We start from the raw sequence: 72089 nt of genomic DNA on the forward strand, positions 1-72089 counted from the left end.
GAGAGAATATGTACAATATGAGATCACAGAATCTACTATAACGTATCCACCTATTCACTTGTAGAACACGTCTTAGCAGCCCATCGGGAAGAGAGTCCAGAAAGCGCCGCCCAACACTCCCACGAAATATCACGGGGTTTGCGATCTAGGTCTTCCCAAGTCTACCACGAAGCAAAAGCATTCCAGTCGTTCCCACTTAGGACTGACCTGAATCAAGGTTTTCCTAGTGGTCAAATTTCTAGAACGGTAGCTAGCATATCCCAGGCAAACTACTTTACGCAGAAACATCAGGGTTGAAGCGAATTCATACTGCACTTGGTTCAAGGAGAATGGGAAATGAGAGGGATGCAAAGCTCGACCTCTATACCTGTAAGGCATAGTCCCATTCCATTCCCTTAAAACAGCATAAATTGGGACTCTAGTACTCTAGATTCTAGGTCATCGTTCCTTGCTGTCAATTTCCTTTGAGAAAAGTTCCCGGCCAACTAGGACCACCCTTCTGTAGGACGGACCCATGGTCACATCCACTGCACTTTCCTCAAGGTTTCTCTAGTTATCTAATTACCTACCACATTTAGTTTGATATGCAAAAACAACTTCCTTAATTAGACAATCATGGTTCCTTCACGTAACTTAAGCACTGACATAGAAAAACAATGTCAAGCAAGTTCCTTTTCAACAATTGATCTTATTTATCAGTCTTTGAATACATCATATAATCTAGTGCGAAGGCTAATCCATAAATCCTCCCAAAGGCAATTCCATAATCTAGCCCGAAGGCTAATCCAGCAATCCTTAGGGATCCCTATTCCAAGTTTCCACCCGTAGACTAGTATGCGGGCCTCAAGATCCAATCTCGAGTCACGTCGGTCTCTTGTGCAGGAACCAGAGGCAAGGGATTTACGGCCAATGCCCCCTAGGACCCAAGCATCCTCCTGCTCCAAGTAGTACCCACGGAGAGACCTCTCGCGGGGGATTCGGTCCACGTACCTGGCACGGCTAACAACTTGGAGCCCCAAGAGGAACACCAAGGAAAAGGGAATTCTCTTGCAAGAAAATCTATCTTGTAACATCAACAAGCTTGTTTATCATGTTTTATATGATCACAATGAATAAAAGAACACCAGGCACAACAAATCTTCATGTAGCATCATGTAGATCTCCCACGGTTTTGATAGAATCAACCATATTCTTCAATATCTTCACAAAATCCATCAATAGAACAAAGAAAGCAAAGGAATACACCATCTTTGAATGGAAATACATCACATAGTATTCATCTTCAATATCTTCATAGTCTTCTCTCTCAATCTCTCATATACAATCACTCTGTTTGAGTAGAATTGGCTATCTCTGACTCTCTCTCTCTCTCTCCATCAATAATACATCATATCCTCACTACAATCTCTCAAAATCACTCTCCATAATCACTCTTAGGTCGTGGATACCCCTCCCAAGAGGTATGTCTGATATGAAGAGTCACCAGAGCCACTACAGTGTCCTTTCATAGCTCACTACAGTCACTTCACTCTAGTCTTTACTTGAGTCTTCAGCAGCTACTTCTTCCACTTCTTTCAGTTCTTTTACACTTGTATTCACCTCTTTCCAAGGTTAGAAAACTTTCCCAAACTACACTCTCATCCATCAGAACACATACAGAAGCATACAGAACAGTCTACAGAACAGTACCAGAACAGCTACAGTACAGAACAGAACAGAGACAGAACAGAAGCAGAAGCTCTACAGAAGACCTACAGAAGGTTACAAAAGGTCATCAAAACCACATAACTCACTCTCAAACCATTCCAAACTCTCACAAACCATTCAATAAACTTTCACAATATCTCATTCTTCATCAATCAATACTCCATCCCTCTTTACAGAAGACAATCAGAACAAAACAGACCAAAACAGAGCAAAACAGAAGGTATACAGAACCTATCAGAACATCACAGAACCACCAACAAACATCATGATCTTCCAAAACTCAATCATTATCATCCAAAACATTCTCAAACCACTTCTAAATCAATCAATCATCTCATAAAATCAACCATTCAGCTCTCCAAAACAACAAAAATCAGCCAAAAAACAAGTCATTTCAACACTCATCATATCCCCACACTTAATAAGGAAGCGTCCTCGCAACCCAGGAAAAAGGGAATACAAGTTCAGGGAAAAGCTCAACTTTGATCTTCAATAGCTTTTCACAAAAAATCCATCCACCACGACCCCAACTTATAACCTGTTTCTGATATAAAAATACAAAGAAAGGAAAACCCTTTATACATTAACACCTCTTATCAAACTAAAAATCACAACAAATTTGTAAAGGATATAAGAGTTTGCTTCTTCTTCATCAGCATCAGCTTCAACTGTCCAACCACGAACCCAGCACCACAATTCTCCAAAACATAGCTCGTACACGGAATCCAATAGGAAACCACCACGTTCATTTGACATAAATGAACTCACAACACAAACACTAATACACAACACAACCATCTGAATGACTCCTGAAAAAGAGAGTTTTTCATTAGAAAGCTGCCACCATACATTGGAAAGGTATCAATGAAGATGATCCCTCTTAAAAGATTGATGTTGTCGGAAACGATCCATAGATAAGGATTCATCTACAAAGTTTTTAGGAGGATTTTGAAAAAATTGGAGACAGCACATCCTTTCCAACAGGACCAAGTATCTGCTAGGCAAACAGAGGGCATGAAAATACAGTATCTCCAACTGTTGGGAATCAATGCTAACATTGACATTCATGCACAACTTTGGAATAGGCTTAGAATCAGTATGAGAGTGCCTATGCATATATGCCAGGTACCAAGCAAAGTGAGCAGTTAATCTCACTGAAGGATCTGCAGACTGTGAATATTGCTGGGCAAAATGAACATAATTCTGATAAGCTTGACTGGAAGCTGTCAATTCTCCTGGAATTACTAGCCAATTGATCTGTGGTCCTGTAAGGCAATCATCCGAACTCCATCTCCTTCTTCTGGAAATCTGAGTATCAAACCCGTCACAGTCACTAACCAACTGAGGTGGTTGAGATATGGAAGTGTTAGGAGAGGGTAGTGGAATAAGGGAAAGTGGATGTAGGGAGGGATAGGAAAAATCATAAAAGGAAGAAAAGGTTAAAGAAGGAGTGGCAGAAATTTGTAAGGAATCACTAAGGAATGGTGTTAACTGATAAATAGGAAATGTAGAGGGTACATTAATGGAGGGAGAAGGACAGGGTGGAGAAGGGGAAAATACCCTATCCTCAATAAAGTAACAATAAGTGAAAATAGGAATTTGAGGGAAAGATGAAGGTTGGAAAAGAAGAGGTAAAATAATGGTGGAATTAGACTGACAAAGGGAAAGATATATAGCATAGCGGTGAGCCATTTGTTGGTAATAGAGGAGGGTAGGAACAGAAGGTCCTAAGAGAGATCATCTATGATAGGCATCAAAGAAGGGAGCATCAAATGGATTATGTTTGGAAAGATAGGTTAAAAGATCCATCCTCAGTTGATTAGTACTCTGGGCAAAGGTAGGAGCTGTGTTTTGTCTTTGATTGAGGACCACCGAATCAACCATGGGATGCCACGAATTATCATGACAATCACCCACTTTGGAGGAATAACTTTGAAACATGTCAGCTATGCGCAACTCCAAATGATTGACATATAAAACACCCTGTAAGACCACATCCCCCACATACCATGCCATATCTACCTCATCTGGAATTAACAAATCTCCTCGGAGATACATGTATGACATCAACATGGTATCTGGCATGACAGAATCTTCAAAGACCATTATGACTACCTCTGTTAACAACTCAGCAGACCAAGCCCCACTCCAACCATCCTCTGGAAAAGGTAAATCCATCGTGGAAAGCTTCATGTAGAAGACCAACTTCTGTAAGTGGTAGTGGACAAAGAAAGAATGGTCTGGTAAGACATATTCCTGAAACTGCTCAAAGGTAGACCATAACAAGTCCATTCTGGACTGGAATATTTCCACTTTATCTTGGAATAGAGGGCACAAAGTAGCATGTCTCTGAAGAGCAGCCAAGTCCTGCTGTGAAAGAGAAGGAATTAATGGAACAAGAGGGCTTGGAGGAACAGAGCGGGACTTTGCAAGCTGATCTTGCAACTGCTGGATTTGGGAGGCTTGGTTGGCCACTGTGTCATTAGCAGTCTGTAAAGCTAACAGTTTGTCATCTAAGATAGCGTGGAATTCCTGTGCTTCTCTGGACATCCTCTCCTTCTCCTTTGAAAGGCTAGTAACCTGGGATTGAGCCTCGAATAACTGGGTCTTCAAAGAAGAAATCTCATCACTTTGGGTGGCAACCAGTTGGGTTTGTTGTTCCATTTGCTAAAATAAATCTGCTAGGGTATCCTTAGCAGAAGCTAACTCAGATGTTGCCTTATGCAACTGGTCTTTGGACTGCATGAGCTCTTCATAGAAAGATGCGTACAGCTGTTGAACACAGGCTATCACTGACAACTCAATGGAACTTTGAATATCCTTGCAGAGGAAAGGAATGGCATCTCCTGAGACGAGACTGTTCAGAGAAGGAACTAAGATCTCCAAGGATCCTTCTCGATGTGCTCTGAACAGGTTATTACAAGTGAGATACCCAGGGAGTTCACTGCCAGAGGTAGCAGGGATAGGCACTGAGGGAAGTACAGAAGGGGCTTTATCCGCTACCCTCTTCAAGCGTTTACGCTGGATGACCAGGGGAGGCGGAGAATCATCATCCTCTATGTCAATGGGTTCTGACTCTTCTGAAGGTGGAGGAGGAGGTACTGGATCTGATGGAAGAGGTGGAGGCACAGTCTTCTGTAAACCTGAATAGGTCAAGAAGGCAGACAAATATGATCCATATGTAACATTGGTAACATTACCTCTGGTGACTTTAACAAAATGCTGATCCATTTTAGTAAGGAGGTAAGTGCTCCAATCAATAGCAACTCCTTTCAACACCATCTGGAAGCTGTGAAAAGCTCTTTGGACAAATAATGGGATGGCGTTTTGGCAGGCATAAACCTGTCCTGAAGGAACTGACAGAGCGTCTTCCATACGGGATCAGTGATCATAGAAAAGGAAACTCCTGAAGAGTTTATCACCTTCTTAACATCAAGGATTTCCCTTGTCTGCTTCTGCAACAGCTTCAGAATCTCTTCATTAGAGAAGAGCTGACGAGTGGTCACAAAAGATTCGCCTTTGAAGGGTAAAGACAGAGCCTTCCCTAAGCCTCGAGATGTCAAAGTCATAGACATTCCTTGGACTAATCTTGTCTTCTTGCTGTAAGAGGCCAGGAACTCATCACATAACGACGGATCCTTTGGAAGCAATGGAAAAGGAGTAGCCACAAAAGCAGCAAGTCCTGCCTTCGTGAGAGGCTCAAAAGTAAGTAGGGAAGAGTAATCCCTACTAACTAATGGGACGTACTGGATAGGGGGAGGAGCATGAGAAGGCGCCATTCAGATGGTTACACACACACCACAAACACAGACAATCAAGGAGAATGCCTGCAAAGCAACAGACAAAAAAAACCAAGGATAAGAGAATAACCAATAAAACGTGACTCGACCAACTAACCCCAAGCAAACCACATCCTAGAAAAAAAATTCGACATGACCTTGAGACAAATGCGACCGAAAGCTTCATGTGATGCATCAGACAAACACCCAGAACCCCGTATCAGGCAATAAAAGAAAAAAAAAACTGCATACCGTACCCTTAACCGTAACTAAGACAATAAACCAAAATAAGATCACATCCGACACATATCAAGACTATATCTGTGATAAACCAAGACTGGACCATGGAAAATAACTCTAATGACTGCGCATACCCATCCCACGAAACGGTTCATTAAAAAGGGAAAGTAAGTGCAGTGAGGGGGGAATTAATTTAATGAAGGGTTCATTTTAATAAATTATTAAAAATATGTGAATTTTTATTAGGTGATAAACCTTAGCAAGAAAACGGCGGTTCCTTATTATAAATTAAATTACCAAGTATTAGGTGAAGCGGTGCAGTTATTCGATTCTCGGACTTCGATTCCCGACTGGGTCTCTAAATGCAATTCATTGATTACAAATTAAGGTGATGTGGAGCGCTTTTTTACCAGCGCGTGCTCATGTGACGGCTGGTTCTTTTTAATAAAAAATTAAAGTGCCTCTTTAGCGCACGTAGCGCGTGCTAAGTGAACGGCGGGTTTATTTTAATTTAAAAAAGTATGGGTGGATAGCGCGAATGCGCGTGGAAACTGTGGGTGAATTAAAGGGTTCATTTTAACAATTAATTTGTGATTAAGGGGGAAATGAAAATAAATAAAGCACATAAAATAAATACTTGGAAGGGGTGTGTATGTAATGCAGAAATGCGCACGGAAGAGTCTCCCAAAAGAAGTGAATCCAGTAAAGGAAAAGTAAAGATCACTGATAAAACAACAACGACAACACCTTAGCGGATGTGTGGATTTGGTTTGTGTTGATTTGTTAATTGTATTGTATTTTATTTTATTTTGTTTTATTTTGTTTTTTTTTTGTGTTAAGTTGTGATTATTTATGGTGGAATAGATGGAAAATGATCAAGGGAGGTGAGGGGAATTTTTTTAGAAATTTTTAGAATTTTTTTAGAATTTTTTACTATTTTTAAATGAATTTTCTACATTTAGTGGCAATTTGGGGGATTAAGTAGGAAATATTTAATTTTCAGAAATTGTAGGGTAGGTAATGGCCAGCGGACAAACTCCCAAAAATTGGCAAAAAGCAAAAGGAATTTTGAGAAATTTTTCTGAATTTTTTTAATGGAAAAATTAAGGTAGAAATTAATTAAATCACATAAATCATGTTAATCAAATAAGTCAAGTAGAAATAAGTCAGTTAAGTGTGGTTAGTGTTGGTAAATCATGGTAGTCTAACTAAATCAAGTCAGGTTAGGTTAGTCAGGTTAGGTTAGTCAGCTAGGTTAAGTTAACTAGGTTAGTCAACTAGGTTAAGTTAACTAGGTTAAGTTAACTAGGTTAGTCAGCTAGGTTAAGTTAACTAGGTTAGTCAGCTAACCTGACTATGGTTAGTTAGAACTAACCTAGCTAGGGTTAGGGTAGGGGTAGCTAACTAGGGTTAGGTGGTTAGTGGGTGGGGTTAGGTTAGGGTTAGTGGGGTCCTAGTTAATCCTAGTTAGGGTTAGTTTAACCTAGTTAGGTTAGTGAACTAACTAGGGTTAGTATTAACCACAGTTAGTGAAGGGCAAACCTGGTGACTGAGTGGTGGAGGAGGTGGAGGTGAAGGAGGAAGGGGAGGAGGAAGAGGGAGGAGGGCGGCGGCACGCTGGTGAGGAGCGGCGGCGCGGCGTCTGCTGGCGGGGCGGTGTCGACGGCGGCTGGCTCCGGGCGCGGGGCAATCGGTGTCCACAGGCAACGTGGCGGAGTCCCCATGCGAGTAGGGTAGGGGACGGGGGAGGTGGCGCGACGAGCGTCTGGCGGCGGTCAGGAGCACGACGGCGGCGGTCAGGAGCACGACGACGGCTCCTGGGGCGGGAGTTCAAGCGTGGCGCGGCGGCTCCTGGGGCAGCGCCTGCGGGTGGAGGGCGGGCGCCAAGCGGTGGCAACGGGGCAGGAGGGCGGCGACCTGCGGGTGGAGGGCGGCGACCTGCAGGACCAAGGCGGCCGGGGGAGGACAGCGGCTTGCTGGAGGGAGAGGAAGGAGAGGAAGGAGGGGGGAGGAAGGAGAAGCAGGTTGGAGAGGGAGGAGGAGGAAAGGAGGAAGAAAGGGAGGGAAGGAATGGAGGAGGGAGATGGAGGAGGAGGGTAGGAACAGAACGCAGGGAGAAGAGGGAGAGGGAGGGGGTTGGAGGGAAGGGGTCGGGCGGTTGGGGGGAAGGGGTGGGCAGTTGGGGGGAAGGGGCGGGCAGGGGCAATGGGCGGGCTGGGTGGTTGGGTAGGGACAAGGGTAGGGTAGGGGGTGGGCAGGGTAGGGTAGGGACAAGGGTACGTACCCCCGTCCCGCGCACATGCGCGGGGCGGGGTAAAAAAATTTGCCGTGACGGGATTGAAATGGCGCTAGGAGGACGGGGTGGGTCATATGGACATGACCGGGGCGCGTGGAGACTCGTAAAATCGAAAAAGGGCGCGTTCACGCGCAAAACGGGCGCGCGAATACACGTAAAAATAAAGAAAAATTAATAACTCCCAATCCGGACGTCAAAACGAAATAGCGTAAAAAACAAAAAGTGGGCAGGACGGCAGGCAAAAAACAAGGAAAATACGGGACGGGGGTTCTGGGGAGGAAAGGGCGGTCACGTGCAAAAAACACAAAAAACGAACCAAAAATGCAATTAAAAATTAATATCGAAAAATCCATGCAGCGGAATGAGGTGCAGAAAAAAGGAAAACTGTGCAGAAAGATGTGCCCGATAATCCTATCACCTCAAAACATAATTCCGACGGAGATAAGACGCGTTCACATGGGAAAAACCCAAAAAACAACCCTAAAAATGGGATCGGAAATTAATATTGGACAAACCGTTCACCGAAATGACATACAATAAGAGGAAACAATGTCCGCAGGAAGGAGCGGCACAGGGTTATCACATTAAACCGCAGTTTTGGTTGAAATAGGAGGGGTTCATATGCGAAAAACTCCAAAAATACGCCCGAAAACTCAGTTAAAAATTAATAAGTAAAAATCCGAAAGTCGAAAAAGGGTGGAGGAAAAAGGAAAAAGGTGGAGGAAGGCACAGGGGACACGGCTGTCAAATCAAATTGGAATTCCCATGCAAATAGGGCAGGTTCACATGGAAAAACGTCAAAAATACACACGAAAAAGGTCGTTAAAAACCCAAAAAATGAATAACAGACAAACCGTGGATCGGAATGATGTGCAGTAAGAAGGAAAAATATCAGGGGAAAAGTGGTTGGCAGGGCGATGACATCAAATCACGGTTCCGAAGCAAGAAAAGTGCGTTCACATGGAAAACCGGCTAAATTGTGCAAAATGCTTCAAAAATTAATAACTCAAAAACCGTGGACCGGAATAGGGATAGGTAAAAAGGAAAAATGGTCAATTCAAAGGGAAGAAGAGGGCTATAAGGTTGGATTTGGACTTCGGTGAACGTAGGGTGCATTCACATGGAGGGACCTCAAAATCAGGGAATGAAGGAAAACTGCAGGGGAACAGCCCCAAGGGTGGGTGGAACATAAACGGGTGGGTGGAAAGGGATCCCTGTCAGGGTAAAAGCAAGTCAAGGCATTCATGCATGAACAGGTTAAGGCAGATGCAGAAAGGTATGCACGGTAGACGCGCAGGGACGCGTCCCCACACTTAAGACCTTAACGGATAGGGTTAACCGAGCAACAGGGACCTAGGACCACTCCACAGACCATCCAATAACATCCCCACACTTAAAACATGACGGTCACGAAGAAACCAAAGTGTAGGGTTAGAAAAACTTGGTCCGTTTCGTCAAGAATCAAGGTTGAGTGTCGATGGCACGTCTAGTGTGGGTGTCGGCGCTGGAGGGACCAAAAAATCTTCTCGGCACACGTCCGTCATGGAAGGGACCACGCGGCAGCACCCAGGGAGGTAGCTGATGGAAGGAATCGTAGGAAATTCGTCGATGATGAGGGATATTGCACTCAACTCACAGTCACTCAATTGGAATGAAAGAACAGTCACTCGCCCCATGACTAATATCTCTTGAGGAATAAGGATTGAAACCCATATCTCATACCCGGTTGAGGAATCGACAAGGGGGGAATGGTGCAGAAGGAGTATGCCAGGGTGCACAGTTGATGTTGCAGTAGTGCATCCAACCCGTTTGGCATAGGTGCAAGAAGGAAGGCAAGGGAGCCTTACAGTGTAGTGTACAGAACAGGGTGACGTGTCTGGTGTTGACGGTAAAGACCCATCCCGTGGGTGCACAGGGAAAGTGGAACATACCTGACTCCAAGTATCGTAATGTTGCTCAATCTCACCTCTCGGTAATTGATTGAAGAAACTCCAGTCACACTCATCCCACCCTCTGTCTCACTCGCTGTTGATAGATACAGGAGGGCAGCCTTTTCCTGAAACCCATTGATGTAATCCTCACGGTCGCTTGTGCAAAGGTTGTATGCCTTGTGCGCATTTGATGGTGCAACTGTGCATCCCGCCTTGTGCCGGCATACGGTGCAAGAAGGAAGGCAAGGGAGCCTTATGGTGCAGTGCACAGAAACAAATTGTGCTTTGTGCATTGAGAGGCCCATCCCGTGCGTGCAACACTCCATTCACACTACTCACCTCTCATTTGATTTGAAGGGAAAAGACTGGTCTCTTGACCCACCCTCTATCTCACTCTCTGTTGATAGATACAGAGGGCATCCTTACTCACTTCCCCATCCGGTTAGGATGAAAGCTCACATAACTCAACTGTTTGTCGATGAAGATCGCGTCATCAGTTGTTGAAGAGGCGTACCTAGGGAGGTAGCCATCAAATCGATTATTGTATTGGATAGGAACATGTTGTCTGCTAGAGGACAGGTAGTCACTTTGCAGAGAGACCTAGGACACAGCGTACCAAGGGAGGCAGCTTCGGAATTGGATCCGAAGGATATCAATCAATGAATCCGCTTTCTGGACTGCTGGGTGTTGCCACCTTTTCCACAGCCAGCTTCTCGCCCAAGGGTGTTTACCACCTTTTCCTGGAACGAGGCCTGCTATGACAGGGAATTGCTTCCTTTTCTCTCATAACAGATTTGTTTTTTCTTTTTCTTTTTCTTTTTTTTTTTCAAATTGAGCAAGGGAATGGTAGAACTACCATTTGTTAGAACCAACCTCGCCACTGTCGCTGGTGGAAAATAGAGGAAAAGAGATCAAGGCTGGAAGGGGGGTTTGAGGGGAGAGAGGGTTGCGTCCACTTCATCAGGAGTGACTGAAGAACGGCTATCAGAAGTAGCATCATAAGAAGTACAATGCCGCGCCAATGAGGGAAAGGATCAAGTGTCCGTAATTGTCAAGATCCCCAAGGAGGGAAGTACTTCTTCAGGCGATACCCATTGATCAGAAAGGGATCATCGGAGGCATCAACGGTCTGTACTTGGACAGAGCCATTAGGGTTGACGGCAAGTACCTTATAGGGGCCCATCCACCGCTGCTAGAGCTTGCCAGGAAACTTGCCAAATCGTGAATCATAGGCTAGGACCAAATCACCTTCTTTGAAATCCTTGTGCTTGATGAAGCTGTCATGGTAAGCCTTACGTCGAGCTTGCGTGGCTTCCATGCACTGTAGAGCCATCCTACGGATTTCGTCCAAACATTCCAGGTGCAAGAGACGGCGTTGCAGTGAATCATCATCCCCCAAACGCTCTTTGATGGCCACTCTCAGAGAGGGTAATTCCAGTTCAACAGGAAAAACAGCTTCTGTGCCATACACCGGCTGGAAGGGTGTCTGTTCTGTTGCTGCTTTATAGGAGGTTCTGTATGCCCAGAGGGCCTCTGTAAGTCGATCGTCCCAATCACGACGATGTGCGGCAATTGTTTTTGTCAGAATCGAGCAGAGGATGCGATTGGTGACTTCGACTTGGCCGTTGGCTCTGGGGTAATAAGGAGTGGACTTGCGATGGCGGATCTTATACAACTCTGTCAACTCTTCCATGACTTTGTTAATGAAATGAGTGCCTCTGTCACTTACCAGCTCCAAGGGACTGCCAAAACGGGTGATGATATTCTCGTACATGAACAGGGCCACGCTGTTACCATCGTCCCGCTTTAGGGCTTTAGCTTCACACCACTTTGTAACATAATCTGTACATACGAGGATGTATCTGTTCTGTTTCCTTCTAGTGGGAGGGTCGATCGGACCGACGAAGTCGATGCCCCACTTCTCAAACGGCTTCAAAGGAAGGATAGGTTGCAGTGGCATGGCACTTGTCTTCGTGGGTTTCCCCATTCTTTGATAAGCATCACATCTTTTACAGTAATCATAGGCATCCTTATGAATGGTAGGCCACCAATAACCTGCTAGCAGAGCCTTCGTGGCTGTAGCTTCTCCTGCAAAGTGACCTCCGCATGGCTCGTCATGGCAAGCCTTCAGAACAATCCCAATCTCCTCTCCTGCAACACATCTTCGGAGCACTTCATATTTTCCTTTCTTGTACAGTGCACCACCTAGCAGGGTGTAGGGGGCTGATTCTAGCATAAGCTTCTTCCTTTCCCGACTAGAAATGCCAGGAGGATACTGTTGGGTTGCTAGCAGATTGGCAATGTCTGCATACCAGGGAGTTACAGTTTCTACCACGAATAAGGAAGCATCAGGGAGGTCTGGATCATCCTGCTCCTCGTCTGCAGTTTGTGGGATACGCGACAGATGATCAGCCAGAACATGGGAACGGCCAGGCTTAGTAATCACCTCAAAGTCGAACTCTTGGAATAAAAGGAGCCATCTCATCATTCGTCCTTTCACATCTGCTTTGTTCATCAAGAAGGACAGGGCCTCATGATCCACATAAAATTTAAAGTGGGTGGATAGGAGGTAATGGCGAAACTTCTCTAGGGCAAATACCATTGCCAAGCACTCCAACTCTGTCACTGTATAGTTCCGTTCCCTATCAGTGACTTTTCGGCTTGCGTAATAGATCGGTTGATCTAACTTCGAGGAGCCCTTTTGGCAGAGGACAGCACCTAAGCCTTCAATTGATGCATCAGTGTGTACATGGAACTCTTTCGTCCAATCAGGAGGTTGCAGAATGGGTGCCTCAATCAGACACTGCTTCAGAGTGTGGAAGGCTCTGTCACATTCTTCCGTCCAAGTAAACTCTGCATCTTTCCTCAGAAGCTTGTGCAAAGAAGTTGCCTTTGTCGCAAAATGGGCTATGAACCTTCTGTAGTAACCCACATGGCCTAGGAATCCCCTCAACTGTTTGAGGTTGGTGGGTGCTGTCAGAGCTGCGATCTTTTCGATCTTTGCAGGGTCTGTTGATATCCCTTGTGCAGAGACAATGTGGCCCAACAGAACTCCGAAAAAGACCCCAAAGATGCATTTGTCGGGGTTAAGGGAAATCCCATACTCCCGGCATCGATCAAAGCATTGCTCCAAATGTCCCCAGTGTTCACTGATCAAACTATAGACACAGAAGTCATCCAAATATACCTCAATAAAGTCGTGTAGATGATTTTGAAATGCAGCCATCATGACTCGCTGGAAAGTAGCAGGGGCATTGCAAAGCCCAAATGGCATCACTCGGTAAGCATAGGTTCCCCATTCTGTGGTGAAGGTTGTCTTGGATTGGTCTTCTTCCGTGATTTGGACTTGGTTATATCCGCTGAATCCATCCAGAAGAGAATAAAGTTCATGTCCTGCCACTGTGTCCAACAGTTGATCTGTGAAAGGGATAGGAAAGTGATCCTTCTTCGTCTTGGAATTGAGCTTTCGGAAATCCACACATATACGAAGCTTGCCATTCTTCTTGGGTACAACCACGATGGGTGAAACCCATTCACTATTTGCCACTGGATAAATGAACTCGGCTTCTAGAAGCTTGAGCAGCTCCGCTTTCACCAATGTGGAATAATTCGGATTCATTCGCCTCTGTCGTTGCCGTACTGGCTTGGCATCAGGCTCCAAGTCAATATGATGTTGACATATTGTGGGATCAATCCCCTTTAGGTCTTTGTAGGACCACGCAAACACGTCCAAATTTTCTTTCAACAAGTTGTACAAGGTTGACAACTCCTCTTCTGGGAGACTTCTACCCACCTTCAAGTGGCGTTCAGTGCCTTCTGCATCCACAAAGGTTAACTGCCTTTCACCTTCTACTTCACGGATGAAGGTCCCGCGGACCGCTTCTGGATACAGATCCGACTCCTTCAAGGGAGTGGTGTCCTCGTCTGATGTCCCACTAGAACTAACTTCTTCTTTTGGTGGAGACTTAGGTTGCTCCTTGAGATGTTGAAATGGGATAAGAGCCATTTCGGGTTTGGTTTCAAAATTAATTACCTCTTGGTTTGAAGAATCATCTTCTGATGATGACACATCAAGGAACGTCACATAACAGGGACCCTCTGATGCCTGTTGGGTTAGTTGGATTGGTGCTTGTTGGCACGGTGCATCATCATCATCTTTCTTTGGCAAGGATGGGTTAGGACGGCATGAGCCACTGCTAAAAGACGGCTTGCTCTTCTTAATCCATCTCTTATAAAGGTTTTGCATATGAGAAGATCCATTTACCAGACCAAATGGTACCATCACCATACTGTCCCATAGCATGAGCTCGTCGGCTTCTGATGCTTCTGGAACTTCTTCCTCAAATGTATCCTCTTCAGGTGGGATAGACTCTTCCGTTTCACTTTCATAATTCTCTTCGTCCATATCATATCCATCCTCTTCTGTCTCTGTCTCTGCTTCTGCTTCTGTCTCTGCTTCTGTCTCTGCTTCTGTTTCTGTCTCTGCTTCTGCTTCTGTCTCTGTAGGAGCTCTGTAACAGAAGAACAGATTCTCTGTTTCCTCTTCTGCCTCTGTCTCTGCTCTGGCCATGTAACAGGGAGAGCAGTACATCCATGCTTCTATCTCACTATCAAAAGTGATTTCAGAAGTCATTCCCGGTTCAGGCAGAAAGTATTCACCCATTGATAATGGCTTTGCATCTTTTGGAAGTCGGCTTACAGTATCCACTGTTAAGGAATGTGCCACTGTTTTCTTGGGAAGGATCTGTTTGACAGCATCTTCGTCTGCTGATGTTCCATCTGTAGCCTCATTAGGAGAATCAGAAGATAATTCCAAGGAGGTGGATCCATGTCCTTTTTGAGAACCATACAGTTTCAGCACCACTTTGTTGGGTCCTCTACCCAAGGTCAAGGTTCCTTTGAACCAATCCGTCCTTGCTCGGGCTTCAAAAAGCCATGGTCTGCCGAGTAACAGAGGATAGGATGTACCATAAGAATTTGGCTTCACCACCAAATAGGTTAGCCAATAATCTTTTCCAGCCACTTTAGTCTTCACATATGGAAGAATGCCCAAAGGCTTGATTCTACTCTGATCCGCCAGTCTGATGAGCCATTGGGTGGGTTGCACACCTTGTAGGCCTAGATCCTTCATTGTCACATCCGTCATAATGTTTACTGATGAACCACCATCAATCAGTGCATTTGCAATGAAGCAGCCTTCTATCCACACACCAGTCTCTGGAGTACCTGGATCTAGGAAAGCATTAGCTACATCCACTTCTTTTACAGGCTCTGGAGCCTTGTTGGACTTTGTTGCTGTTGAGGGAGCAATCCTTAAACCACGTCTTCTTGTTAGTATACTTTTGAACCTTTTCCGGCAACTGGGGGACAACATCAATAATTGTCGGAATGTGAGGTTTGGTTTAAAGGTATCTAGATCTCTGACCAGATCGTATTCCTTAATAGGATCCACTGGCTTCTCTAACCGGTTAGGGAATGGGGCAACACCCATTTTCATCTTTCCTCTTTCTTCCAACAGAGGAATTACAGGAACTTCTTCTGCCACTTGTGGCACTTCCTCCTCTTCTGTCTCCTGGACCTCTGGTCCTGTCTCTGTAACTGTCTCTGTAACTCTCTGTGGCACTGTAGTGCTCTGTACGGCACTGCTAGGCTCTGTTATGTTATGTTCTTCTGGTGGAAGATTGAACTTCACTGTTCTGGCTGGAGGGTTATTTTCTTTCTGGACAAGTGGTTCCTTCTGCTTTGCATGCGTGATGGCAGCAACTTCCAATTCCACTAAATTGGAGGTAGGCTCTTGGGCCTTGGCCGAACTATCAGTAGCACTGTTTTTCACTGGGGCTGGGCTTGGACAGTCTTTTGCAGTGTGGCCTTCTCCTTTGCATCGACTGCATAAGGGCTTGTAATCCACTGACCTTCGAGGATTTGGACAATTTGGTGAGATGTGTCACTTTTCTCCGCATCTGTAACATTCCACTTCTGATCTCTGACCACCACCAGACTGTCTTCCTCTGTAACTGTGGGAAGGAAATCTTCTGGGTCCGAAATTAGGACCAAACTCTCTAGGCTTGGGTCCAATATCTTGTGTTGTCATTTTGGATTCCAGCAAGTTAAATCTTGCCTCTTCTTCCTTCCTTCTCCTATCATGCATCTCCTTCAGAGAGCAAATGTCCTCTGTATGGTTCTTCCGCAAACAGTAGGAATAGAAGGCCCCAGGAATAGTTGGTTTTCGTGTACATTCAGTGGCTAAATGGCCTGCTTGATGACACTTACCACACCAAGTATTTGACCGCATCACATCTCTTCCTGCTCCTGCAACGTTGGATATGCTTGCGGTATTCACTTTCAACGTCTATAGTTGTTCTGTAATCACATCCATCAACTCTTTTTTTATGTTTGCAACTGAGTTGGATAAGTAATCCTTCAAGCTTTCTCCTCCTGAGGCACTGGCAGGAGGGTTTTGAGGAGTCTCTGTAATCACTGCATAAACGGGTTGGGCTGGTACAGAGGGTCTCTGTTCTGGTTCTGATTCAGGGCTCCTATTTGAACTGTTGGCTATTGACTCCAATTGGTAGGATTCCACTGTTGCTGCTGATTTGGCAGTGAGGAAATTGGTTGGGACCATTGTTGTTGTGGTTGAACCATCATTTGAGGCATGGATTGTGGCCACTGTGGATTTGGTGCACTGTACTGTGATACTGGGGGCATCTATTGGTAGGGATAGGGAACAGTCCCTGGAACTGCATTTGGTGGGTACATCATTCCTGGCATCAGAGGAGGTAGGACTTCTCTTCCTATATTCATCGCTAATCTAGCTTCCACTTCATCGTATAGTCTTGCACCTTCTGTTGCAGCTTGTAGTGTGGCTGGTCTTTGCAGCTCCACAAACTTACGGACTTCTGGTTGTAATCCTTTGAGAAACACCCCCTTCTGAATGCCATCATCTAGATTATGGTTAGTCCATCTCTTCAGGATGGATTCCATTCGTGAGACATAAGCTTCTACTCTTTCTCCAGAGGACTGACTTAGGTTCATAAATTCCTCTCTCATCCGCTCTTCAAAACCTTCACGCCTGAATTTAGTGAGGAAGGCCAACTTCAGGTCGTCCCATGTGCCAAAAGTTCCTGCTGCTTGTCTCTCATACCACTGAAACGCCGCGCCCTTGAAAGTGGCGGGGAATATTGCTAACCAATGCTCAGGGGTTCTGGCATTGTTAGCCACACACGCTACCATAAACTCTGCTACATGAAGATCGGGGTCTTCATTGTACTCTCCCTTAAAAACTGGCAATGGGACTACATTCGCTGGCCTGTCATCAATATTTCCAGGACGGATCTGGCTTGGAAGTGGACCTCCAGCAGGAGGAGGAAGGGCTTGATGTGCCATTGGGACTTCTGTAAAGAGTTCCGCAAGGGCGTCAAAGGCGGCTTCTACTGCTAGCTCGTTCTCAGCCTTGATTTTTGCTTTCTCTCTTCTCACGTACCTCTCGACTCGTTCTAACGCTTGCCTTTTTATTGCGTCATTCATCAGGGGGTTGGCTCCACTAGGTTGTTAGTGCTCCACAGAGGGTTAACAGAAGGCTTCAGTCTCTGGAGGACTCTCTTGCCAACATTTCTTCTACTTCTTTCCTTTCAACGTCCCTGAATTCTGCTTTCGTGCCACTACACAGAGAAAGGTATTCGGTTCTGAAGGTGTCAAAATGCATGCGTCTGAGCATTGTGGTGGTGCCATCATCATAATAATGCCAGCTTCTGATGGCTTCAATAGTATATGTTGTGAAAAACACTCTGTCTACCCAACTTCCAGTGGGTTGCTAATTGAACAAACAGAAGATTATCAGTACACCAAGCATCCCATGTATCTTGCTGTTGAGCGTCCACGAACAAATTCCAACTTTTTTCCTTCTTGTCTTTGTGAACCTCTACAGACCAAGACTCCTGAAGCTTCTTCACAATCTCCCACTTGATGTTGTCTGGAAACTTCTCAATGAATGCCAAATCTTCCATGGATGTTCATTCTCTCTATTTCTGCTCTTCAGTTTGTTCCCAAACAGTTTGCCACCAAGATGCAAGTTTCTGCTGCTTCAACAGGAAGAGAAAACTGTCCACCACATAGAGCATGCATCATGATGGTGATGTGTTTCCGCCATTGTGGGATGAACTTCTTATGAAAAGTGGCTTTGCTTATGAGAAATTCCAACTCCTCAGTGGAAGAAGGAACTTTACAAACATCCATTGAATTCTTCTCTTCTTGGCAATGCCAATTCCTTCATTTTCAGCCTCTTCTGGTGCTTGTTGATGGCAAGTTTCCCCGGCTGCGCACCAAAAACATGGAGCCCCAAGAGGAACACCAAGGAAAAGGGAATTCTCTTGCAAGAAAATCTATCTTGTAACATCAACAAGCTTGTTTATCATGTTTTATATGATCACAATGAATAAAAGAACACCAGGCACAACAAATCTTCATGCAACATCATGTAGATCTCCCACGGTTTTGATAGAATCAACCATATTCTTCAATATCTTCACAAAATCCATCAATAGAACAAAGAAAGCAAAGGAATACACCATCTTTGAATGGAAATACATCACATAGTATTCATCTTCAATATCTTCATAGTCTTCTCTCTCAATCTCTCATATACAATCACTCTGTTTGAGTAGAATTGGCTATCTCTGACTCTCTCTCTCTCTCTCCATCAATAATACATCATATCCTCACTACAATCTCTCAAAATCACTCTCCATAATCACTCTTAGGTCGTGGATACCCCTCCCAAGAGGTATGTCTAATATGAAGAGTCACCAGAGCCACTACAGTGTCCTTTCATAGCTCACTACAGTCACTTCACTCTAGTCTTTACTTGAGTCTTCAGCAGCTACTTCTTCCACTTCTTTCAGCTCTTTTACACTTGTATTCACCTCTTTCCAAGGTTAGAAAACTTTCCCAAACTACACTCTCATCCATCAGAACACATACAGAAGCATACAGAACAGTCTACAGAACAGTACCAGAACAGCTACAGTACAGAACAGAACAGAGACAGAACAGAAGCAGAAGCTCTATAGAAGACCTATAGAAGGTTACAGAAGGTCATCAAAACCACATAACTCACTCTCAAACCATTCCAAAATCTCATAAACCATTCAATAAACTTTCACAATATCTCATTCTTCATCAATCAATACTCCATCCCTCTTTACAGAAGACAATCAGAACAAAACAGACCAAAACAGAGCAAACCAGAAGGTATACAGAACCTATCAGAACATCACAGAACCACCAACAAACATCATGATCTTCCAAAACTCAATCATTATCATCCAAAACATTCTCAAACCACTTCTAAATCAATCAATCATCTCATAAAATCAACCATTCAGCTCTCCAAAACAACAAAAATCAGCCAAAAAACAAGTCATTTCAACACTCATCACAACTCCCTTGGATAGGATTAGGCAGACAGTCGGGGGTAGCTGATGCTGCCTCTCCCTCCAGGCCTTCAACCTGAAGCATTAATTATTTTCCAGCATTAGATTCCTTGAGGAAAGAAGTATAAATAGTGCTCCTAACTGTACAAACACAATCAATCCAGTGGTTGTTTGTTTGGCCAACTACTACGGTGTGAATCCATCTCCCCGAATGCATCCAGCATTCGATTCAGGATCGATTGCAACTTGGCAAGATCCCCAAGGGTTTTGTTGTTTGTTTACCCTTTATCCTTGGGCTAGGGTTTATACTCTATTAACCCAAATTAACCAACACCTTAGGTTCCTTAAATTAAGACAGTAAATCCTGGGCAACCTCGTCGCCCCAACTTGATTGGTCAATTTCTTGCTAGGCAATACATAATTTCCCTAACTTGGCAACTCATCCCAAGGAAGGGTGATGTAGCAGGATGACTACTCATCCCCTTGCAAGTTAGACTTGCACTAGAACTCGCCAACCTTGTTCTAAGGAGAAGCAATTCTACTTTGTGATTTAATCAAAAAGCCATGCGACATTGCAACTTTCACACGAGACAAGTGTCGCACCTTACTTGTGGGATCATTTCTCCCATTAAACGGCGTTCCTTGGTCAAGAAATACGTTTGGTCAAGATGTAGGGTTTGGGATGCCTTCTTGACCCACAACCCAACCCTAACCATACTAGGCCGTTTGGCCCTAAGGTTTCTAAATCCATACGAAGGTCTAATATTTGGCTAATTGATCCTTAGGGTAAAACCCTAGATTGTTCTTGTATAGGCGTTCAACCAACCCTAACAATTCTGTGAATGTGGGTAGGACCTTTGAGGTTGGAAATATTCAGTCGGTTTGCCGAGTGCAATACTAGGCAGAATTTTAACATAACTAAATCCTAACTAGCAATTTGAGGTTTTTATCGTACTAACTATTTATGCTTTTATGAATCCCATGTGGGTTATGCAATTGCAAGCGATTTACCTAATCGATCTAATGGTCTTGTGAGAAGAGGCGATCTCTTCTTAGAAATGCAATTACTTTTTCCTAAAAAGATGTAAATAATTTCAAAATACAACATTCCATGCAAATATGCAGTTCATAGACTTTTTCAACTATGCAACTTTAGGATGTACAATGACCATTTCTCTTCCTTGCCTAAACTATAATGACTGATAATCTAGGGCTAACTTGTGTAAACCCTATGTTGAATTTCAACAAGAACTATGCTCATAACCCTTCGCTTAATGCATTGAATTCAAGATTTAATATGAAATTACATTCTTTCCTAAAATACAATCTTTGATGGAAAGACTCCATGCATGAACGAATACCATGAGACCATTGTCAATTCAATTCGTTCTTCGACACTCAACCCAACCTAGGATGTAATTATCACCGCATGCCATTTGCAAGGTACTTAAATCCCTTTCATGCATGCAACTACTTGGACAACATCTAATGGACGTCAATGATTATCTCCTACGAATCACAACTAGGAGATTACTATCTGAATGCATTATGCGCTGTTTCTTTTTTGCGAGGAAATCAAGGATGCATTTAGACAAATCCACCTTATAACCTATGCAATATGCATTCGGGATTGCAACTTGGAAGTGCAAGCATTTTTCAAATGCATGACATGCATTAACTTTGTAAACAAATGGGTAACTGCGTTTAAAATTTCCAAATGTATTTAACTCGACTACGTGTATTAAAGACAAACTTAAAAGCATTCTTTCCATGCGAAATCAATTTCTAAAAACTTGGGCATTGAGGTTCGAGGTGTTATCCACATGCGAACTCGAAGTAGAAGCTCCCACGTGTGCGCCTCTTGCCATTTTCTTGGGAGCCATTGACGAATCAAATCCCAGTTCAGCAACTTCCTCTTGGGCCCTTTACGCGTTATGAATCCCTCTCCAACCGAATATTTCTCCTTTGTGCAGGACACGGCCCTTTGTAGACTTATATTGTGAAAAGACCGGGGGAAGCACGTGAGAACAAGTCTTAAGGAGGCCTTTTAATGGAAGCTTCCAAGCTTCTGTGGTAGATGATTACGTGGAGAGAGAAGATGAGGATGATTGGGAGAAGGGTGAAGATGACGATGACCAGGAGGATGATGATGATAATGATTGTCATGATGATGATGCAGGTGGAGGTGAGGCGGCCTGGCGCTACATCACCATGGCGGTTGATGGCGACAGCATGACGCAGGGCGGCAGCTCTCTCACTCTTCTCTCCCCTCCCTCAAGCTTGGGTAGGGGGTTGTTTTATAGGGCTAAGGGGAGGGGAGGGATAGCCACTCATGAATCGGCTGCATGCCACCTCCCCATGCCCTCCACAACGAATGCTTTTCTCACACTCCCTCTCCCTGCCATGCATCATCTGAGAGGAGGGGATTATCATTAAAAAAATTTGCACAAAATTTAACTCTTATCCTTTTTCTTTTTTTTGTGAAGGGTGTTCTCGCGTGGAACTATGGGTTTCAAGCGTCGGCTCTTGTGCTCCATGAGGCTAGAGTTTATTGGCGTGTGCACGGGGTAAGCACTTAACCACCACATTTACCGATGCGGAGGGGGGATTATTTTAGTTTGCTCCTTGCGTGGATTACGGGTCTTCAATATTTCGAGGCAAAAATATTACATTCTCTCCCCCTTATTAGAGGAATCGAGATGTCCTCATCTCAAAGAAGAATGGGGGTGTTGTTGGTTGAGAGTACTTTCATCCATCCAAGTGGCATCCTCTTCAGGATAATCTTTCCACTAGACGAGGTATTCTCTCAAGGTTTTGGATCTCAAATGCCTCTCTCTAACATCTAAGATCCTGTCAGGCCATAGCTCAATGACTCCTTGGCTAGGCATTACAACTTGTTGATCATCAAGCACTTGACTAGGGTTAGGTACATACTTTTTCAATAGACTGATATGAAATACATTATGAACTTTTAGGTTCTTAGGGAGTTGCAGTCTATAAGCATTAGGCCCTAGGCACTTGAGGATCTTGTAGGGTCCACAATACCTTGGACTTAGCTTTTTGCATTCACCCAAGGATAGGGAACTCTTCTTTGGATGTATGCGAATGAAGACCATGTCACCTTCAACGAAGGATCTATCTTGACGTTTCAAATCCGCGTAAGCCTTCTGTCTGTCCTTGGCAGCTTGGATGTCTTGACTTATTGACTTGATTTGGTCATCCATATCTTCCAGCATCTGCTTTGAAGCTTCAACCCTTAAGGTTGGATCTGAAAAGTTTAAAGGACCACGATAATTGTGCCCATACAGTGCTTGAAAAGGGGTCATCTGAATGCTTTGTTGGTGAGAAGCATTGTAGACAAACTCAACCAGTGGCAAATATTGAATCCACTTTTTGGGTTCGCGACAGCAGTGTACCCTTAGCATATCCTCAATGACTTGGTTGACTCGCTCCATTTGACCATCGGTTTGGGGATGGTAAGCTGTACTGAAACAAAGTTGAGTCCCAATGGCCTTGAAGATAGCCTTCCAGAAATGTGATGTGAAGAGAGAGTCACGATCACTAATTATTCTTCTGGGTAACCCATGCAGTTTGAATATCTCCTTGATAAATAACCTTGCGATGTCGGAGGCTTTATCGTTTGTCTTAACAAGGATAAGATGTGCAACCTTGGTAAGCATATCAACCACAACCATAATGGAGTTGTATCCTCCCTGAACTTAGGGCAGGCCAACAACAAAGTCCATACTAATGAATTCCCATTTCATTTGAGGAATGTCAAGTGGTTGCAATTTTCCTGTCATTTTGACATGTTCGGCCTTAATACGTTGACAAGGAAGACAAACATTCAGTGACATATTTGAGAACGTCACCTTTGAGCCTCTCCTAATAATAGCTCTTTCTGACTGCATTGAGGGTCTTGGCATAGCCAGGATGCCCTGAAAAAGGGGAGTCATGAGCTTCCCAAAGTATCTTCTGCTTGAGTGACTGGCTTGCCAATATACATAATCTCATTTTATAGCAGACAAGTCCACTATTGATAGAGAATTCTAGATACTTTTCCTGTAGCTTCGGGTCTTGATCCTTGATTGGGATCTCCCTTAGCATCTTCTGATAGGTTGGATCATGGCGTGTCTCTTCTCTACCTAGCTCAAGAATTGGGTTGTTTGGCATGGATACCTTTCTGGCTAAAGATCTAGCTATTGATTGATCTTGTAAAATCAGAGAATTCAAAAATGTCTTGCGATTGAGTGTGTCGGCAACTACATTCTCCTTTCCAGGCCGGTATTTGATTTCAAAATCATATTCCTCCAGCACTTCAATCCATTGATGTTGCCTCATGTTGAGCTCATTTTGGGTAAAGAACCATTTAAGACTTTTATGATCCGTTACTAGGGTAAACTTGTTACCCACCAAATAGTGTCTCCAAAGCTTGAGAGCATGGATGATAGCCAATAGCTTCAGATCATGGGTAGCATAGTTCCTTTCATGGTTCTTTAGTTTCCTTGAAGAGTATGCTACATGATGACCTTCTTGCATAAGCACACATCCTAAGGCAAGTGTGCTAGCATCAATTATCACTTCAAACTCCTTACCAAGGTCTGGAAGTTTCAAGATGGGTGCTGATACCAAGCTTTGATTTAGTTTGTCAAAGCTGGAATATTCAGCAGGCTGACCATAAAATTGATATTTACTTCTTTAGTAGATCAGTAAGGGGCACTGCAATCAAGGCATAGTTTTTTATAAAGACCCAGTACCATCCTGTCAATCCAAGAAAACTACATATTTCTTTGACAATTGTTGGTATTGGCCATTCCAGAACGTCTCTGACCTTAGCCGGATCTACTGAAATTCCTTCTGTTGATACAATGAATCCCAGATATTCAATGTATCGCTTGAAAAATGCACATTTCTTCTTCTTGGCATAAAGCTTGTGTGCCCTCATTGTTTCAAGGACAATGGGAAGCTGGGGTTCATGACCTTCTTCCCGTTTGAAGTAGACTAGGTTATCGTCGAAGAAGACGAGTACAAAGTCATCAAGATATGGCCTAAAGATATCCTGCATTAACCTATTGAAGGTAGAAGGTGCATTTCTCAGCCCGAATGACATGACTAGGAACTCAAAATGACCATATCTTGTGCTGAATGCTGTCTTTGGGATATCCTCCTCCTTGATCCTTATCTGATAATATCCAAACCTGAGATCAATCTTGAAGAATATCTTCGCACCTTGAAGACGGTCAAGAAGTTTGTCTATTCTTGAAACAGGATACTTGTTTGGTTGATTGATTCAACCCTCTGTAGTCAATGCATAGCCGAAGCATTCCATCTTTCTTTTTTTGGAACAGCACTGGAGCTCCCCATGGGGAACTGTTAGGATGGATGTAGCCCTGGTCTAACAGTTGCTTGAGTTGCTCCTTTAGCTCAATCATTTTGGGATGGACATCCTGTATGGTCGCTTTGCAATTGGTCTAGCTCCTAGTGCTAGCTTGATTTCGTGATCAACTTCCCTTTGAGGAGGAAGTTCTATTAGCTCTTTAGGAAATACATCAGTGTACTCCTTTAGCCATGACGGTTCTTCCCTAGACTCCTGATTCTGATCTAGCTTATTTAGCTTAATCAAATAGACAGGTAGCCCCTTTCTAACTCCTTTTATTATCCGAGATGCTTTCACTAGTTGAATTTTTGTCTTCCCAGCCTCTTCTTGAGTTGTGACCAATTCCCCTTCAGAATTTTGAAAGGAAACTTGGCCCTTTCCACAGTGAATGTGGGCATCATTAGGTTTAAGCCAATCCATTCCAAGAAAACACTCATGGATACCTAGGTTCATAACCTTGAATCTGATCGAAGTCGACTTTCCACCCAGCAAGAATTCCATCTTAGTAGTTTGCCTGGTACAAGTGACCTCACGACCATTTGCTAATTCCACAAGTAAGGTAGGTGCATCTTTTGTAGCTATTCCTAATCTTCTTGCACAAACTGGTGAAATAAAGGAATGTGTATTGCCACAATTAATCAAGGTTTTGAAGCTTTTACCTTGATAATCCGATGGAGTTTGAATCACCAGAAATTGGTGATTCGGGCCTTTCTTGTGAAGAGCGGCATGGACTGTTGCCCTCTCAAAGTCTACTTCCATGGTTAGGTCTTCTTTATCGCACATCTCCCTGTTGGCAACACTGTCAATTCTTCCTCTGGCCTTGACGGCGAATCCTTGGCCATGGATGGTTCCTTGAGATGATCCTTAACGTTGTCCTCTGCTAAGTTTGGGACACTACCTTTTAAAGTGACCGGGCTCGTTGCAATGGAAGCAATGGAGATTGCGGCCATTACCTTAGGTAGGAACAAAATTATTGATAGTGTTGATCCTAGCTTTCTTTCTTTGTCCCAGAATTTTCCCTACGTTCTCTTAGCCTGGGACCTATACACTTCTTTGTTCTGAACCTTATAAGACCAAGTCTTGTTATTTCTTGGCCTAGTCTGCACCTCCTGTATTATGGGCGTAGATCAAATGAGCGCATCCTGTAGATCTATTGGGCGCATTGATTCGAGGCGGGTGTTTACAGGTGGGTTTAATCCAGCACAAAACTTTGACACCTGTTGTGTCATATCCATTTGTGGCGCATACTTCCATACTTCAAAAGAGAGACAAACTTTGAATAGTATGCATCAAGGGATAGACCAAGCTGCTTCAGTTCGTAGAACTCATTCATCTTTTGCATGCGGTAGGCAGGTGGTAGATATCTTCCTCACACAACTCTGTTAAGTTTCTCCTAAGTAACTAACCCTTCCGAGATCCCTTGGTCTTTGCACCATTGCTTCCACCAAAGCCTTGCTTTGCCAGTAAGCTTCAATTTGGCGAGCATCGTTTGGTTAGTGGGTGCAGTACTTGCTGCTTTGAAGTAATCCTCCATGGATTCAATCCAGATCTTGACATCAGTTTGGACGGTCCTTCCCTTGCCGTCAAATTCTGGTGGCTTGATTTGCTTGAGAAGAAACTTCCTTTCTTGAATCATGACCTTACTTGGTGTAGGGGTCGGGACTAGGAATTTGCACTTGAGGTTGTGCCTGGGCATTGAATTTCTTTACGTTAAAAACTTGCTAAGGTTTCTCTCATTACATTTCATGTCTAGTTGAGCTTTTAGCCATGTGACCTAATCGCTTAACTTCTTTACCAATACTCACAGCCAAGACAATCATTGATAAAAAAATCTATTTCATTCATATGGGCATAGCCCTATCGAGTACAATTATTTTTGGGAAGATGGAACGAGTTGATAAATTAATTTGGGGAGAATAAGATTTGCTACATTCAGCTACGGGAACTGAGTTATAGTATGGATTGGGGTCATGAATTTTCAGGAATTGATAGGTCATATGAAGATTAGGGTATCCTTTTCTTTGATACCCGTTCTTCTCATAACGTCCCAACACCTTGATTCTGTCTGCAAGGATTATTCGACTCACTTCCTCGTACACATGTGTTGTGCTTGACCTTTCGACCACTGACATGTAGGGTTGCGTTTGCGTGAGCTTCAATAAAAATGAACAGCTTCACGATCTTTAGGTCCTCCATCCACTTGATTCTCTTCAAGTTGGTTCGAAGGTACGCAAGTCGGTGGGCAGCTACTAATAAATTTCTGAATCAGCCGTCCATCTCCGTTTCACATACAGTGATGAAGGATTGTAGATGCGGCCTAGGATATTCATCATATCTAGCCTCCGTCGATAAGCCGAGGCACGCATCGCAATCATAAACATAACCTGGAACACCAAGAATATGTTCCATGTTTCATGACTCTACAGGTCACCATCGGTAAGTAAGTAAGAAAATGTTCTTAACAACAACATTTGCTCCACTTCTCCTTATTAAGTTTCCATGAAATTATTAGGTCCTCGTTGGTTCGCTCTGCTACCAACTGTAATGTGTCCAATTGTTCACTTGTAGGACACGTCTTAGCAACCCATCGGGAAGAGAGTCCAGAAAGCACCGCCCGACACTCTCACGGAATGTCACGGGGTTTGCAATCTAGGTCTTCCTAAGTCTACCACGAAGTGGAAGCATTACGGCTGTTCCCACTTAGGACTGTGACCTGAATCAGGGTTTTTCTAGTGGTCAAATTCCTAGAATGGTAGCTAGCGTCGAACCCCAGGTGAACTACTTTACGCAGAAACGTCAGGGTGGAAGCGAATTCATGCTGCACTTGGTTCAAGGAGAAAGGAAAACAAGAGGGATGCAAAGCTCGACCTCTCTGCCCGTAAGGCATAGTCCCGTTCCGTTCCTCTAAAACAGCATAAATTGGGACTCTAGTACTCTAGATTCTAGGTCATTGTTCCTTGCTGTCAATTTCCTTCGAGAAAAGTTCTCGACCAACCGTGACCACCCTTCCGTAGGACAGACCCATGGTCACATCCACCGCACTTTCCTGAGGCTAGCTTTAGCTATCTAATTACCTACCACATTTAGTTTGACATGCAAAAATAGCTTCCTTAATTAGCCAATTATTCACTGGTTCCTTCACGTAACTTATACACTGACATAGAAAAACAATGTGAAGCAAGTTCCTTTTCAACAATTGATCTTATTTATCAGTCTTTGAATACATCATATAATCCAGCTCGAAGGCTAATCCATAAATCCACCGGAAGGCAATTCCATAATCTAGCCCGAAGGCTAATCCAGCAATCCTCAAGGATCGTTATTCCAAGTTTTTTCCTGTAGACTAGTATGCGGACCTCGAGATCCAATCTCGAGTCATGTCGGCCTCTTATGCAAGACCCATAGGCAAGGGATTTAGGGCCAGAGCCCCCTGGCACCCAAGCATCCTCCTGCTCCAAGTAGCATCCACGGAGAGACCTCTCGCGGTGGGTTTGGTCCACGTACTCGGCGCAGCTAACAACCCCCTTGGATAGGGTCAAGCAGACAGTCGGGGGTAACTCATGCTGCCTCTCCCTCCAGGCCTTCAACCTGAAGTATTAATTATTTTCTAGCATTATATTCCTTGAGCAAAGAAGTACAAACAGTGCTCCTAACTGTACAAACACAATCAATCCAGTGGTCATTTCTTTGGCCAACTGCTAAGGTGTGAATCCATCTCCCCGAACCCATCCAACATTCGGTCTGGGTTCGATTGCGACTTGGCAAGATCCCCAAGGGTTTTGTTGTTTGTTTACCCTTTATCCTTGGGTTAGGGTTTATACCTTATTAGCCCAAATTAACCAACACCTTAGGTTCCTTAAATTAAGACAATAAATCCTGGGCAACCTCATCGCCCCAACTTGATTGGTCAATTTCTTGCTAGGCAATACATAACTTCCCTAACTTGGCAACTCTGCCCAAGGAAGGGTGATGTAGCAGGATGACTACTCATCCCCTTGCAAGTTAGACTTGCACTAGAACTCGCCAACCTTGTTCTAAGGAGAGGCAATTCTATTTTGTGATTTAATAAAAAACCCATGTGACGTTGCAACTTGTCACACGAGACAAGTGTCGCACCTAACTTGTGGGATCATTTCTCGCATCAAACAGCGTTCCTTGGTCAAGAAATACGTTTGGTCAAGATGTAGGGTTTGGGATGTCTTCTTGACCCAACCCAACCCTAACCATACTAGGCCGACAACATTTGGCCCTAAGGTTTCTAAATCCATATGGAGGTCTAGTATATGGCTAATTGATCCTTAGGGTAAAACCCTAGATCATTCTTGTATAGGTGTTTAGCCAACCCTAACAATTATGTGAATGTGGGTAGGACCTTTGAGGTTGGAAATATTCAGTCGGTTTTCCGAGTGTGATATTAGGCTGAATTTTAACGTAACTAAATCCTAACTAGCACTCTGAGGTTTTTTCATACTAACTATTTATGCTTTTATGAATCCCATGTGGGTTATGCCATTTCAAGCGATTACCTAATGGTCTTGTGAGAAGAGGCGATCTATTCTTAGAAATGCAATTACTTTTTCCTAAAAAGATGTAAATAATTTCAAAATACAACATTCCATGCAAATATGCAGTTCATAGACTTTTTCAACTATGCAACTTTAGGATGTACAATGACCATTTCTTTTCCTTGCCTAAACTATAATGATTGATATCTAGAGCTAACTTGTGTAAACCCTATGTTGAATTTCAACAAGAACTATGCTCATAACCCTTTGCTTAATGCATTGAATTCAAGCTTTAATATGAAATTGCATTCTTTCCTAAAATACAATCTTTGATGGAAAGACTCCATGTATGAACGAATGCCATGAGACCATTATCAATTCAATTCGTTCTTCGACACTCAACCCAACCTAGGATGTAATTATCACTCCATGCCATTTGCAAGGTACTTAAATCCCTTTCATGCATGCAACTACTTGGACAACATCTAATGGACGTCAATGATTATCTCCTACGAATCACAACTAGGAGATTACTATCTAAATGCATTATGCGCAGTTTCTTTTTTGCAAGGAAATCAAGGATGCATTTAGACAAATCCACCTTATAACCTATGCAATATGCATTTGGGATTGCAACTTGGTAGTGCAAGCAAATTTCAAAGGGATGACATGCACTAACTTCGTAAACGAATGGGTAATTGCGTTTAAAATTTCCAAATGTATTTAACTCAACTACGTGTATTAAAGACAAGCTTAAAAGCATTCTTTCCATGCGAAATCAATTTCTAAGAACCTAGGCATTGAGGTTCGGGGTGTTATCCACATGCGAGCTTGGAGTAGAAGCTCCCGCGTGTGTGCCTCTCACCATTTTCTTGGGAGCCATTTACGAATCAAATCCCGGTTCAGCAACTTCCTCTTGAGCCCTTTATGCGTTACGAATCCCTCTCTGACCGAGTATTTCTCCTTTGCGCAGGACACGGCCCTTTGCAGACTTGGTTTTGAAAAGACCGAGGGAATCACGTGGGAACAAGTCTTAAGGAGGCCTTTCAATGGAAGCTTCCAAAGAAGCTTCCAAGCTTCTGTGGCAGATGATTATGTGGAGAGAGAAGATGAGGATGATTGGGAGAAGGGTGAACATGATGATGAGCAGGAGGATGATGATGATAATGATTGTGATGATGATGGTGAAGGTGGAGGTGAGGTGGCTTGGCGCAGCAACAGCGTGGCGTGGCATGGTGTCTGATGGCGGCAACACGATGCAGGGCGGCAGCTCTCTCACTCTTCTCTCCCCTCCCTCAAGCTTGGGGAGGGGGTGGTTTTATAGGGCTAAGGGGGGGGAGGGATAGCCACTCATGAATCAGCTGCATGCCACCTCCCCATGCCCTCCACAACGAATGCTTTTCTCACATTCCCTCTCCCTGCCATGCATTGGCTGAGGGGAGGGGGCTATCATTAAAAACATTTACACAAAATTTAACCCTTATCCTTTTGCCTTTTCCCGTGAAGGGTGTTCCTGCATGGAACTACGGGTTTCAAGCCTCGGCTCTTGTGCTCTATGTGGCTAGAGTTTATTGGCGCGTGCGTGGGGTAAGCACCTTACCACCACATTTACCGATGCGGGGGGGGATTATTTTAATTTGCTCTTTGTGTAGATTATGGGTCTTCAATATTTCGAGGTAGAAACATTACATCTGCACACCATATACTAGATGACAACGAAAGTATAGCATAACAATTCATACACAAAAGGCATGCTGTAAAGAAAGACATTTAGTTCAAAAAGCATACACCAAAATAAAGTTGCCCAAGATAGACAAAATCTGGGCAAGAATAAAGCGGCCCAAAATAGACAAAGCATTTAGGCAAGAATAAAGTGGCCCAAGATAGACAAAATCTGGGCAAGAATAAAGCGGCCCAAAATAGACAAAGCATCTACAAGAATAAATATGCCCAAAATAGACGATAAATATGAATAATGATCAAAACATTATCACTTTAATTTTTGGCCAAGAATAGATTATGATCTGGCTAATTTTAGTGGAAACTCAAAAGTGAGTAATCGTGACAAAACTTGTGTAATGGAAGCTTGCACGGAAAGATGTTGTCCTATTTGTTTTCCGATTTCAAGTCCAATTTATCTGAACTAACATAACTCTTCACACAAAACTCCAAATTGAGCAAGGATTTGCTAGAAAGAAGGCTTGTGAGTCCTAGCATATTATAGAAACTAGTTTTCTTTAGCAATGTGTTTCCTTAAGAGTCTCCCAAATAAAAACTTTTAGGATATCCAAGCAAGGAATATCGACAATTCAATATATATGCAATCTAAATGATGATTGAGTAAACTTTTTTAATGCTTAAAATTCATAATATAATATGCTTACAACCAATTGTCTTCTTCAAGGTCAATCATGATAGCTCTAATATAATGTTGAGATGTAGAGAGAAAGAGAGAGAGAGAGAGAGAGAAGAGAAGAGACGCACCATGTACACTCCCAAATACTATTTCATATTGATCACAATCTACACATATATATGTAAGACCTAGTCTAGATAGGGTGAGCTATATATAGCTCCAACATTCTAGACCCATAATCATATGAATCTTTTAGGTTGAAGATTTATTTAGATATTCAAAGGTATATGCTATCTAATGTAGGAAGTCGATAGGTAAAGATCACAATCTTCATATAATTGAAAATTTTTGTAGACTTATTTTATGATGAGGAAGTTAAAAAAATATCATGAATGTTCATATGCAATTTGTGAATAAATGCATAGACTTTTAGGCCAAAGTTGGGATACAAAAGTAGTATGTGGGATTATAGGTAAAGTGCAATAGAAATCAATTTTTTGTAAATATATGATTGCATCCCAAAATTTTATTTGATTTTCTATTACATGAGATGGCATTATGTGGATGGAAAGCTTGTAGCATTTGATCAAGTTGTACAAAATGATATTGATAATCCTATGATGATATTAGAGGTTTGGTTAGAGGATGAGATCTTAAGAATCCCAAGTGTAAGGGCAAGAATCTCCTTATGTTAAGTTCAAATGGACCTAGCAAATGAGGACATAAGTATCCCTACTTCTTATTTATTCAAGTGCAATGGATATAAGGTAGATAGAATATATAATCCAAATATGTGTGGTATTGCCTAAGGTACACATCCTTTTATTTGCTAATAATGCCAATTATGGTGAATCTTATGTGCACGTGTCCAAAAGAGAAGAAAGAAATACTTTATGTGGGGATACTATTACAAAACAAGTTTTCCTCTCACCACAACATATATGATAGGAATATGCAACAGTTGTAATAGCAAGGACAAATGTAATACAAAAATAATGTGAATTCCATTATCAATTATTACATCTAATTACAATTCTATATTTTATACAAAACAAGGAAACTTTTGATTCGTATACAAATTTGTGGCATATTTACAATGTTTGCATTCTTTCTATATCTGAACTCTCAAAACCATTGTTTCTAACCTCTACCTCCTCATTTGGCTTCACATCTTCCAAATGTTATGATATTTGGATGGGATTTAGTACTTTTGATTTCTATGGGAAGTGGGGGAGGTGGTAGAGGTGAATAGGTAGGTGGGATCAAGACATTTCTATGTGTTCCATAGTTGATCAAATTTTCAACCATCTCTGCTCTAAATAGAAAAAGATCATCATCCACATAATTTGCAAAATGATCACCCTGCATAAAACTCTAAAATATGAGACTAACTTTAAAGTCATTAGCACTATTTGAGTTAGTTTAAGAAAATTAAATTTACATCTCTGGTTTGGATCTCGAGCTATGGTTGTTACCTTGTTCTGGTACTTTGCAAACTAACTATATGTATATTATCTAGCATTTCATTATCTTGGGTAGTAGTCTTCTTCCCCTCCCTCTCATGGGCTTAAGGAACTTGGTTCTTCACATTATCATGATATTCATATGTTGAGTTGGCAAGAAAGCATCTCTTTGTCTCGATATTGAATACAACTAAGCTCCAATGAGATCTACAAGTTAAAAGGATAGTAAAATTACAACCAAAAGGGATGCCCTCTCTTAGATCAAGACCATGGATAGCAAGGAATTTAGGACAAAACCTTGTCATTGATTAAATGGTAGATTTAAAAGAATTAAGATGTAAAATTAAACAAACAATAAGTTTCAAGACATTTGATGCCAATAAAAGCATGAAAAATTTTCCACATATTATGACTTCACAAATATAGCTTAGGATAGCATTCATCACATGATTGTTGAACTCCTTATGGAGATTTTCAAAAAGCACTGAAATCTGCTCCTCTTTAAATTAGATGGCACTCAAGTCTTGCTGCTAGTGTAGCCTTTGTAGAGGTAGCATGATGTTAAAGGATGGACTAAGCATATTGAGTATCTCATGGTGTCGTGTTACTACATGGCCACAATGTGAAAAACCCTGGAGTACATCATCATTGGGCTTTCTTATTAAACTAGAGATTCAATATCATCTTAGTCATTAGTGTTAGTGTCCATAGTATGGATAGGTCAAAATTATGAGATCTTTAGACAAGTTTAGCCTATTTTTTATATTTTGGATATTATTTCTTGTAAATATCCTAAAAAGGTGTAGAAAATTTCTAGAATAGGGTGACATGTGCAAAATGTAAATGGCTTTTCAACCAATTTTGGGAGAGCTCATGCAAAAAGAACTTTCAAATTTGCATGGTTCGCGATCATAGTTTTTAGGCAGCAAAGAGCACTCTGAATGGGTAAAAGGAGTGATCTAGAAGAATTCAAACTAGGCATCCGAGAGTTTTATCTCTCCCTCTTTTGGAGCCAATGGAACCATCAGATTTGAAGTCTAAGCAGCAAAGAAGAAGCTAATGTTTGGTGCACATTTTTTGTCTACTAGGGAGCTCGAGGTGATCTAATGCTGCTTGGAGATTGCTTCTGAGTAGCCCTAGATGAGGATTTTTTTTATCTTCTCCAGTTCTATCAATACATAGTGCTTTGATTTATTGATATTTGTATTTATCTTATGTACCTCTTTTCTATTCTTTTTCTTATCTTTTGTATCCTACTGTCTACTTCCTTCTCTCTCTGATCCCCGATGGATACAAACTTTCGACTAAAACCCCTCCAACATTGGTGAACCTGACGTGAAAGGTCATTAGAAGGATAAACAAGATGGGAGAACCTTCAAGCACAATTTCTAGTGATGTTTTGTAGCAATCAATGCAGAATATGAATATGCTTATATAGGTACAACAACAACAACAACAACAGGTGATGCAAGCTTTTTCTATAACAAAAAATTGTTATGATGAATGCTCTCCAAGTAGTAGAGCGTGAGATGAAGTTGTTTAATGGAAAGAATGTATCTGCATATTGACATATCTATGCTCAAAATATGGATTTCTTTGAGGTAGCTCAACTTGCATGGAGCCAGTATTTTGTACATGTCACTATACATGAATTAAAAGCTCGAGTTACTGAATTATATATGCAAGATGCTAACTGGATAGCTTTCAAGAAGACACTCCGAGAAGAATTTTACATTGAAGACACCAGTTTGATTACCTGCAAGACTTTCCAAGAGTGGGTTCTAAAACCCAATAATAAGGGTCTTGTGGCTACATAGTTATTATAAGAGAATTTGAAAGTTGGTTTGATCAGTTAGATCTTGCAAAAAAGCAAGCTATTGCAAGTTAAAAATTTGAATTATTTCTACAAGCAACAAATACTGAGCTTCAATAGTAGCTTAATGATTTGTCAGAGGATCAGACTACAGAGACAGGGCTTAAAATAGAGTGGAGGCATGTTAAGGAAGCTGTTACTGCAGTGGTGAAAAAGCATAGAAGAAGAGAAAGATTGCATGTATCTAGCTTGCCCACTATTACAGGAAAAATAACTTATGTATCCAGTAAGCCACCCACTTCTTTGGCTAACCCTATGGTTACACTTGTTGCTCCCACTATTAGGAAAGATGTATTAGATTAATTGGTTAAAGGCATGCATGATCTTCAATTGAAGGTCACAAAATTGGATGAGAAAGGTCAAGAGAAAAGGGGACAAGCAGCATCCCCTAAACCAGGGAAAAGAAGTATGTGGGGTGATAGTTTGCATCATGAAATGGTGCACAGAGATGATATATGTGCGCGTGGTGAGCGTCGGAAGGTCCCCAAGAACAAAAGAACTCTACTTTTGCACAAAGAACAAGGAAGAAAACTTGCACAACATGAAGCAAGAGACTAATTGGGTACAATTTCCCCCCATGCCTTGTGTGAGCGCTCCACAAAGCATGTACTTGATATATTATTCATCTCCAAGCTAAAAAAATAGCCCAATTTACAATTAGCACGCTTTAGCTTTTGTGTTTTCTTTTGTCCCACTAAAGAATTAAAGCTATTGGGCGCCCAAGGAGTCGAGCGGTACCCAAATACAATGTCCAATACAAATATTTAAATCGTGCGTCTATGCACATACAAAAATAATAAATAAATGTCAAGTGCTTCAATAAATAAGCGTGTCAAAATATTGGCGTGATGTCTAAGATGCGCACCCATAAAAAATGATAATAATTTGAATACACACTATCCTCCAGTGCTTCCCAACGCCACCATTGCCTGCTCTACACATCAACTGAAGCATTCAAAATTGTTAGAAAATAATAAAATTAAACCGACAAAAGTGAATACCTAGCAATCTTCAGCTACAAAATAAATAAATTGGTTAGAACTCAATCCTAACCTTAATTTATTACGAGTGCGCACTCTAAACTCATAAACGTCTATTAATTTAAATATATATTTTGCAGAATCACCCGCTATGGAATTACCCACTTACACATTAAATTAACAAGACACCCAAAAAGGACAGGCATTCCCATCAACTTTTCGCACAAGGAATCCACCTTGTGTATGAGCCCCGGCAATAAATAAAATTTTACGGAATCCACCGCAAAACCTCACGAAATCCACCGTGGAATATGCCTCCTGGCATCATAACCATGGGGTGGGATAACAATTGTCCTCAATTGCTATTAGCTCAATGTGGAGCCAACAGTGTGGGATAAGCACTTAGGTCTCGAGCGTGCATCCATTGGGCCTCTTCAATAGGATGATTTTTAAACTTAACCAAATATCTAGAATATCTACGGCCAGTTCTAGTGGTCATAAAGTCAGTATCTAGAATAGTTTCAGGCTCAAGGATTTCAATTTGTAACCAAACATAATCATCAACTTTGAAACTCATAGCTTTTCTTTTCTTGTTGGCTTGTTTTGTGTATGATTGCTGGGCTTTGGCAATCATATATTTAACTTCATAAAAAATAGTAGCATTCATGTTAGCAATATCATCAGCAACTTGAACTTTGTTTGACAATAATGTAACATGTGTAGGTAATCTATATCCATAAATAATTTCAAATGGTGCTTTTTTTGTAGGTGTATCTGGTGTGTTATTGTATGCAAAGTGAAGTAAATGTAAATGTGTATCCCATGTTTGTGGTTTTGAAATTGTGTATGTACGCAAAAGATCTAAAATGGTACTGTTAGTAGCTTCTGTTTGGCCATTTGTTTCAGGATGAAATGCATATGAAAAATATTTGTTCCTAAGTTAGCAAACAAAGTAATCCAAAAGTTATTGCAAAATCTAGAATCATGATCAGAAATAATAACTTTGGCAAACCATGACTAGTGAAAACAGTTTTCAAGAACAAATGAGCAGCTTGAGATACAGTTAATGTTTTCTTGCATGGAATGAAATATGCTTGTTTGCTAAACCTATCAACAATAGTCCAAATCATGTCATGATTAGTTTTAGTATTAGGTAAACTAGTGATAAAATCCATTGAAATCTGTTCCCATGGTTGTTCTGGAATTGGTAAAGGCATTAATAAACCATATTGTTTACCATGGTGTCTTTTAACTCTTTGACAAATTAAGCATTCAGATACAAAGTTAGATACATCAATTTCCATGTATGGCCAATAAAAATCTTCAATCAGTGTACGCAAAGTAGAAATAATTCCTCTATGACCTTGGTATGGGGGACAATGAATTTCATGCAAAACAAATGATCGAAATGGAACAGTCACACATAATATTTTTTCATAAAACATACATCCATCAGTGTAAGAAAATGAATTAATAGGAATCCAATTATTTGCAACGAGTTTATTCCAATCAGCTTGAAAAGTAGGGTCTTGATCATAAGTGTCTTTCATAGGAAGAAGAGAGTCAAAAGATATCACAGAAATATTATGAATAGTTGGTCTTCTACTTAAAGCATCGGCAACAACATTTTCTTTTCCGGTTTGATATTGTATGAGTGGATGACAACTTTGAATAAAAGCAGCCCATTTAATGTGTCGGTCAGATATTTGTGGTTGACTAAGGAGATGTCTAATGCTTTGTTTGTCAGTTTTGATTATGAATTCAGATCCCATTAAATAATGTTTGCATTGACGTAAAACTTATACTACAGCTAGCAATTCCTTATCATAGGTAGAATACTTAGTTCAGAGGGTTTAAGTTTGCAGCTAGAGTAGGCTATGGGATGAGAATCTTGCATGAGGACTGCTCCTATTCCAGATCCACTAGCATCAACAACTACTAGGAAAAATGGTCTATTGAAGTCAGGTAATCGCAATACAGGAGCATGAGTTAAAGCATGTTTCAGTAAATCAAAGGACTTTTGTTGATTGTCACACCAATGATACACAATGCCTTTTTTTAATAGTTTTGTCAAAGATAATCCAAGCAATGAAAAATTTCTCACAAATTTTTTGTAAAAGCTAGCAAGACCTAAGAAAGAACGTAATTCATGCACATTTTTGGGTATCGGCCAATTCAAAATTGCTTCTATCTTTTTAGGGTCAACTTTAATACCTTTAGATGAAACAATATGTCCTAGATATTCAATTTCGGTTTGGAAAAATTCACTCTTTTCTGGATTGGCATATAATTGATTCTCTTTTAATAATTTAAAAACCAAAGATAAATAGAATGCTCGTTCTCATTCTTATTGAAAACCAATATGTCATCAAAGAAAACAATGACACAATGCTGATGCTTCAAAAATATGTGATTTATCATATGACTGAATGTGGCTGGTGCATTAGTTAAACCAAAAGGCATAACCAGAAATTCATAGTGTCCAAATTGTGTTCTTAATGCAGTTTTGAATATATCAGATGTGTCCAATCTTACTTGATGGTATCCAGATTTAAGATCTATCTTGCTGAATATTGCAAATCCTTGTAGCTTGTCCATAAGATCATCTATCCTAGTAATCGGATATCTATTCTTAACAGTGATTTTATTTAGGGCAGGATAATCAATGCACATGTGAAAGGTATTGTTTTTCTTCTTCACTAATAAGACAGGTGCACCAAATGGAGAACTACTAGGTCTAATAAGTCCTCGGGTTAACAATTCTTTAATTTGGGCTTGAATTTCTTTCTATTCAATTTGGTTATGTCTATATGGTGCTTTATATGGTGGTTGTGATCCAAGAATTAGGTCTATCTTCTGATCTTCAAGATGTACATGTGGTAATCCAGGTGGTAAATTAGCAGCAAAACAATCTTGAAATTGGGAAAGAAGTTGTGCGTGCCTAGGATGCATCTGATTTTCTTTAGCTTCAATTTCATTCACCCATATTAAATAGGATTTGCTACTTTTCCATAATTCACGTTTAGCTTGAGTATGACTAAGCAATGGAAAATTATTGAAATTGCGCATACCATGCAATGTGATTTGTTTCCCGTTAGAATGAATTTTCATTGAATGGCGTGTAATAATCTATATTAGGATTGTACTGATGTCGCCAAGGCATTCCTAAGATAATGTCACTAGACTACAAAGGCACAACTAAGAAATTTCTGTGCTCAATATAATCACCAATTTTAATTTCTAAGTCATGCACCTCTTGTGTTCCATTGTATCTAGTGCCTAAGAATGCAGCCTTGATGTGATAATGTGTAGAAACAGTATGTAAATACAATTCTTTGATCAATTTTGCAGAAAAAAAGTCGTGTGTGCTCCCATCATCATGTAAAACAGTCTTTTCTTTACCATGCATAAGACATTTCATCGTTAATAAAGAATGGGAATTTGGCATTCCTGGTAAAGTATTTGAAGTAGTACCAATGTTGTCATCGTCTTCCGTGAAATCCGGCATCTCTTTATGTTCTTCATCTTCTATCGCTCCCAAATAATTGATATGAACAGTTGACTTTTTGAATTGATAATTGGCCGCTAGATGTCCAGGTTGATGACATTTGTTACAAACTATGGGTTTGGTTTTAAATACATTATTGGTAATATCAACAAGTTTAGAAATGTTGGGATGGAGAGATGGCTTAGGGTTTGGATTTGTGTTTGATGGAAAAATAGGTGGTCGTGTCCAAGATTTACGGAATGAAAATGGAAGGAAACGACTTTGATTGAATCTTCAAAAATTTGAATTGAATTGTTTTGAACCAAAGTTACCATTAGTTTGAAATTGTTGTGGTCTCTTTTCTCATCCTCAAATTTTGTCTTCAGTGTCATGGGCCAAGGAAATTGCATCTTCGAGAGTCGTTGGCTTGAACATGTTGACCTTTGCATAAAAATGTCCAAGTAAGCCAGACATAAACTTGCATTTATGGATTGCCTCATATACATCTTCAAGCATTTTTAGTTGCAATAAAGCATTCCAAAAATGCTCGGTATATTGTGAAATAGGCTCATGATCCCTTTGTTGTAGAAGATCCCATTGTTTGATTGCTTTTTTGTGGAATTGGTATGGAAGGAAATTCTACAAAAATTTCTTTTGGAAAGTCTCCCAAGTAGTAGGACAATCAATGCTCTTGCGGACAACAGTCCACCATAGGGATGCTTGGTCAACTAGATGATTAGTGACACACTTAATTTTGTCTTTCTCAACATATTATTCTTCATGGGAATAATCATCAAATTGACTGATAAAAGCAAGTATAGGCTTTCCATCATGTGACCCATTGAAAGTACAAAATTTGAAATTTCTTTTACTTATCTTTGTTTCTTTCCTAATAGATTACACTTCAAGTGTTGCATCGATCATACATCGTATAAGATCTTCAAATTGTGATCCATCTTGGTCGGTGGTAGATCATTGCAGATTGGCCAATTGAGCTTGCAAGGTTTGACGTTCTCGAAGGGTTTGCCAAAGCAAAGCAAAGTCGTGTCTACAGAAGACCTTGACGAATTTCAAGATAGAAGATCAAGCAAGAGAATGAAGTCAAATCTGTTATGACTGCAATTGTTTCCTGTGATGTTGATCAGTTGAAAAGATCAATACTGTTCATGATCATACACAATTCTTTGTATTGAATGAACCAATAATCCTTCAAAAACAAGGAAGAGTTCTGCTTGGTATATACATGTGTTTGCTGTAAATTTACTATCTTTTCACTCAGATTTCTATGCAGAAATTTTGTATCAAGTAACCATGAAATACTTCAGCCAGTTCTTAAGGACCAAAACATGACACTAGAGGATTCTCTAGTTTTTATCAAGCTGTCAAAGCTATTATCCGATCAGTGATTACACTCCAACAAAGTGGACATTCTTTATATGTTGCAGCACATGGTTTGTATAAACAGAAATGTCTACAAGGTAGCAAAACAACAATCATACTGTTAGCTCTTCATAACAGATTTATGCTCATTCGTTTCATCATCAAGAACTCCCATGCTAGTAAGTGCTTCATGATCCTTCTCTTGTTTTTACCCTTTATGCTAAAAATTTTCCTTTTTAGCTTCACGATTTCAGGATATTGTGAGCAGAATGACATTCAATTGCCCGAATTGCATGAATATCTCTGTGCTCCTTGGCATTTTGTATATGCTTCAATTCCATGAATCTAGCAAGTGCAATTATGAGTATGGATAAGACAATACACCAATACATTGGAGAGTAGTAATGCCTTGTTCATGGTCTGTGTGTTTACACATAATAGGCACGAAGCACCAATCATATTCTCCTCCTCTCTGCTTGATTCCCTCTAATCATATTCTCTGGTATGCTGGTCTCTTCAAAAACTTTTAAAAGTTAATTGAGTTCCTGAATTGCCACATTACCCTGCGCCTCTGAGAAAGCTTTCATCCTTGTCAACCATTGTCGATGAAGCGAAAGATTTTGCCCTTACTGCAATCACTGTCAATGGAGCGAAAGTTTCTGCAACCCTCAATTATGATGTGCTTGTAATATGTCTTACAGGCTCTGCGCTGGTGTTGATGTCTCGGCAACAGGTGACCTTGCAGAGGTCACCGAATTTACAGGTCTTCTCTGTGGAGCAAGTTGAAGCGTCGACTCAGCTTTTCGAAGACACTGGCAGTAGGACTCGTCGTAATGCACTGGCACTCCTACGCCACTGATTCTGTCGCCTGTATCAACTCCCCTAGCTTCCCTTTTTTGTTGCACCAGTATCTTCCTTTTCATCAATAACTTTAGGATGAAGTGAGAGAGTAGATTCGTAATTTTTCAGGCGCAAATCAGTGAATTAGTTGCAGATTTCAAATCGTTGTTCGTGCTCGAGTATTGTGGCTTTCACAAGACGGGTATCAATCTGTGGAAACGCTGCACAAAGAAACTCCAAGGGAGACTTCCACAAATATACATCAGAGCATTCCATAACCTATGAGACTTGACAGCGCTGCCCTATGGAATCTTCCCCCCCCAGAGCCATCACAAACACCAATCATCAAAAATCAGTGGTAACTGGATAGAAAAGCCCCTTCTTGCCGAATTTTTCTACGCCCCCCAAATTAGCTTTTTGTTTTTCTTACCGTTTACTATTCACAATCCCCTTCCACTTAATAAAGCGGCTGGCTCTGCACCGAACAGAGCCATCCACATTTCCAAAATCGGTTCCTTCAAGATTATTGCCTTGTCAAACTGCCCTGCATGGCTGAGAAGATCAACCATGCAAATGTGGTGCTCTTTTGTCGGGATGATGCCATACACAGCACTCATAGTATCAAAGTACATAAGCCCTCCTCCACTCGCCCTGCAAGACTGCAAGCAGTAAGCATAACAACAAATGTGACACTGTCTAGCTCCACATGTTCTACCAACATTTTCCAGAATGAGTTGACAACCCTTTCAGCATTGCCAAGGTCAGCATACCCAGAGATTAGGGCATTCCAAGAGACAACATTTGGTATTGCTAGCTTATCAAACACTTCTTATGCTTTTGCGAATGCACCACACTTAGCATACATGATCACCAATCCATTGCCTAGCACAATATCAAGAGTTTCCATTAGCCCCAGCCTCCGGATCTCAGCATGTCAAACAAGTTCCAAAACAGTGTGAACCTTTAGTACCCTTCGCTTAATACCAAAAAGATCCACTTATTCCATATGTAAAAGTCTTATTTGCTGACTGCAATATAGTTAAAACCCATGTCCAATGGCTGACAACATCTGGACAGACACCCTCTAATTACATGTGATGATAAGAAGCAAGTGCTTGGACAAATGGTCCATGTTCAGCATAACCTTTTTGGTGGATTCCACATCTCGGATGCGCAGTAGTTCGACAACGTGCTCTTCGTTCCTCTCTTGAAGCTGCATCATAATTAAATCCAGTTTTTGCTCCATCGTTGGCTCGGGTAGGTTACCCTCAGCCATAAAATCTTCCATGGTTTGATCAGACATCCTACAAAATTCCAAAAGACCTCATACACTCGAAATCTCGTTAGGGGGGTGAGCGTAGATGAAAGTCAGGTTTACAAGGCTTTTTTTTTTTAAATGGCTTTTTGTAGTATTTCTCATTTGTGGATGCGGAATTTGATATCACGGTCATCTTCCAAGAAGATAATCTTGCGTGTAGACTGCGTATTGTAATCTGTTTGTTGGAATCTGGTTCTCTCAATCCATAGGTGTGAACGGGGCTTCCAGAGAGTTGAAGACAGGTTCGTGTTTAGTTGGGTAGGAACTGCCGCTATGGTAAATAGTTGGAATTGAAACTTGAAGCTTTAGAAATCTTTGAATTCTAAAGCTTTAGAATTATAAGCTTTTTTTGAAATTTTGTGATTTCGTGGAACAAGAGGACGCCGTTGATTGTTTCGACGACGTGCAGTACATACTGCTGCCATTAACGAAAAAATTGGGGGGCTTTAAGCTGTTTAAAAGCTTTTTTCTAAAGCTTATTAAGCTTCTAATCAAATCTTAATGAAAATTTCTTATCTAAGAGCAGATAAAAAACGTCTTGTTGAAGAAGCTTACCGCGTGGTCTTGCGCCTGCAGAAGCCGGTCCTTCGCGATCTGAGTGTGTAGCATGGGGTTCTTGACTGCTAGGAACACATTGGTATCGGCCGTTTGCCACCAGACTGACTGTAGAGCTCGATCATTCTAGGAGCTCAACCTTCACGCGAGATGGTAAGCGATGGGAAGCTCTCGATCTCAGCTTTGCTTTGATACCACTGATGCACAGCTCGGACGCTGTATGCGCATGTAGTGAGTGCCGAAAGGTCCCCAAGAACAAAAGAACTCTACTTTTGCACAAAGAACAAGGAAGAAAGCTTGCACGACATGAAGCAAGAGACTAATTGGGTACAATTTTCCCCCATGCCTGGTGTGAGCGCTCCACAAAGCATGTATTTGATATATTATTCATCTCCAAGCTCAAGAAATAGCCCAATTTACAATTGGCACGCTTTAGCTTTTGTGTTTTCTTTTGTCCCACTAAAGAATTAAAGCTATTGGGTGCCCAAGGAGTTAGGCGGTACCCAAATACAATTTCCAATACATATATTTAAATCGTGCGCCCATGCGCATATAAAAATAATAAATAAATATTGAGTGCTTCAATAAATAAGCGCGTCAAAATATTGGTGCCATGCCTAAGATGTGTGCCCATAAAAAATGATAATAATTTGAATACATGTTATCCTCCAATGCTTCCCAACGCCACCGCTGCCTGCTCTACACCTCAACTGAAGCATTCACAATTGTTAGAAAATAATAAAATTAAACCGACAAAAGTGAATACCTAGCAATCTTCAGCTACAAAATAAAAGAATGACGAATTTCCTTATGGGAAAAGGATATTGGGAATTCATTGCAGGAAACGAAGAAGAACCAGTTCTTCCTAATGTTCCCAATCAACAACAAATGCAGGCATTTAAAGGATGGCATGAGAGAGCCAGAAAAGTTATGTACTGGCTGTCTATCAGTATTTCAAACTCTATGATTGTGCATATTACGTTAATGAAAATATATTAATGTACTATGTATCAATACTAACATGTAATAATATATTATGTTATTATTAAAAACGTTAGTCTTGTCACCCGCTATGGAATCACCCACTTGCACATTAAATTAACAAGACGCTCGAAAAGTACAAGCGTCCCCATCAACTTTTCGCACAAAGAATCCACCTTGTGTATGAGCCCCAGCAATAAATAAAATTTTATGGAATCCACCGCAAAACCTCACGGAATCCACCGTGGAATATGCCTCTTGGCATCATGAAAGGAAGGATTATCCTGCTTATTAGGAGGCCTTGGCATGACAACTCATCTTTTGGAAAGATGGCAAGATCCATACACAAGAAATGGGATTTCCTCTTGTTTCGAATTTTGGAAAGGGAGATATGCAAAAGTTGTTGGAAGACTTGGCTATCCGAAATGCTTATGTGGTTGTTTATGCTTCTACTTTTGGTCTATAGATGGATAGAATGCTTGGCCAAATGATGTTTGTTCTGAAGGTTGCAATATAAACACATGCTTTGCATGCAGCTGAAAAGAGGAAAGCTAATGATAATGAAATATCTCATGTAGAGCAAGACATTTATGACATTACTGGCTGGGAATCACTGGTAGATGCATATTCAGTGTATGCATATTTAGCAAAGGTACAAAATATGGATGTACTTGTGGAATAGAAACAAAAGAGAGATGAAGATAATGCAGGGATATTTAAGAGAGTGACAAGAAGAAGTGTGGATCAACCTAAAGCTGCAAATCAGCCACCCCTCCTGAGCATGTTATGGAAGAGGTTGGGCAAGAGCAAAAATAGGATAGCGAACAAGAGGGCAAAAAGAAGAGCAAGCATCCACCACTACGATATAAGTTGTAGTCTGATATTGCGACAACCAAATCTTAAGAAGGTTCTTGAAGAATGGATTTTAAATAGTCAAGTAAAATTCACCTTAGAAGAGGTGCTTAGCATTGCCAAGCAGGAATTTCATTATGAAATCATTAACATAATTAAGAGGAAGCATCAGTTTCTTGGTGATATCACTAGTGCATTGCTACAATTTTAAGAGGAAACTAGTTTGTTGGGCATTGAAGCTGAATATGAGCATGATGTTAAGTGCTGGGTTATCTATAGAGGATGTTGCTAATCAGTGGGGATAGCATATAGAAAATAGAAGAAAGTTGTTGAAAATGTATTGTCTTGTAGCAATATGCATGGTGGAGTAAGGTAGATACAACAATATGGGGAAAAGACTCCAGGATTTATTCCTTGAAGTCATTACATAATAAATCACTAGGCAAGGGCTACCACTAAAATGGTAGTGAAAATAGGGGAGCGTGAAACTTCTTGTGTTGCTTTGCTTGACCATCATGAGTTTGAGATTAATATCGTTGAGTGTGGATCGTATGAGAATGGTGCATGGCGTGTAGACACTCATCATGGTTGGCATATGAAGGCTACAAATAATTCTTCAAGGGAGCTCTATGCTACATGTCCTATTGTAAAAATGACAATTGGCAATGTACAAGAAGAGCAGCACTTCTTTATGCAAGATAGTTTATCGTATGCAATGATTTCGGGATAGCCCTATATTACAAGAGTACGTATGAAAAAAAAGGTCCTTGATGATGCTTCTGCTTATGCAAGAGTAAGAAGCAAGGATGAGAGAAAATTTGTCCAATTTCTTATTATTTGTGTTAATCATCCTAGACATTGGGATACGATTTAAGAGTCTCCTTTGCCTCCAAATGTAAGGGAATTCAAAGACCCAAATTTTCATTGAGCATTGATGTAATGTGGGGCTACAATAGTACTGTTCAAAGGATGTACTTGCCTCTTGATGGAATGAAGCATGTATTTAGTGGTGATTATTCTCAATTTACAACAAGCAGATCATGTTGGTTTAAGCCTATGGAAGCTATGTGCAAGGTTGAACGAATATCTATGGAACGGGTTACTAAGGAACTGGGAGCATTGGGGTTGTTAGCTAAAAATGAAGGCATTTTGGGTCTCTTTATAAGGCTAAATATTACTAACACTATGGATGAAATTTCAGCAACACTATATGCAAAAAAATGAGGGTGAAAATAGAGTATTGTATGTATGTTCTTCGGACATGTATGATGTTATAACATTGTTTGCTTGGCAGGAACAATTACAATGGGTTGAATTAGTTGTGGAGACAAAGCATAAGAGGATTGACAAAAAGGTGAAACTATTTGGTTTGCCAATTCCATCAGATAGTGAGTGTCTATATGATAAAGTGTTAAGGCAGCCAAGTTTATGGAATCTTAAAGATATAGGTCATCAATTTACAATTGAAACATTATAGGAATTGAATGTTGGTGCATAAGGGTTTCTTTATCTTGCAGAAAGAGACTATTTTATGCATATGTTGGCTAAGCATGGGAAAGCATTTGCATTTCAACTAGCTGAAATAGGTTATGTGGATTTTAATGTTGTCTCTCCTATGGTAATATTTATTGTGCCACATGTACCATGGAACTTGAGGCCTATTCTAGTGCCTAAATCTTACTTGCCAAAGCTAATGGCTTTACTAAATGAAAAGATTCCATGAAGAACTTGGAGTCCTCTTCAGACTCGTACTCAAATATTTGATTTATTATGCCAAAAAAGAATGGGACTTTGAGATTTAATCAAGACATCCAACTAGTCAATAAAATTTGCACAAGATTTTGTAGGTGGAGTGATATATTCTTTGGATGATCTTTACTCGGTGTATGATCAGTTGCAACTTTTTACAGTTGATAGTAGGGATATCACAACCATGAAGACTCCCTTAGGGTTAGTACCAATGTGTACTCTTCTGCAAGGTGCAACGAACTCGGTGGCACACATGACAAATGCTATGAATAGGGTACTCATGGATTTTATAGCACAATTGACAATGCCCTTGGATGATGTTCCAATCAAAGGTTGTGTAGTGGATAAAAAGAATGAAGATATAAATGCTCATGGGTGCAGACAATTTGTTGTAGACCATATTATTGATGTTGTGAAAGGATTTTGACGCATCAAGAAGCGGTGCATTTAACTCTTTTTGGACAAAAGTCGATCTTTGGAGTTGAAGAGGTTTTGATTGTTGGGCATATGTGTGGGCCCTATGGGCGAAGGCCATCAGTAGTGAAAATAGACGGGATTGATAGAGTGCAAGATGTATAAACGAATGTATCTGAGATGCATAGATTCTTGGGTGCATGTGTGTTTTATTTGAAATGGATGCCTCACTTTGCACATGTAGTTGATGCTCTATATAAACTCTTGAGGAAAGTTCGGAGGTTTCACTAGGAAAGGAAGCGTTAGAAAGCAATCAAGAAATTGGAGAAGCTCTTAAAATCTACTCCTACATTGAGAAAGGCCGATTATTTATATGGGAAGCATATCATTGTTACTATTGCCCAATCGGGATTAAGAAAGCATTTTTCACATCCATCTAACAAAGATTCGAGCCTTTGGATACAACCAATGCAATAACAATCCATACAGTTTCCATCTTAGCAACTAGACTAAAGGCCTCATGGTAATCCGATCCATACTGTTGGGCATATCCTTTCACCACCAATCTGGCTTTGTATCTCTAGTGAGCCATTAGATTTACATTTTACTTTATAGACCCACTTGCATCCAATAAGCATTTTTCCCTCAAACAACTCAACCAAATCCCATGTTCTATTTTTTAGCAAAGCCTCATATTCATCATCCATAGCCTTGCACCAATTCTCATCCTTAACTGCTTCTGCAAAAGATGAAGGCTCTTTGTATTTTTCCACCTCTGTCATGTATGCATAATGTTTCACCAAATATCCATTGTAGGTAAACCAATCCACAACTAGGCAAGATGATGAGGAAGGGCAAAGATATGCAATTCAATTTGGTGCTAAAGTATTAACCGAACAGCAGAGAAGGTATCCACAAGTAAAAAGAGAATTATGGGGAATTTTGATAGCCCTTAAATGTGATAAGGAGTATTTTATGGGTTCTCATGTAGTCATTGACACTGATTGTTTTCTGGTATTGAGTATGATTACTAGTTGTGCTACCCTGGACATTGCTATGCTCCGATGGATTGCATACATCAATTCTTTGAACTATGAATTTCAACATATTATAGGATGAGATAACGCAGTGGGCAAACATGTTATCTTGAGCATGCTATGAGAATGAAGATGGGATGATGGATGAGGAGAAAGAAGATGACTTTCTTGCAATTGAAAATGATGTTTTGATTGGTGAAACTGAATCGGTAGCTATTGTAACTATAGGTATAGCTCCCATGAATGCAAGGACAACATTAAATGCAGTAAATACAACAGCTAGTTTATCAAGTACAAGTTCAATAAGAGTGAATTTAGCAATGCAAAGAGTTGCTACAACACTAACAAAATCTTGGACAGCAAAGTTAAAACACTTTAGATACTATGTATCTTGTGTAGAAGTGTTTCTGGAAGGCAAATATGCAAGAGAGTGGCTGAGAGTCAATACCTCTGTACATTAACAAAGAGAGATGAGTGGTTAGATGAGGAATTTAAGAAGATTAAGAGGAAAGCCTATGGGTTTTTCTTAAAGGATGGGTACTTTTGGAAACATGCTAAGAAGAAACAGGGTATGCCATTGTGAGTTTTGGATAAGAGAGCATCATAAGTAAGCTATAATATTCCCACCACAATGCTTCATATCAAAAAAATGAATTCGAGCTTGAGGCATTTTAAAATTTACTCGTTGAGCTATCACATTGGTGACCACATGTAATTTTCTTGATATCCATTCTTGCATTAAATCAATTCTGCAATCTGACACACAAGAAGACGTATCAATGTTTCCAACCAAAAAAAAGCAAAGGTACCTCGTAAATAATACTATGATGTCTTGATCTGTAATATTTCCACAACGAAATATTAACGGCTCCGTGACACTCATTGTGAGTGCTTGGTGGCACTTTCTAGACTCCCTTCCCGATGGCTGCTAAGACGTGTCCTGCAAGTGGACAAGGGGACACGTTACAGTTGGTATCAGAGCTATTCTTATAAACCCTACGTTTTATGCATTGAATTCAAGATTTAATATGAAGATGCAACCTTTCCCAAATTCAAACTTTGATAAAAGAACTCCATGCATGGGTGTATCATTCTTTCATGATCAGATGCCATGAATCCATCATTGATTTAATCCTTTCTTTAGCACTGAACCCAACCTAGAATGTAACTATCATCGCATGAGATTTGCAAAGTACATAAATCCTTTCCATGCATTGCAACTATTTTGGCATCATTTAATGGCCGTCTATGATTATCTTATACATGAGTCACAACCAGGAATTTATTACATAAGTGCATTATGTATTATATGCCATGTCCCTTGTGTGATGCAACAAGGACGCCTTTACACAAATCCGTCTTTTACCTTATGCAACTACCCTTGACCATGGAAATGTAAGCAAATGCAAGTACTCGTCATGCAACTAAACTTTTTAAATTGAACAAGTACATAAATTTTATGATGCATTCAAGTTTCCCTACGTGAATTAAAACATGCTTTATGCATCTTTTCCATGCGGGACTATTTTCGGAACCTGGGCATTCATTATCAGGGCATTGTCCACTCTTGTACTTTGGGTGGAAGCTCCGGTGTGTGCTCCTCTCGACTTTTGCTTAGGAGCCATTGATGCAGTAGATTTCGACTCGGTGAACTATCCCTTGGCTCTCTTATGCGTTTCAAAGTCACTCTACCCGAGATCTCCTCTTCCGCGCAGGAATCGGGCCTTGCAAGACACGGTTTTAAGAATAACCGAGAGGCATGGGTGAACTTGGCCTAGAGAAGCTTCAATAGAAGCTTCTCAAGCCTTTGGAAAACAGGGAGATGACATGGAGAAGATGATTGGAGATGATGATGATGGTGAAGATGACAATGAGGGAGATGATGATGACGATGATGAAGAAGAGGACGACGACGACGATGACGACGATGATGATGATGATGATGATGGGGGTGGCAGCAGCGGCCTGGTAATGCAACAGTATGGTGGCAGCAGGCAGAAGGCGGCAGGCAGCTCCACGGTCCTGGGTAGCAGCCACGATCAATTCCCCTCCCAAGCTCATGGAGGGGGTTTATATGGGGTGAAGGGGGGGGGGGGGGGGTTGGCCACACAAGTGGCAAGGTGCATGCCCTCCTCCTCATACCCCTCCACAAGTTCCAACACATACTCCCTCTCCCTGCCATGCAATGGGTGAAGGGGAGGGAGTTTTAAAAAAATTTGCAATTAATTCATTATCTTTTTTCATCCCTTGAAGGGAGGGTTCCCACGGTGGGTTACGGGTTTGGAGCCATGGTTTCCTAGGCACAACGCGGGATGGTGATTGTTAGTGCATGAAGATGGAGTACTTGGCCCCAAGTTTTTCTGTTGCGGGAGAATTACTTCGGATTGCTTTTGCACGAGATCTAGAGTCGTTAATATTTCGTTGCGAAAATATTACATTCTCTCCCCCGTAGAGGAATCGAGATGTCCTCATCTCGAGCAGATCTAGGGGTATTGTTGGTTGAGAGAATGTAATATTTCCGCAACAAAATATTAACGACTCTAGATCTCGTGCAAAAGCGGTTCAAAGTAATCTCCCACAACAAAAAAAACCTTGGGCTAAGTGCTCCATCCTCGTGCACTAACAAACACCAGCCCCGTGTTGTGCCTAGGAAACCATGGCTCCAAACCTGTAACCCACCGCAGGAACCCTCCCTTCAAGGGACCAAAAAAGATAATGAATTAATTGCAATTTTTTTAAAAACTCCCTCCCCTTCACCCGTTTCATGGCAAGGAGAGGGAGTATGTGTTGGAACTCGTGGAGGGGCATGAGGAGGAGGGCATGCACCCTACCACTTTTATGGACCACCCCCCCTTCACCCCATATAAACCCCCTCCATGAGCTTGGGAGGGGGATTGATCGTGGATGTTGCCCAAAACCATGGAGCTGCTCATCGCCTTCTTCTTGCCGCCGCCATAGTGCTATGCCACCAGGCCATTGCCGCCACCCCCATCGTTGTCATCATCATCATCATCATCATCATCATCATCGTTGTCGTCGTCAACATCTCCCTCATCGTCATCTTCACCATCATCAGCATCTCCAATCATCTTCTCCACGTCATCTCCATGTTTTCCAGAAGCTTGAGAAGCTTCTATTGAAGCTTCTCTAGGCCAAGTTCACCCGTGCCTCCCGGTTATTCATAAAACCATGCCTTGCAAGGCCCGATTCCTACGTGGAAGAGGAGATCTCGGGCAGAGTGACTTCAAAACGCGTAAGAGAGCCAAGGGAGAGTTCGCCCAGTTGAAATCTAGTGCATCAATGGCTCCTAAGCAAAAGTTGAGAGGAGCGTATGCGGGAGCTTCCACCCAAAGTATGAGAGTGGACAACGCCCCAATAATGAATGCCCAAGCTCTGAAAATAGTCGCGCATGGAAAAGATGCATAAAGCATGTTTTAATTCATGTAGGGAAACTTAAATGCATCATAAAATTTATGTACTCATTCGATTTACAAAGTTCAATTGCATGACGAGTACTTGCATTTACTTGCATTTCCATGGTCAAGGGTAGTCGCATTTTTTTGAACGTATGATGCATAAGTTAAAAGATGGATTTGTGCAAAGGCATCCTTGTTACATCATGCAAAGGAGAGGGCATATAACACATAACACACTTGTGTAATAAATTCCTGGTTGTGTCTCGTGATTAAGGTAATCGTAGACGGCCATTAAAGGATGTCCGAATAGTTGCAATGCATGGAAAGGATTTATGAACTTTGCAAATCGCATGAGATGATAGTTACATTCTAGGTTGGGTTAAGAGCTAAAGGAAGGATTAAATCAATGATGGATTCATGGCATCTGAGCATGAAAGAATGATACCCCCATTCATGGAGTTCTTTTATCAAAGTTTGAATTTGGGAAAAGATTCATCTTCATTAAAATACTAAAGCTTGAATTTGATGCATTAAACCTAGGGTTTATAAGAATTAGCTCTAAATGTCAATCATTATAATATAGGGCAAGGAAAAGAAGGATCACTGTAGATCCTATAGTTGCATAAAGGCAAAAGGTCTATGGTTTTGAAGTTGCATATTCGAATGGAATGATACGTCTCATGCATCTTGCAGTTACCTACATCTTCTAGGGAAAGTGCTTACAAGTTTAGAAGAAAGTATTTGCATCTCTAAGTGAAATATCACCTTTAATTGTAAGACAATTAGATCAATTAGGTAGATCACATGTAATCCTATAACTCACATGAGATTCATAAATGAATAGTTAGCATATGACGAACACCTCAATGTGCTGGGTTAGGTTAAGTTATGTTAAAATTCTGCCTAGTATTGCACTTAGGATGCCGATTCAATATTTTGGATCTCAAAGGTACTACCCACATTCTCGAAATGTTAGGACTATCTAATCACCCGTGCAAGAACGATCTAGGGTTCTCACCCTAAGGATCGGTTGACCAAATGCTAGACTCCCGCAAGGAATTTAGGGATCCTAGGGCCAAAACGTTTATCAAGCCTAGTAGGGTTAGGGATTTGAATTGGGTCAATAGGACTCCCAAATCCCATATCTTGATCAAAGGTATTCTTAATCAAGAAATACCATACGAAGAAAGATATAATCCCCACAAGTTAGGTGTTGACACCTATCTCGTGCAAAAAGTTGCAACCTCATATGCTCTTGTGTCTAAATCACAAAATAGCACTGCTACACCTTAGACCAAGTTTGACGAGTTCTAATCACTACAAGGATTTAAGCTCATAGCAACGACAAGTAGTGACGGCGAGTAGCAGCGTCGCTATTTGCGTCGCTATAAGCGTCGCTTTTGCGTCGCAAATAACGACGCTCCACAGGGAAAAAAACATGCCAAAACCGAGCGCGGATTTATTTTGCATTTTTGTATTTTGTGTTTTGAGAGCGAGAGCGAGGGAGAGAGCGACTGTCATGAGAGAAGGAGAGGAAGAAGACTTGCTACTGCCGCCGCCGCCGCCATTGTTTGTGAAGGAGAGGAGGAGGCTTCATCGCGAAGAGGAGCCGCCCCACAGTCGCCATATCTCATCGGTGAGTCTCCCTCTCTCCTTCTTTTGCTTGTTTTAGGTTTAAATCACTTTTTCTTTTGCTTGTTTAAAAGAGGAAATGAGAGAGAAAGAGAGGGAGAGGGAGAGGGAGAGATAGAGAAAGAGAAAGAGAAAGAGAAAGAGAAAGAGAGGGAGAGGGAGAGGGAGAGGGAGGGGGAGGAAATGAGAGAGGGAGAGAAAGAGAAAGAGAGGGAGAGGGAGGGGGAGGAAATGAGAGAGGGAGAGAAAGAGAAAGAGAGGGAGAGGAAGAGGGAGAGGGAGGGAGAGTGCATTCTCTCTCTCCCTCTCCCTTTTGCTTTTGGAGAGTGTTAGGATATATTGTGAGAGGGAGACGAAATGAGAGAGAAAGAGAGGGAGAGGGAGAAAGAGAAAGAGAAAGAGAAAGAGAAAGAGAGGGAGAGGGAGAGGGAGGGGGAGGAAATGAGAGAGGGAGAGAAAGAGAAAGAGAGGGAGAGGAAGAGGGAGAGGGAGAGGGAGGGAGAGTGCATTCTCTCTCTCCCTCTCCCTTTTGCTTTTGGAGAGTGTTAGGATATATTGTGAGAGGGAGAGAAAATGAGAGAGAAAGAGAGGGAGAGGGAGAGAGAGGGAGAGAAAGAGAGAGAGAGGGAGAAAGAGAAAGAGAAAGAGAAAGAGAAAGAGAGGGAGAGGGAGAGGGAGGGGGAGGAAATGAGAGAGGGAGAGAAAGAGAAAGAGAGGGAGAGGGAGAGGGAGAGGGAGGGAGAGTGCATTCTTTCTCTCCCTCTCCCTTTTGCTTTTGGAGAGTGTTAGGATATATTGTGAGAGGGAGAGGAAATGAGAGAGAAAGAGAGGGAGAGGGAGAGAGAGGGGGAGGAAATGAGAGAGAGAGAGAAAGAGAAAGAGATGTATACTCAAATGGATAGCTTTATGGAAATGTATGTCTACTCAAATGGATAGCTTTTGTCTACTCAAGATGTAGTCCACCTGTGTGTGTATATATTGAAACGATAACATATCCATGATTATGGTAATGGTATGCACTTTGCTTTTTTTATGGGTACCATTACATCGACTCCTTTAGAGGGCTAAAAATTGGTCGTACACTTTCTAAAGTCTAATTAGGAGATTTAAGATGCACGATAATAGACTTATCGATAATGGTATGCAATGTGCTTTACCATGGGCCACGTACATTGGTGACTCTTTAAGATGGCTTAAAATTGGTAATATCCTTCATAATGTCCAAGTAGGGGATCTAATTGTGATATGCATAGTTCCTTGTTTTTGTATTAACTTTATAGGCACAACAAATTAGTAATCATGCCAACTAGTCAACGAAAGGACTAAAAGAAAACGATCCCCTAGCTAATGGTCATTATGGTACCTCATCAAAATGAACCCAAAAGTATTGCCATAGAAGAAGAATCCCTTAAATTGAGCATAGGATATTTTCTTCAAATGTTATGACTATGAGTATAATTGATTTGAACAAATTTTATAACTATGGTGCATACACATACCCCCACACAGGCACAAACATTTTTACTATTTGATATTGTCTTTGATATGGTAACCTTGTATTACATTGTTGCATTTAATGTCTTCCAATCATTACAATAAAAGTTGATAAATTTCATAGATGGCATTAATTTTTATACATGGACCTAGGACAAAAAAACCACATTACTAAGATGCTTTTTGTTGAGACTGATTTATTATTAGACTAAGAGATCCTCAATGATGCTCATAAATTTTGTTGACTAGGATTACTTATACTCAAAGCCCTCTAGTGCAGTTGTATAAGTAATCCTAGTAGAGCCCCTCTAAGATACTCAAAGTACATTACCTAGAGACCATAGCTCGGTATATAAGGTATAATGGCCATACAAGAAGACACCTCAATAATTGACTGATCACCACTAAATCCCAAAGAAGAATCGTGTTCCATCCCCTTCAACTCTATATTCACCTTATGAAGAACTTCATTAATCATAGCATCCTTGTCACCAATCTTTTTATTGCAATGATGAAGTAACATATTCATCACTTTTCCTTTTAGCATCTAAGGCATTATCCAATCTTTTAGTCAAGTCCAAATATTTAGTCTTCAACTCATGAACCTTATGAACCAATGCTTTTTTTTCTACAATAATGAATAATTATCTACCGGGACAAACAAATCCTTGAGCATGGTATATGGCCGAGATATAACATCAATAAATCTCTCAACTACTATGTCCCATGCATTTTTTACATCAGTCAGTAAATGTAACATGTCCACTAATATCATCCAGGACACGTCTTAGCAATCCATTGGAAAGGATGTCTAGAAAGCTCTACTCGATACTCCCACGGATTGTTATGGGATTTGCAATCTAGGGCTTTCTACGTCTTCCACGTAGTGGAAGTATTCTGGTCGTTCCCATTTAGGATCGACCTGGATTAGGGTTTTTCTGATTGGTCATTTCCTAACAGCAACTAGCATTCGACCCAAGCGAACTACTTTACGCAGAAACGCCAGGTCCGAAGCGGATTCACGCTGCACTTGGTTCAAGGAGAATGGGAAACGAGAGGGATGCAAAGCTCAACCTCTTTGCCATAAGGCATAGTCCCATTCTGTCCCCCTAAAACAACGTAAATCGGGATAAGACATATCTCTAGGTCAACGCTTTTGTTGTTCGTGTCCTTTGACGATCATCCTGCTGTTCCTCGTGATTTGAGAAAAATTCCCGGCCAACCAGGACCACCCAACCGTAGGACAGACCCATAGCCCATCCTCCGCACTTTCCTCGGGTTGTTTTAGTTATGTAATTATCTAACACATTAGTTGGACATGTAACAACAAGTTTCTTTAATTAATCCATTAAGCACTGGTTCCTTCACGTAATCTTATCACTTGACATAGAAAAACAATATGAGACAAGTTCTTTATTAACAGGTCATCATATTTACCTTTGAAATAAGCTTATCCACAATCCGGCCGAAGGCTATCCAGCAATCCACAGGGATCACTATTCCAAGTTTCAGCGAGTAGACTAGTATGCGCGCCTCGAGATCCAATCCCGAGTCACGTTAGCCTCTTGTACAGGACTCGGAAGGTGAGGGATTTACTGACAGAGCCCCCTTGGCACCCAAGCGTCCTCCTGCTCCAAGTAGCGCTCAACGAAGAGACCTCTCACAGTGGGTTCGGTCCACGTTCCTGGCGTGGTCAACAACCCCCTTGGTTAGGGTCAGGCAGGCAGTCGGGGGTAACTGAAGCTGCCTCTCCCTTTAGGCCTTCAACCTGAAGTATAGCTATTTATTTATTTTTTAATTCATTGGTCAAACAAGTCAAACAGTGCTCTAAAATCTCTAGCAAGCACAAACATTTTCATTAATCGATTTTGTTGTTGGCAAACTGCTAAGGAAGGAATCCTTCCTTTCGAATGCATCCAGCACTGGATTCGGGGTGTCTTGCAACTTGGAAAGATCCCTTATATTATGGGTTAGGGCGTACCCTATTAACCCAACTTGGTCAAACCTTAAAGTTCATTGGATATTTCAGTTTCTGGTTTTTAACCTTCCTTACTTAAAAGGATATCGAAGTATACATCCCCTTGCAAGATAACTTGCGTAAGGATCCTCCATCCTTGTTGCGAGAATTTGGCCTTTCTTCTTGTGATTCAATCACAAAACCATATGACTTCGTACTTGCTGCGCAAATCCCATATCATACTATGTGATAATGGAGTTACGAAACATTCCGTTTCAGTTTCTTTAAGCTGACGTTGTTAGACCTAGGGCTTCCTAGCTTTATTTTTTTTGTAAGAAACTCAGGGACAAACCCTAGTTCCTTTTACGTTTACAATTTATTGACCCTATAATCAGGGAATGTGGGCAAGCATTTAAGGTATAAACATTTCTTGGATTTTAATTCATTCCCAATGAATATTTCGTAGCATAGGTATTTCTAAGTCTATATTAATTTGGTTAACTTTAGAAGGTAATATCGAGATTACCTCCGCATGATTTGTTATCTATGTGTCAGTTGATTTTTCAATCCTAAACTTTATCGATTTGAGGTTAGGTTAATTCAACTAATCTTCCCTTGTCCTTGCGAACAAAACTCATGCTAAATAAGCAATCTTTCCCTTGCTAAGTTATGTAGTTAGCAATGATAACTTCCTAGAGTTTAAGCATTGTAAGAATCCTTTCATGATTTGCACTTTCCATGATGATTCGTTGTAAAAAGAATAGGGGTTAATAGTGCAAGATGCAGTTTTATATCTTTAGGCTTAACCGAAGTATACTACTTTAATGGGTAAATAATCTTGCTCATAATTCATTTCAATGCATAAAGCTATTTTTAAAAAATGCGTTTATACTTTATTTATTTTGCATGTTCCATTAGATGTATTTCGTCGTGAATGACTAGGACAAGATATATCCTATTTCTAACAACTAACCTTGCATGATTAAATTACAACGATATAAAATAAAAATTAAGAAGGAAAAACCTGGGTTTGGGGTGAGATATCCACATGGATTCCGGGAGATGACCCTCCCGCAGCTACGCCTTGGACTTTCTTAGGAGGCATCGCAATTGTAGTCGTTCGGACGTGGAAGCAGCTTTTACAACTCTTCTTTGGAATTCCACTATCGCTCGCTTGCACCGTTCGTCAAAAGTAATTTTTTCGGAAGGCTCCCTCCTTGAAATCGGGAAATTCGGAAGGGTGTTTCAGAATCTTTTACGACTAAGACCTATTGAAGCCATGGGGAAGGCTTAATGGCCTTATAATGACTCGTTCAACGAGGCATGAAAAAGGGAGGGAAAAAGCACAAGGTGTGGAAGAGAACTCCAAGGAAATGTAGTAACTGTAAAGGTTATAAGTAAGGTTGAAGGTGCTTGGGTCAACTTGGAGGGAAGGGTTTCAATATGCCACAAGGGAAGGGCTAGGAAAGGTTTTAACACGAAGGAAAGAGGGGTGGTTCCAAGGAAAAGGGGTTTTAAAGGATTAGCACGAGGGGTGTGGTTCCAAGGAAAAGGGGGCTTGAGGTTTTATAAAATACGAAAAGGGGGCTCAAGGAAAGGGCTAAGTGAATTTTAAAAGCACGGGGGGGAAAAGTAATAATAGGACTTCTAAGCCCACTCTTTATAGGGGGAAAAAGAGGCTTATGATCCTTTAAACACGAGGGGGGGTGAGGTTCCAAAAACATAAGAAGGGGGCCTTGGGGATTTTTAGGACACGGGGGTAATAATAAGGCTTTTGAAAGATACAATAAGGGGGGTGAAAGGCCCTTAAGAGGATAAAACTGGGGGCGGGTTAATAAGGCCTTTAAGGCCTTAGATCTTTGGGGGGAATAGGGAGAATTTGGTGAGGCACAAGAAGGGGGGGCGGGTGAAAGGGCTTAAGGGGTTTTAAAAACCCGGGGGAATAAAAGGGGGCTTAAAAGGGAACACGGGGGGGGGGGGGGGGGGGGGGTGAAAGGGGGGCTTAACTAGACCCCCCTTAGAAGCTTCTCATTAGAAGCTTCCATAGCTTCAACGTGGCAAGGGGTGGATTTTTAGCGCCGTCCTGGCGACGCGGACAGGCGGTACTCTAGGGAGACGATGAGGGCTTGTGACTGAAGGCGGGGTGTTGGACGGTCCTGCATAGGGTATCACACCCTCACAAAGGAGAAGGCTCACTCCCTCCTTTTGGCATTCAGACAGCGTTCAACATCGACTGTTCCCCCTGTTCATGGAGGTAGCCCCCTCTATTTAAATAGGGGAAGGGAGGGGGATCCTCCCTCTCGACGCGGCGAGAGGCATGGCCTCCTACTCCAGCAAGCTCCTAGCGAGGAGCTTGCACTTCTTGCTATTCCCCTCCCCTTCCAGCACATCAGTCGGCTAGGAAGGGGAATTAAAAAAATTTATATTATCCCTTTTTTTAAAAAAAAGAATTATGTTTTATGTGAACGTTACATTCTCTCCCCCTTAGAGAAATTGAGATGTCCTCATTTCGAGGTAAAACTGGGGATATTGATGGTTGAGAGTGCCTTCATTTATCCAAGTGGCATCCTCTTCGCGATAATCTTTCCATTGGATGAGGCATTCTCTCAGGGTTCTGGATCTTAGTTGTCTCTCCCTAACATCCAAGATCCTATCAGGCCTTAGTTCAAGGACTCCTTGACTAGGCATTACAATTTGTTGATCGTCAAGTACATGGTTAGGATTAGGTACATACTTTTTCAATAGGCTAATGTGGAATACATTATGAACTTTTAGGTTCTCAGGGAGCTGCAGTTTATAAGCATTATGTCCTAGGCATTTGAGGATCTTGTATGGCCCAAAATACCTTAGACTTAGCTTATTGCAATCTCCTAAGGATAGGGAACTCTTTTTAGGGCGTACACGAATGAAGACCATGTCTCCTTCTTCGAAGACCCTTTCTTGACGCTTCAAATCCACATATGCCTTCTATCTATCCTTGGCCGCTTGTATGTCCTGTCTTATTGACTTTATTTGGTCATCCATCTCTTCCAACATTAGCCTTGAAGCTTCAATCCTTAGGGTTGGATCGGAAAAGTTTAGGGGACTTCGATAGTCATGTCCATACAATGCTTGGAAAGGGGTCATCTGAATGCTTTGCTGGTAAGAAGCATTGTATGCAAATTCTACCAAAGGCAAGTATTGAATCTACCTCTTCGGCTCAGGACAGCAGTATGCCCTAAGTATATCCTCGATGACTTGACTTACTCGCTCTGTTTGGCCATCCGTTTGGGGATGGTAAGTGGTACTAAAACAGAGTTGAGTCCCAATAGCTTCAAAGATAGCTCTCCATAAGTGTAATGTGAAAAGAGAATCACGATCACTAATGATTCTTTTGGGTAAACCATGTAGCTTGAATATCTCCTTTTGATAAACAATCTTGCAATGTCTGAGGCTTTATAGTTAGTCTTTATTGGAATAAGGTGTGCAACCTTAGTAAGCATGTCAAACACAACCATGATGGAGTTGTATCCTCTATGGACTTGGGGTAGGCCTACAACAAAATCCATACTGATGAATTCCCATTTCATTTGGGGAATGTCAAGCGGTTGCAGTTTCCCTGGCATCATGACATGTTTGGCTTTGATACGTTGGCAAGACAAACACTCAGTGACATATTTGATAACGTCACCTTTGAGCCTCTCCCAATGGTAGCTCTTCTTAACTGCATTAAGAGTCTTAGCATAGCCAGGATGTCCTGTGAAAGGAGAATCATGAGCTTCCCACAATATCTTCTGCTTAAGTGACTTGCTTGCTGGTATACATAGTCTTGTTTTGTAGTAGACAAGTCGACTATTAATGGAAAATTCCTGATACTTAGCCTGCAAATTTTGGTTTTTGCTCCTTGGTAGAGATCTCCTTTAGCATTGTTTGGTAGGCCAAATCATGGCATGCTTCCTCTCTAGCTAACTCAAGTATAGGGTTGTTTGGCATAGATACTTTTGTAGCTAGAGATCTGGCCGTTGATGGATTCTGCAAGATTAGGGAATTTAGGAATGCCTTATGACTAAGTGCATCGGCAACTACATTCTCTTTCCCTGGTCGATACTTGATTTCAAAGTCATATTCCTCCAACACTTCAATCCACCGACGTTGCCTCATGTTGAGCTCGTTCTGGGTAAATATCCATTTGAGACTTTTATGGTCAGTTACTAGTGTAAACTTGTTACCCAACAGGTAGTGTCTCCAAAGCTTTAGAGCATGGATAACAGCTAGCAATTCCATATCATGCGTAGCATAATTCCTTTCATGACTCTTCCATTTCCTTGAAGAGTATGCTAATGGATGGCCTTCCTGCATAAGTACACACCCCAAGGCAAGAATTCTAGCATCAGTTACTACCTCGAACTCTTTGTTGAGGTCTGGAAGTTTTAGAATAGGTGCTGATACCAAACTTTGCTTCAATCTGTCGAAGCTATTTTGTTCGGGAGTTGACCATCCAATGGAAGTTTTCTTCTTCAGTAAGTCCGTCAGAGGTGCTACAATTAAAGCATAGTTTTTTATGAAGACCCTATACCATCCTATCAATCCAAGAAAGCTACGTATCTCTTTGACGAATACTAGTATTGGCCACTCAAGTATATCTTTGAACCTGGCTGGGTCCACTGATATTCCTTCTGCTGATACCATAAATCCCAAATATTCAATCTGACGCTTGAAGAATGCACACTTCTTCATTTTAGCATACAGCTTATGTGACCTCATTGTCTCAAGGACAATCTGAAGTTGAGGTTCATGATTTTCTTCCTGTTTAGAATAGACTAAAGTGCCATCAAAGAAGACAAGCACGAAAACATCAAGATATGGGCCAAAAAATATCTTGCATTAACCTATTGAAGGTGGCAGGTGCATTCGTAAGCCCGAATGACACAACTAGGAATTCAAAGTGCCCATATCTTGTATTGAAGGCTGTTTTTGGGATATCTTCTTCCTTGATCCTTATCTGATAGTAACCTGACCTGAGATCAATCTTGGAGAGGATCTTTGCACCCTGAAGACGATCAAGAAGCTCATCTATTCTAGGAATAGGATACTTGTTCTTGACTGTTGATTGATTCAACCCAAGTAATCAATACATAATCGAAGTGTCCCATCTTTATTTTTCTAGAATAGTACTGAAGCTCCCCACAGTGAATTGCTCGGCTGGATGTATCCCTGATCTAGCAGTTGCTTGAGTTGTTCCTTCAGTTCAATTGCTTCTGGTATGGACATTCTATAAGGTCTCTTTGCAATTGGCGCAGCTCCTGGTACTAACCTAATTTCATGATCCACTTCTCTTTGAGGCAGAAGTTCAGTAAACTCTTTAGGGAATACGTCTGCATATTCCTTTAGCCAAGAAGATCCTTCATGAGAATCTTGCTTTTGATCTAATTTGTTGAGTTTGATCAAGTAAACAGGTAATCCTTTTTTGACTCCTTTTATGATCCGAGATACTTTGGCTAATTGGATTCTTGGCACTCCTGCCTCACCTTGAGTTGTGACTAATTCCCTTTCAGAGTTTTGAAAGGAAACTTGACCCTTTCCACAGTGAATGTGGGCATCGTTAGGCTTAAGCCAATCCATTCCGAGTAGACACTCATGGATACCTAAATTCATGACTCTGAATTTGACCGAAGTCTTCTTTCCTCCCAGAAAGAATTCCACCTTAGCAGTTTGCCTAGTACAAATAACCTCACGACCATTTGCCAATTCCACAAGCAGGGTAGGTGCTTCTACTGTGGTTATTCCTAATCTTTTTGCACATGCTGGTGAGATAAAGGAATGTGTACTGCCACAATCAATCAAGGTCTTGAAACCTTTACCTTGATAGTTTGACGGTGTCTGAATCACCGAGAACTGGCGATTCGGCCCTTTCTTGTGTAAAGCGGCATGGACTGTCGTCCTTTCGAATTCTGCTTCCATGGTCGGATCTTCCTCTTCTTCTTCTTCACACATTTGCCTATTGGCAATGCAGACGTTCTTCCTCTTCCTCGGGTAGCAGCTCCTTGACCACAGCATGTTCCTTGGAAAGGCGCTTGGCGATGTCCTCCACCAAGCTTGGGACATTGCCTCTTGAAGTGACCTAGTTCGTTGCAGTGGAAACAACGGAGGTTTCAGCCATTACTTTGAGTAGGAACAAGGTTTTTGACATTATTCGTCCTTGCCTTCTTTCTTTGTCCCTGATTATGACCTTGAACTCTCTTCATTTGGGGTCTGAATGCTCCTCTATTCGGGTCATTATAAGACCAAGTTTTGTTACCCCTTGGTCTAGCTTGCATCTCTTGAATTATAGGTGCCGCTTGAATGAGTGCATCTTGAAGATCTGATGGATGCATAGATTTGAGACAGGTATTTACTGGTGGATTTAAACCTGCACAAAATTTGGACACCTACTGTGTCATGTCCATCTATGGCGCATACTTTAAAAGTGAGACGAATTTAGAGTAGTATGCGTTAAGAGTGAGTCCCAGTTGTTTTAGCTTCTAGAACTCATTCATGTACGATGATTTGGTGAGTTTCAATCTGAGATCATTGATTAGATGATTGCAGATTTTCGGCAAATGGTAATTTGAAGTTAATATCAATCATGCATTGTACTCGCAAGCTAATTGAATACCATATATAATAAGATTGGGTCTTGCTAGCAAATTTTCTATCCAGAGAGGTGATGTCTCGTCCCAAGGGGGAGTGCACCCTTCGCGGCCAATTAGAAGAGTTCATGGGTGTGTGATGGATGGAGTGCAGGAGCCAATCCACCACTCGCAAGGCCAATCTATACCGTCAATGCCAGAGGAGACAGATAACCTTCCAGACCTACCTACAATCTTGGAGCCTGAGATGGAGGCAATCATTGATGCATTGATTCCCATGGATGTCGAGACTTCTGATCCGCTTAGAGAGGAAGCATCCATACCATTATATGATGGGTGCCGAGTATCTCGGTTGAAGACAATGCTTGCACTCTTAAGTGTGCAAGCAAAATACGGGTGGAGCGATACGAGTGTGACAGAGTTATTCAGGTACCTTGCACATAGGCTTCATTGATTTTTATTTTTGACACTATTATTACAAACATTTATGTTTTTTCAAGGTGTTTTATGATTTTTTTTAGGTTATTGAAATATCATATATTACCACCTGCAAATACCATGCCTGAGTCTCGTGATGATGCATGACATGTTTTACGGAAGCTTGGCATGGACTACAATAACATCCATGAATGTATCAACGATTGCATACTGTTTCGAGGAGAATACAAGACTATGGAGACATGTCCAAAGTGTGGTCCTCACAGGTATCGACAGGACTTGCAAGGGCAAACCATCCCTAAAAAAGTTCTCAGACACTTTCCGCTCATCCCCCACATAAACCACATGTTTCATACGCTTGGCATGGCGAGCTTGACAACGTGGCATGCGCAGAATAGGTCCACGGATGGAGTTCAACGAATATCAGCGGATTCGCCCGCATGGAGCCACATTGACTCTACCTTCCCAGACTTTGCGCGAGAGCTAAGGAATCTTCGGCTCGGTCTCGCAATGGATGGCATGAACCCATTCAGTCTGCGCTCAACTTCTTACAGTGTGTGGCCTATAGTCCTTGTCAACTACAACATCCCTCCATGGATTTCTACAAAGAAAGGACATCTCATCCTTAGCTTGCTCGTCCCAGGCCGCTACAAAGTAAAAAATATGGACGTGTATCTTCATCCATTAGTCGATGAGCTTAAGATTTTGTGGGAGGAGGGGGTCACTGTGCAAGATATGAGCAGGCGCGATGGTCGACAGTCAGCCAATATTCAAGCCATTCTTATGTGGACGATTCATGACTTTCCAGGATTGGGAGAGTGCTCAGGTAAGTAGGTCTCCATTCTAGCTGGTAATATCCATATTTTATCTCATTCAATCAAGTATTCACTAGGTGGTGGTGTTGGAACAGGTCTGGTTACCTCAGATTATCATGCATGTCCATTGTGCGGGCCACAGTTAGACTCCCGAAGGTCATGAACCATGAAGAAGATGGTATATCAAGGACACGCTGCTTTCTTGCCGGAGGATCATGAACTCAGAGAAGGTTTCCTTGGATGACCTCCAACATGTACGAACGCCGCAAGCTAGTATGAGCTGAAAATGGTCCACGCGGAATCACATCCAAATGGAATGCGACAGTTCTCAGTTTTCTATGAGTTGCCATATTGGACCCACTTACAGGTCAACCACTTGTTGGATCCCATGCATATTTTCAAGAATGTGGGCAGCTTGCTATGGGACCACATCACAGGAAAGAGAGATACTATAGGGGCACGAATGGATTTGAAGGAGGTAGGTAAGATGGAGGCGCTTTGGCCGCAGTCGAGTGTTGATGGTCGCGTGCAACTTCCTCGCGCTCCTTGGGTTTTGTCCACTAAAGAAGAGCGCATTGTGAAGCAAGTAATCAAGTCTATCCGCACTCCGACGGGTATGATGCGTTCTCTCAGGTCCGCATTTTCTAAAGACGACCAATTTTTAAGGCTAAAATCCCATGATTGGCATAAGGTATATCAAGTTTGTGCTATGAATGGATTGTAATTAGCGTGAGAATTTTGCTATTTGGAATGTGGCCATTATTCATAATGCTTTCTCATTTGTGACAGTTTGTACTACCGATCGCGATCACAGGATACCTTACTCCAGAAATTCGCGGGGCCATTTACAAGTTGTCGACTTTGGTGCAATGGATCTCACAGAAAGAGATTAAGATATCCTCTATTGAATCCGCGAGGCGGGGAGCAATGGAGACGGTCTGTCTCTTTGAGAAATACCTGCCCACTAGCATGCTCACGATACAAATCCACCTTCTTGTGCATCTTGTGGACGAAGTGGAGATTTCTGGACCTGTCCATACACGATGGATGTTCTTCCTGGAGCGCTTCATGAAAACCCTGAAAGGCTTTGTCCAACAATGAGCTCGTCCTGAAGGTAGCATGGCCAAAGGTTGGTTGGTGTCAGAGGCGTTAGTGCATATTTCACAATGGCTACTAATGGTGGAACCAGACAATGAAATGCTATGGTCACTAAAGGACGATGATAGACTGACTGGAGATGTGGTGGTTGGAAATGGGGTAGAAAAAATAATGGATGCCTCAATGGAAGAGAAGGTGAATCGCTTTTGTATGCTGCACCATGCTTCCGTGGAGACGTGGCTCGCCAAGTACCAGATTGCAAGGCAAGATCGAGAGGAAGCGTGAGCTGAATTCCAATGTAGTACGCGTCATCGACCAATTCGATTTTCCAAAGGCATGGAGGAGATGCCGTGGTTTATGTCAACGCGATGGTTGCATGGAGCCTTGAGCACAGCATCTCGCGAAGGGACAGAGGTCTCAATGGAGGAGTGGGAATTCTCGAGGGGATGTAGTCCAAAGGTGACAAGGGGTTTAGTATCTATCGTATCTAAATTTTATATGCGACATCTAATTTGAGTATTTCAATGTACAGTACAAAATATATAGTGCAATATGGTCGCACGGACGACATTTTCACGTGGAGCGTATTGACAAAATGTGCTCCACAATGGACTGTGGTGTCAAGGCAAGGTTCGAGCAAGAGAGCCAACGACGAGCAACGGATCCAAACACGGTTGTGGATGAGATGGAGTATTTTGGGAACTTGCAAAGTATTATTACGGTGGATTACTGTAGCTTCTCCATGATACTATTCGATGTGCAGTGGTTCAAAGTGGTACTTGGAGGAGCCGGAGCAACAGTTCGACGAGGTCTATCTGGATTTCTCGAAATAGATTCCGAAAAAAAATGAACTGATTTGCGTGACACCTTTGTGTTTCCAACCCATTGTGAACAGGTGTATGGAGTCATTTTCTTGCTAATTGTATTACGATATGGTTTATATCACAATGGTTTGAACTCTCTTGTATGTGTTTGTGAACAAGTGACATTTTATCCAAACCCCCGACAACCTCGATGGTGGTATGTTATACCTTCAACTCCCCGAAGTGTGAGAGTATATGATCGAAGCGATATTCCGAGCATAGATGAAGATAATATGCAAATAGAGGGATCGATATTGCAAGGGGTGGAGGCCGTCAAAAGCTTGGAGCCAGCATCGGCTAACAATGAAGGAAATACAGGAGTCCAAGAATTTTTTGAGAACAAGGCGGACTCATTCTTTTGTGGTGGCATGTCTATCAACCTTCCAGTGTATGAGGAGTTGTGTCAAGAGATTAACATGGAACCATAGGATACTTCATACTTGGAGCATCCACTTACTCAATTCGTTGATGATCAATCTCTTATAAAGATACATAAGATATGCATTTTAAGTGAGATTTTTTTAAAATGATTTATATTAATGTGCTTTTTATGATTTAAATTGATTATTCTAACACCATTTTTTATCTGTGCAGGTGACATTTTCAGGATGAGTCGAGGGATGAGCAATGAGGAGTTGCAGGTCATCTTCACACGCTTGTCTCCAGACCAGCTCGCGAGATTCAGAGAGATGGTAGACCAGGAGCTATCTCGTTCTTCGTCAGGGTGCTCTACTAGATCTGCTTCAGTGCAATTGGATGCTTTCGGCTTCGAGCGGACGATCTCGACGCTCACGACTTGGGCCAGAGGGAAGGAGTGCATCGGGATCAGGGGGATGCTGTTGTGGAGACACGGATGTGGTATCTCCGTCTCATCATTCAGCTGGAGTTGCGTCACCTCCAAGATTTGTCACACGTGTGGGGACGTCTACTCCAGTTACTCCAGCTTTTGCGCAGTCGTCAGCAGGTGGCACCCCTTTGGGTGCCACTCTGAGAGAGATTACCCCCATCGGTACACCGGATGTAGAGGGGTCTCCTGGATATGCCCAGGAGTGTGGACGCAGATGGGAGAGGACCCATCTTAGGCAGACTCCTAGGGGTTATGGATATCTGGTCGATAGTAGGTCAGGAGCCATCATCATGAATGATGAGGGGAGGAGGGTGATGGCTCACATGAGAGAGTTGTGCCAACAAGTTTTTCGGCACAACCTCTTGGATCATTGGAAGAACACACCAGAGGGAAGCAAGGACTACATAGTAGCATCCTTGCACGAGGAGTTTCCGGTGCCAGCTGCAGTAGATAGATTCTCTACGGGCTGGATGATGGATTGCATGCATGCATACATGTCACATAGATGATCCGACACATGCAAGGCAATCAAGAGTGGGGTTGCAAAGCCCGAGTGGTTAGATGCAGATGAATGGCGCCGATTGAGGGAGGAGGCTACAGATTCTCCAGGACGTTGGAGTCAATAGCGTGAGGCGGCGAGGGCACGACTCAAGGTCGGAGTAGTCTATCATCTTGGGAGTGGCGGCCACAGGACATATTTGGAGGACTTTGTAAGTTTTTCTTCTTTTTTTTCTTGTTTGTTTTTTTGAAATATTCTTCGTACTGACAATCATGTTTCTAATAGTTAGCATTTTGTTTTCTTTGCAGCACTCCATTACAAATCGCGATCCGATCGGCCTTGAGACTTGATATGCAGAGAGCCATGGTCTCAATGCATTGATCGACTGATTGTATAGATGCGGCGGCCCTGTAAGTCACTCATCTTTCTTGTCCGTAGTTACCATGAGATATTTGAATGCATTATTGTTTGGTGGATTGATGTGTTGTTTCTTTTTTTGCAGAGTCCGTTCGATGCTCCTTTGCGGCGGGACGAGCTTTCGGGGGACAAGGATTTGTAGCTGCCCTGCCACAAAAATTTTTTAATCCCTGTTACCATCACTATTAGCATTGCAAATTTTACTGCTCGCATCGCTATTGTCGTCGCTATGCGCATCGCAAAACGTCGGTATTAGCATCACTATTGGTATCGTTATTGGGGTTGCAAATGCGACGCTGATAGCAACGCCAATAGCGACGCCAATAGCGATGCCAATATCGACGTTTCTATGGCGTCATTAATAACGACGCTTTTTGTGATGACGGGCAAAAATTTTGTCATTTGTATTTTTGTCACTTTAAACGTCAGTATAAGGCCTATATCTTGTAGTGAATTGCAAGTTAAATTACCTAGGAATTGAGTAGTCGTCCTACTTTGACACTCTTCCTTGAAGACTGATTGGTCAAGCCAAGGTAGTAATGAATTGCCAAGAAAGCCATTGATCAACCAAGTAAGGGCGACAAGGTCGACCAGGATTTATTGACTATAACTTAAGAAAACCTAAGGTAGAGACCATTTGGGTCAACAGGGTATGAACCCTAACCCAAGGAAAGAGGGTAAGCAAGCAACTCAGTTGATCTTGCCAAGTCGCAATTGATCCAGGATTGAATGCTGGAAGCATTCGGGGAGAAGGAATCACATCTTAGCAGTTGGCTGTACAAATGACCACTGGAATGTTCCTGATTGTACACTTAGGTGCATTGTTTGTACTTCTTTGCTCAAGGAACTAATTCAAGAAAAACAACTAATGCTTCAGGTTAAAATTTTGGAGGGAGAGGCAGTACCAATTACCTCCGACTGTCTGCCTAACCCTATCCAAGGGGGTTGTTAGCTGTGTGGGGTACGTCGATCGAACCCGCCACAAGAGATCTCTCCGTGGGTGCTACTTGGAGCAGGAGGATGCTCGAGTGCTAGGGGAGGCTCTGGCCATAAATCCGTTGCCTCCGAATCTTGCACAAGAGGCCGACGTGACTCGAGATGGGATCTCAAGGCCGCATACTAGTCAACGGGTGGAACTTGGAATAATGATCCCTGAGGATTGCTGGAATAGCCTTCGGGCACATTATTTGATGTATTCCCAAGAATTTGATAAATAAAGATCAAATGTTGAAAAAGGAACTTGTTTGACATTGTTTTTCTGTGTCAATGATTAAGTTACGTGAAGGAACCAGTGATTAAATTGGTTAATTAAGAAAGTTGTTTTTGCTTGTCAAACTAAATGTGGTAGGTAATTAGATAACTAAGTAACCCGAGGAAAGTGCGGTGGACGAGACTCTAGGTCCGTCCTATGGAAGGGTGGTCCCGGTTGGACGGGAACTTTTCTCAAAGGAATTGACAGCGAGGTAACATTGACTTAGAATCTATAAAGCTAGAGTCCTAGTTTATGTTGTTTTAGGGGAACAGAATGGGACTATGCCTTATGGGCAAAGAGGTTGAGCTTCATATCCCTCTCGTTTTCCATTCTCCTTGAACCAAGTGTAGTATAAATCCGCTTCAATCGTGATGTTTCTGCGCAAAGTAGTTCGCTTTCTCCTAGGAACTTGACTATTAGGAAAACCCTGATTCAAGTCAGTCATAAGTGGGAACAGCCAGGTGCTTCCGCTTCGTGGCAGACTCGAGAAGACCTAGATCGCAAACCGCGTGACATTCCTTGTGAGTGCCGGGCGGCGCTTTCTAGACTCCCTTCCCGATGGGCTGTTAAGACGTGTCCTACAAGTGGACAAGGGGACACGTTACAGTTGGCTCAAAAAAACTTGGGGCTAAGTGCTCCATCTTTGTGCGCTAACAAACACCAGTTCGCGTTGTGCATAGGACACTCTGGCTAATAATCGTAGCCCACCGTGGGAACACCCCTTCATGGGAAAAAAAGATAATGAATTGTTTGCAATTTTCTTTTTAATAACTCCCTCTCCTTCACTCGTTGCATGGCAGGGAGAGAAAGTATGTGTGGAGCTTGAGTTATGGAGGGGCATGGGGAGGAGGCATGCACCCTGCCACTTGTGTGGCCACCCCCCCCACCTTAACTTCATATAAACCCCCCCTCCCAAGCTTGAAGGGGGGGATTGATCGTGCTACTTCTCAGGACCGTGGAGCTGCCCGCTGTCGCCATACTGCCGTGCCACCAGGTCGCTGCCGCCACCCCCTGTTCAAAGAGGAGAGAGAGAGAAAGAAAGGGATAAACTCCATATCCATGAGCCTTCAGGCTCTCAAGATCATTCCTTCAGTTCCACACACTAAACTGAAAAACACACACTCTACAAGATAAAGTGACCTAGAGTAAATGTAGACTAGACTGACTAACTCTAGTCAGGTCTCTGACTGACTACTAACCTGACTTATTTAATGTAGTCACATGTAGACAGTTGTACACACTAGCTGTCATAGATGTCAGTCATAGATGAAGACACACTGACGGTGAGCTTGATTTCTAACGCTCCCCCTCAAGCTCAAAAACAAAACTCAAATCATCTACATCACTCCAAGTAGCTGTCTAAAGTGAATGAACTTATCTTTAACAAGTGATTTGGTAAAGATGTCTGCTACTTGGTCTTCAGTCTTCACATGCTCCAAGTCAATCTGATCTGCTAAAACCATTTCCCTGATGAAATGATAGTGAACCTCAATGTGTTTTGATCTTGCATGATAAACAGGATTGCTTGCTAACATAACACTGCTCAAATTGTCACAATACAGCTTGACTTTGCTGTCCAATACTCCCAAGTCATTCAGCAACTTCTGTAACCACTTAGCTTCACAGGCCGCTAAGGCCGCACCATGATACTTTGCTTCCGTACTAGACAATGCAATTGTAGCCTGTTTCTTACTCTGCCAAACAACTGATCATGCTACTTCCCAATCCAAATGCATAGTCGCTGGTTGACCTCCTATCATACGTGCAACCAGCCCAATCAGCATCAGTGTACCCCATCAAGTCAAGGGGTTTCCCATATGCATAAAACAACCCATGATCTGTGGTACTCTTTACATATCTCAGAATTCTTCTAACTGCATCCAAGTGTGGTTTGCGAGGCTTCTGCATGAACTGACTAATCAGCCCCACAGCATAACTCAAGTTAGGTCTAGTGATCATGAGATAGATCAAGCTGCCTACCATCTGTCTATACATAGTAACATTCTCAATCTATGTCCCAACATCAATCTGCAGCTTGACATTCTGCTCCAAAGGCGTATCCATAGGCTTGCAATCAGCCATACCATATTTCTGTAACATGTCATGAGCATACTGCTTCTGTAGCAGCCATATGCCTTGAGGTGTGGAGACAACCTGAATCCCCAAAAAGTATTTCAACTCTCCAAGGTCCTTGACCTTAAATTC

Source organism: Lygodium microphyllum, chromosome 29, assembly GCF_053477565.2.
Source record: "Lygodium microphyllum isolate KBCC chromosome 29, Lygodium_microphyllum_v1.1.10, whole genome shotgun sequence".
NCBI lineage: Eukaryota > Viridiplantae > Streptophyta > Polypodiopsida > Schizaeales > Lygodiaceae > Lygodium > Lygodium microphyllum.